The following is a 72,089-nucleotide window of genomic DNA, read 5'->3' on the forward strand; positions in this document are numbered from 1 at the left end:
TCCAAAGACTGCATACCACTGTTGCTGGCATAGAGAGGCTTGGCCATCAGTAAATCCAATTGTCTTAGTTAATGTTCTATTTCTGTGTAGAGACACCATGACCACAGCCATTCTTACAAAGAAAGGCATTTAATTATGGCTTGCTTGAGTTTCAGAGTGTTAGTATATTGTCATCAAGGCGGGAATCATGGCAGCATGCAGGTAGACATGGTACTAGAGGAGAAGTTGAGAATTCTCCATCCAGATGCAGGCAGCAGGCACACACATGCACACACATGCACACACATGCACACACACACACACATAAACACTCACACACAGAGAATGAACATTTGAAATCTCAAAGCCCACCCCCCAGTGACACACTTTCTCCAACAATACCATGTCTACTACAGCAAGGCCATACTGGAGCAGGGTGTTTTCTGTATCTGTACTCAGGGCCTCATTAAACAATGTGAATTTTTGAACTACTGTGGCAACTAAGTCCATGTTAGTTGGCTAGTACATCAACCCTTTGTGTCAGTAAATTCAAATGCAAATACAGGTTGGCCAGTGGAAGGCAGGAGAAAGAATCTTTTAGATCCAGGACCATACAGATAGATATTCCTTTGTGTGTGGGAGGGGAAAACAAACTTAGGAGGGTGTAAGTGTTAAGAGCTGTGGGGTGGATGATTTCTAACCATTTGTTGACTTCTTTTAAATCCTGTAATGCTTGTAATGCTTGGAAGTCTTGAGTGTATGACTTCAAGACAGGTAACCAAGGGTGTTTCAAGAAGAGTTTCAGGGGACAATAATACCTGCTTCCCTCAACCAGTTGATATGTTTGATGATCCCTTGCTTGGCCTCATGGCATATGGGATATGGTTTGATCAGCACTTGTGTTGCAGAACTCAATAACCAAACAATGATGTGTGGCTAGTGTGCTAATAAGCCTGGTGGGTTCTCCTTTGCACAAACATCAATGCTATCTTGCTTTGAGTTTCTACAGGTAGTCTGAGGATATCTTTTCCTTCATGGTGGATGAGTCCTCCTCAGATAAAGGACAGGTGACCAGACTATTGGTAGGTGCTTGGCCCGAGTAGAGACTTAAACTAGCTAACTATGCTCAGAAATAGATGAAGGCTCTGAATTTTTGTAATAAATACCTTCTAGTTACTGGGTATGGTCAATCTGGCATAATCAGAAAAGAATGAATCAGTTCTTTATCCTAGGTCTAAATTCCAGGAGATTATTGATTATCAATGGGAAGTGGGCGATTTGGCCTGTTGCTCTTTGGCTTTGTGTCTTTCTGGAGGTAGGAAGGCCAAGGGGTTCAGTTAAGAAAGAGTGAGCTGCTCCAGAATATATTAGAAAGTTAATAGGTTTCCCCTCTACTCTTGCTGTAATCCTAGGCTCCCAGGGGCTAAGTAGTATGAAGCCCAGACCCTGTCAATTTCTAGCTAGGTGGAGGATGGGATGGTACTCCGTTTCTTTTTCTTTTCTTTTTTTAAAAAATTAATTACAATTTATTTACTTTGTATCCCCCCATAAGCCCCTTCCTCCTCCCCTCCTGATCCCAGCCTCCCTCCCCCTTCTTCACACACGCCCCTCCCCAGGTCCACTGATATGGGAGGTCCTCCTCTCCTTCCTTCTGATCTTAGACTATCAGATCTCATCAAGAGTGGCTGCATTGTCATCTTCTATGGCCTGGTAAGGCTGCTCCCCCCTCAGGGGGACTTGATCAAAGAGCAGGCCAATCAGATAATGTTAGAGGCAGTCCCTTTTCCCATTACTATGTAACCCACTTGGAAACTGAACTGCCATGGGCTACATCTGTGCAGGGGTTCTAGGTTATCTCCATGCATGATACTTGGTTGGAGTGTCTCTGGGAAGACCGCTGTGTTCAAATTTTCTGGTTCTGTTGTTCTTCTGTGGAGTTCCTGTCTTTTCCAGATCTTACTTTTTCCCACTTCTTACATAAAATTCTATGAACTGTGTCCAACAGTTGGCCATAAATCTCAGCATCTGCTTTGATAATCTACAGAGCAGAGCCTTTCAGAGGCCCTCTGTGGCAGGTTCCTAGCTTGTTTCCTGTTTTCTTCTCCTTCTGATGTCCTTCTTCTTTGCTTTTCGGGATGGGGATTGAGCATTTTAGTCAGGGTTCTTTCTCTTCATTAGTTTCTTTAGTTGTACAGATTTTAGTAGGTTTATCCTATATTACATGTCTATATGAGTGAGTATATACCGTGTGTGTCTTTCTGCTTCTGGGATACCTCACTCAGGATGATCCTTCCCCAGTCCCACCATTTACTTGCAAATTTCATGATTTCCTTCTTTTTCATTGCTGAGTAATATTGCATTGTGTAGATGTACCACAATTTCTGCATCCATTCTTCAGTTGAGGGGTATCTAGGCTGTTTCCAGCTTCTGGCTATTACAAATAAAGCTGCTACAAACATGGTTTAGCAAATGTCCTTGTTGTGTACTTGAGCCTCTTTTGGAGATATGCCTAGGAGTGGTATGGCTGAATCTTGAGGAAGCACTATTCTTATTTGTCTGAGAAAGGGCCTGATTGATTTCCAGAGTGGTTGTACAAGTTTACATTCACTCCAGCAGTGGAGGAGGGTTCCCCTTTCTCCACAGCCTTTCCAGCATGTGTTGTCACTTGAGTTTTTCATCTTGGCCATTCTGATGGGTGTAAGGTGAAATCTCAGAGTCGTTTTGATCTGCATTTCCCTAATGGCTAATGACATTGAGCATTTATTTAAGTGGAGAGATCAGGGATACAAGGCATATATCTAAACATAGTAAAGGCAATATACAGCACGCCTATAGCCAACATCAAACTAAACAGAGAGAAACTTAAAGCAATCCCACTGAAATCAGGGACAAGGCAAGGCTGCCCACTCTCTCCATATCTCTTCAACATAGTTCTGGAAGTCCTTGCTAGAGCAATAATATAGTTGAAGGAGATCAAGGAGATACAAATTGGAAAGGAAGAAGTCAAATTATCACTATTTGCAGATGATATGATAGTATATGTGAGTGACCCCAAAAATTCTACTAGGGAACTCCTACAGAAGATTAAACACTTTCAGCAAAGTGGCTGGATACAAAATTAGCTCCAAAAAATCAGTAGCTCTCTGTATACCAAAGAGAAAAGGGCTGAGAACGAAATTAGGGAAACAACACACTTCACAATAGCCACAAATGACATAAAATACCTTGGTGTAACCCCAATCAAGCAAGTCAAAGACTTGTATGAAAAAAATTTCAAGTCTCTGAAGAACTTTTGGGCAGAGTGCAGGGAATCTTAGGAAAGAGGTGGGAAACAGTAAGATCTAGAGAAGACAGGAACTCCACAAGGAGAGCAACAGAACCAAAAACCTGAGCACAGGGGTCTTTCCTGAGACTGAGATTCCAACCAAGGACTATGCATGGAGATAACCTAAGACTCCTACACAGATGTAGCTCATGGGAGTTCAGTATCCAAGTGGGTTCCATTGTAATAGGAACAGGGACTGTCTCTGACAAGAACTGATTGGCCTGCTCTTTAATTACCTCCCCTGAGGGGGAAGCAGCATTACCAGGCCACAGAAGAAGACAACACAGCCACTCCTGATGAGACCTAATTGACTAGGATAAGAAGGAAGGAAAAGAAGTCCTCCCCTATCAGTGGACTTGAGGAGAGGCATGCATGCAGAGGGTAGAAGAAGGGAGGGAACCACAGAGAGGATACAAAGTGAATAAAGTGTAATTAATAAAGAAAAAAAAAGAAAAAAATTAATTAGAAGAAGATATCAGAAAATGGAAAGATCTCCCATGCTTATGGCTTGGCAGGAGTAACATAGTAAAAATAGTCATCTTACCATAAGCAATCTACAGATTCAATGCAATTTCCATCAAATTACCAAAACAATTCTTTAAGACCTGGAAGGAAAAATTCTCAACTTTATATGGAATTACAAGAAACCCAAAATTGCTAAAACAATCCTCTACAATAAAAGATCTTCTAAAGTTATCTCCATCCCTGCCTGATCTTTATCTGTACTATAGAGCAACAGTAATAAAAATTGCATGGTACTGGCTTAGAAACTGAATGGTGGATCAATGGAACCGAACAGAAGACCCTGAAATAAACCCACACACTTATGGACACCTGAACTTTGATAAAGATGCCATAACCATACAATGGAAAAAAGACAACATCTTCAACAAATGGTGCTGGTCTAAATGGATGTATACATGTAGAAAAATGCAAATACATCCATACTTATCACCCTGCAAAAAACTAAATTCCAGTGGATCAAAGACCTCAACATAAAACCAGACACATTAAATGGGTTAGAAGAAAAAGTGGGAAAGACACTAGAACTCATTGGTACAGGAGACATCTTCCTGAACAGAACACCAACAGCACAGGCTCTAAGCAACAATCAATAAACAAGACCTCATGAAACTGAAAAGCTTCTGTAAAGCAAAGGACACCATCATCAAAACAAAAGGACTGCCTACAGACTGGGAAAGGATCTTCACCAACCCTCTATCTGATGGAGGGCTAATATCCAGAATATATAAAGAACTAAAGAAGTTAAGAAGCAACAAAGCTGCTTTTCAGCTTCTTTAGTTCTTTATATATACTGGATATGAGACCTCTGTCAGATAAAGAAGAATTTTTTTTTTTTTTAGCAATTCTGGGTTTCTTGTTATTCCATATGAAGTTGAGAATTTTTCTTTCCAGGTCTGTAAAGAATTGTGTTCGTAATTTGATGGGAATTGCATTGAATCTGTAGATTGCTTTTGGTAAAATGGCCATTCTTACTATGTTAATCCTGCCAAGCCATGAGCACGGGAGATCTTTCCATCTTCTCATATCTTCTTCTAATTCTTTCTTTAGAGACTAAAATTTTTTTTCATACAAGTCTTTGATTTCCTTGGTTAGGGTTACTCCAAGGCACTTTATGTCATTTGTGACTATTGTCAAGGGTGTTGTTTCCCTAATTTCTTTCTCAGCCCTTCTGTCTTTAAAGAAGCTGAAAAGCAGCAAACCAAGTAATGCACTTAAAAAATGGGGAACAGAGCTAAACAGAGAACTCTCAGTAGAGGAATATCAAATGGCAGAGAAGCACTTAATGAAATGCTCAACCTCATTAGCCATTAGGGAAATGCAAATCAAAACAACCCTGAGATTTCACCTTACACCCATCAGAATGGCCAAGATCAAGAACTCAAGTGACAACACATGCTGGAGAGGTTGTGGAGAAAGGGAACTCTTCTCCACTGCTGATGGGAATGTAAACTTGTACAACCACTCTGGAAATCAATCTGGCGCTTTCTCAGACAACTAGGAACAGTGATTCCTCAAGATCCAGCCATACCACACTCCTAGGCATATATTCAAAAGAGGCTCAAGTACACGAAAAGGACATTTGCTAAACCATGTTTGTAGCAGCTTTATTTGTAATAGCCAGAAGCTGGAAACAACCCAGATGCCCCTCAACTGAAGAATGGATGCAGAAATTGTGGTACATCTATACAATGGAGTATTTCTTTGCAATGAAAAAGAAGGAAATCATGAAATTTGCAGGTAAATGGTGGGACCTGGAAAGGATCATCCTGAGTGAGTTGTCTCAGAAGCAAAAAGACACACATGGTATATACTCACTCATATAGACATGCAACCTAGGATAAACCCACTAAAATCTGTGCATCTAAAGAAACAAAGCAAGAGGGGTCCCTAACTAGAACGCTCAATCCCCATCCTGAAAGGCAAAGAGGATGGACATCAGAAGAAGAAGAAAACAGGAAACAACCTAGGAACCTGCTACAGAGTACCTCTGAAAGCCAGAAGAAGAAAACAAGAAACAACCTAGGAACCTGCCACAGAGGGTCTCTGAAAGCCTCTGCCCTGCAGACTATAAAAGCAGATGCTGAGCCTGATGGCCAATTGTCAGGCAGAGTGAATGGAATTTTATGTAAGTGGGAAATAGTAAGAGCTGGAGAGGACAGGGTCTCCACAAGGAGAGCAACAGAACAAGAAGATTTGAACACAGGGAACTTCCCAGAGACTCATACTCCAACCAAGGACTATTCATGGAGATAACCTAGAACCCCTGCACAGATGTAGCCCATGGCAGTTCAGTGTCCAAGTGGGTTACATAGTAATGGGAAGAAGGACTGCCTCTGACATAATCTGATTGGCCTGCTCTTTGATCACCTCCCTCTGAGGGAGGAGCAGCCTTACCAGGCCACAGAAGATGACAATGTAGCCACTCCTGATGAGAACTGATAGACTAAGATCAGAAAGAAGGAGAGGAGGACCTCCCCTATCAGTGGACTTGGGGAGGAGCATGCATGCAGAAAGGGGAGGGAGGCTGGGATCCGGAGGGGAGGAGGGCGGGGCTTATGGGGGGATACAAAATGAATAAAGTGTAATTAATAAAATTAAACAAAAAATTAAAAAAAGAATACATTGTAATAAATAAATAAATAATTTTTGAAAACAAACAAAAAGCAACAAAGCAAGCAATACAATTTAAAAAGAGGATACAGAGCTAAACAGAGAATTCTCTGTAGAGGAATATAGAATGGCAGAGAAACACTTAAAGAACTGTTCAAAGTCCTTAGCCATCAGGGAGATGAAAATCAAGATGACCCTGAGATTTTACCTTACACCCATCAGAATGGCTACGATCAAAATCTCAAGTGACAATACATGCTGGAGAGGTTGTGGAGAAAGGGGAACCCTCCTTAATTGCTGGTGGGAATCTAAACTTTTACAACCACTTTGGAAATCAGTCTGGCACTTTCTCAGACTACTAGAAATAGTGCTTCCTCAAGATCCAGCTATACCACTCCTAGGCATATATCCACAAAAAGCTCAAGTACACAACAAGGACATTTGCTCAACCATGTTTGTAGCAGCTTTATTCGTAAAAGCCAGTACCTGTAAACAACCCCAATATCCTTCAATGGAGAAATGGATACAGAAACTGTGGTACATTTATACAATACAATACTACTCAGCAATTAAAAACAAGGAAATCATGAAATTTGCAGGCAAAATTGCAGGCAAATGGTGGGATCTAGTAAAGATCATTCTGAGTGAGGTATCCCAGAAGCAGAAAGACATGCACGATATACAATCACTTATAAGTGGATAGTAGATCTATAAGATAGGAGAAACATACTAAAATCTGTATACCTAAAAAAGCTATACAAGAAGAGGTTCTGGGGTAAGATGATCAATTGTCACTTAGAAAGACAAATTGGATGGACATTTGAAGTAGGAGAAAACAAGTAACAGGACAGGAGCCTATCACAAAAGGCATTTGAAAGACTCTACCTAGCAGTGTATAAAAGCAGATGCTGAGACTCATAACCAAACCTTGGGCATGGTGCAGGGAATAATATGAATGAAGGGGGAGTTTGTAAGACCTAGAGAGGGCAGGAGCTTCACAAAGACCAAATATATCTGGGCACAGGGGTCTTTTATGATTCTGATTCTCCAACCAAGGACCATGTATGGATATAACCTAGAATCCCTGTTCAGACGTAGCCCATGCAAGCTCAGCATCCAAGGGGGTTTCCCTAGGAAGGGGAACAGGGACTGTCTTTGACATGAACTCAGTGACTGGCTCTTTGACCTTCTCCCCCGACCCCGAGGGAGGAGCAGCCTTGCTCGGCCACAGAGAAGGATATTGTAGCCAGCCCTAATGATACCTGATAAACTAGGGTTAGAAGGAAGGGGATGATTACCTCTCTTATCATTGGAGTTAGAGAGGGGCAGGGAGGAGATGAGGGAAGGTGGGATTGGGCAGGAATAAAGGAGGGGGCTGCAGCTGGTATACAAATTAAATACCCTGTAATTAATATAAAAAATAAAAATTATAAAAGATAAACTATATATGAACAACTAAAATAAAGATTTTCTTTAAAAGAAATATGAGAGGATTTAAGGAAGGGAAAATTGTATTCAGAAGTACTGTAGAAAACTATATTTTTAATAAAAAGGAAATACTTAAAAAATTTAAATATTTCATTATTTTTAGGCAGTTTTTATACAGTTACATCATATCCCCCTTCCCTTTCTTCCCTTCAAACACATTCTCCTCCTTGCTCTTTCAAAACCATGACTTCTATTTTTCATTAATTGTTGGTATATATTCCTAAATATATAAATATACCATGCTCAGTCTTTATAGTATTAATTGTATGAATATGTATTAGAGGTTTCCCATTTGATATTGGAAAAACAACTGGTGCTTCCTTTCCTGGTGAAGACTGTCTGATCTTCTCTCAGCATTCCTTAATTGCCTGAAATTTGTCCCATAGATTTGAAGCCTTCTCAGCTCCCTCACCCCCCAACTACCTTGGTTCACTTTACCACGTCTGTTGTTGTCCTTGTTCAGCTTATGTTTAGGTAGTCATGTTGGTGAGCTAATAATAAAACTGAATGGAAATGAAGAATGTGCTGTTAATTCAGCTGGAGGAACACAAACAAAACTCTTGGCACCTTCTCTGTCCTATGGTCTGTTTTATTTTAATCACATAACTTCATATAACTTTTAGTTTCAATGTTTAAAAATGTGAGTTTAACAGTTTATCCCTCTGAGAAGACAACTCGGATAGTTGCTTAAAACATTAAATAAATAAATAAATAAATAAATAAATTAATTAATTAATAAAACAAAAACAAAAAGTCCGGTAGGGGAGGGTTTCTTTTTCTTTCTTCTGATCCTAGTCTGTTAGGTCTCATCAGGACTGGCTGCATTGTCTTCCTCTGTGGCCTGGTAAGGCTCCTCCTCCCTTCAGGGGGAGGTGATCAAAGAGCAGGCCAATCAGTTCATGTAAGAAGCAGTCCCTGTTCCCATTACTATGGAACCCACTTGGACACTGAACTGCCATGGGCTACATCTACCAGTGGACTTGGGGAGGAGAGTGTGTGGAGAAGGGGGAGGAAGGGAGGGATTGGGAGGGGAGGAGAGAAGTAATTAGATGGGGTATACAAAGCAAATAAAATATAATTAAAAATAAAAAAAAACTAATCAAGAGAGAGGACCCTGACTAAAATGTTCAATCCCCATCCTGAAAGGCAAAGAGGATGGATGTCAGAAGAAGAAGAAAACAGGAAACAAGTTAGGAACCTGCCACAGAGGGCCTCTGAAAGGCTCTACTCTGTAGATTATCAAAGCAGATGCTGAGACTTAAGGCCAACTGTTGGGCAGTGTGCATGGAACCTTATGTAAGAATTGGGAAATAGTAAGATCTGGAGAGGACAGGAACTCCACAAGGAGAACAACAGAACCAGAAAATTTGAACACAGGGGTCTTCCCAGGGACTCATACTCCAACCAAGTACCGTACATGGAGATAACCTAGAACCCCTGCACAGATGTAGCCCATGGCAGTTTAGTGTCTGAGTGGGTTACATAGTAATGGGAAGAGCGACTGCCTCTGACATAATCTGATTGGCCTGCTCTTTGATCACCTCCCCCTGAGGAAGAGATATGGAGAGAGTGGGCAGCCTTGCCTTGTCCCTGATTTCAGTGGGATTGCTTTAAGTTTCTCTCTGTTTAGTTTGATGTTGGCTATAGGCTTGCTGTATATTGCCTTTACTATGTTTAGATATATGCCTTGTATCCTTGATCTCTCCACTTAAATAAATGCTCAGTGTCATTAGCCATTAGGGAAATGCAAATCAAAACGACCCTGATATTTCACCTTACACCCATTAGAATGGCCAAGATGAAAAACTCATGTGACAGTACATGCTGGAGAGGCTGCCTCCACTGCTGGTGGGAATTTAAACTTGTACAACCACTCTAGAAATCAATCAGGCACTTTCTCAGATAAACAGGAATAGTGCTTCCTCGAGATGCAGCCACACCACCCCTCCTAGGCATATATCCAAAAGAGGCTCAAGTTCACAAAAAGGACATTTGCTCAACCATGTTTGTAGCAGCTTTTTTGTAATAGCCAGAAGCTGGAAACAGCCTAGATACCCCTCAACTGAAGAATGGATGCAGAAATTGTGGTACATCTACACAATGCAATATTACTCAGCAATGAAAAAGAAGGAAATCATGAAATTTGCAGGTAAATGGTGGGACTGGGAAAGGATCATCCTGAGTGAGGTATCTCAGAAGCAGAAAGACACACACGGTATATACTCACTCATATAAACATGTAATATAGGATAAACCTACTAAAATCTGTACAACTAAAGAAACTAATGAAGAGAGAGGATCCTGACTAAAATGTTCAATCCCCATCCTGAAAGGCAAAGAGGAAGGACATCAGAAGAGGAAGAAAACAGGAAACAAGCTAGGAACTTGCCACAGAGGGCCTCTGAAAGGCTCTACCCTGCAGACTACCAAATCAGATGCTGAGACTTATGGCCAACTGTTGGACAGAGTTCATGGAATCTTATGTAAGAAATGGGAAATAGAAAGATCTGGAGAGGACAGGAACCCCACAAGGAGAACAACAGAACCAGAGAATTTGAACACAGGGGTCTTTCCAGAGACTCATACTCCAATCAAGTACCATTCAGGGAGATAACCTAGAACCCCTGCACAGATGTAGCCCATGGCAGTTCAGTGTCCAAGTGGGTTACCTAGTAATGGGAAGAGGGACTGCCTCTGACATAATCTGATTCGCCTGCTGTTTGATCAAGTCCCCCTGAGGGGGGAGCAGCCTTACCAGGCCACAGAACATGACAAAGCAGCCACTCCTGATGTGATCTGATAGACTAAGATCAGAAGGAAGGAGAGGAGGACCTCCCTTATAAGTGGACTTGGGGAGGGGCATGCGTGAAGAAGAGGGAGGGAGGGTGGGATCGGGAGGGGAGGAGGGAGGGGGTTATGGGAGGATACAAAGTGAATAAAGTGTAATTAATAATAATAAAAAAACAAAAAAAAATAAAAAGATTTATTAGCCGAGCAAATACTACACTGGGTGTCTGGGATCCCATTTTAGCTTTGAGCGTTTCTCATGGTGAGCTTTTCAGCCTCAAAATACATTCTGGGCTGAGAAAGCGCTAAGCTTTCATGGTCTCTCCATCAGATTCTGCCTCCAGGTTCTTGCCTTGCTTAAGTACCTGCCCTCTGTGTTTCTGATGACGAACTGTTATGTGGAACTGTGAGTGAAATAAATCCTTTCCTGTCCTATATATTTTGGGTAGACATTTTTTTAGTTAAAGAGAACAGTTAGCCAGAAGAAGAACTCAAAGAGCAAAGTTAGTGTATTTAGATATTATCTTAGAACTATATGAACTTTGATGGATTAGGCCTTTGTTTTCATTTTAGCAAGTGCTGCTTTCTATGTGCTGAGTTTTATGGACTGGATGGTACTTCCATCATGGATTCAGTCATGCTAAGGTCTGGGGGGGGCTTCTACTAAAGTCTGGAGCACTTCCCTCTATTGCCTTCTGTGAACACATTTACTCAAAAATCAAGCAAATACTAGTCTAGATTTTTGTAACTTTCTTCGTATTTCGTTGTCATGATCAATTGAAGATAGAAAGAGACCTCTTCTTTTGGGAGGGGAGAGGGTTTAGAGACAGGGTTTCTTTGTCTAGTCCTGGCTGTCTCGGAACTTGATCTGTAGACCAGGCTGGCTTCAAACTCACAGGGATCGGGTCTGTCTTCAAACTCACAGGGATCGACCTGCCTATGCCTCCCAAATGCTGGGCTTAAAGGCATGGGCTTCCACTACCCAGACTTTTGAACAGCATGAAATTAAACAAGAATGTTCCTTTTCCTTCTAAAATAGTTGTTTGCAAACTATAAGCTCTTGTCCGAAGGAGTAGGACTAAAAGCTTTGAACAGTTTCTTGATTTTAGATGAAGTCAACAGCTAGAGTTTGATTCCAATCTGAAAAGGATAGCAGCCTGAAAGCCTCACCCAGGAAATTTTAGCTTCTTTGCCTTTATTGTATCATAATGTGAACTTGTTTGTCTGCCATGTTTTCTGGGGAACCTTGGGTATAAAATAACTCCCACCTTGTTTCCTGGAAGTCCAGGATCCTTTGTGACTCATTTTGGACTCTCTCACATAGCGTCATGTGTAGGGGGTGTTGCTCCATATGGCCTCATTATCAAAATGGTTCTGCCAAAGCCTTTCCTGATGATATCCCCTCTCCCTTGGCTTGCTATGGTATGTTCCATTGAGTCCTCAACTAGGGAAACAAAGGGAATTTCAATAGTGAAGGAAGTCATCACAGGAAAAGGCAGTCTAACACACAGGACCAGAAAGAGGTAAGTAATGAAGGTACTTAGGGTTTTGTGTATGGGTGTACCCTGTTGTCAAAGTTTAGGATGCCAAACCTCTAAGTAGACTGAAAACAATTCAAGAGGAAGAATTGTTTTCTAGTTTGGCTGCAAAAGTGTTGGGTCATCCCTCAGCTGAGTCCATTTTTTGGATCATGGTTTCTCTTTTGCTTGCTTAACACTAATGCTACTCTCATATTTTAGTAAAGAAAGTTTCACTATCCCAAGTTATTCTTAAGGTATTTTTGAGTACAGTGGTTCTTTCTAGGGGTTCTTTCTCTTAGAGGCCCTAGATGTACCTTTACCCTCAACAAGGAATAATAAGTCTAGTCAGGAAGGCCTGCCACAGCATTTGGAGAGCTCCTCCCACCTTGTCCTTGAGTCAGAGCCATATGTTACACACATGTCCCTCTCTTTTTTTCTTCTATTCCAGATAACCACCAACATGCCCACAAACAAGAAAATTACATCCAAGAAAGATTCCAGTCAGTCAAAAAATGGAGTTCAAAAACCTGAAACATCAAGGAAGAGCCAAGATGATAAGACCACTTCAGAGGGCCACTGTCCAGGTGGGCTGGTAATGAAAGTTGTTATGGCAGGTTAAACGATCAGGAAACTGTGGTCTAGGTGCCTTTAAGGGATAGAGAAAAAACCTTTTGCAAAGAGCCATTTTTTTTTCTTTCATTGCTTTGCCTATCCTTTTTTATATTCATTTTTTTGTTTTTCTTTCACTTTCATCTTTACTTGTCGGGACTAGGACCTTGGTTGGTAAGCAAAATTAAAATTTAATTTTAGAGACAAAGTATAATTATCTGTGTTTGAAGCCTTATTAGTGTTTTAATTACTTAAAGACATGGGAAATATAAAGCAGACACAAGGCAGTTTCCTGTATCAACTAACAGTGATTGTGATGGCATACACAAGATCTGCACAAGCTCAACGCAGGATAGGTGAGAGAAGAAATTTCACCCTTAGTTGTGAAGATTTTGATACTTGATACCTTCTGGGGTACAGAGAACCAGTTTTCTTTTAGAATGTGTCCCATAGTAGGTCAACTACTCTCAAATAGATGGCTACACACTAAGTTACCAATAACTCTTCAGTTGTGTTGTTGTCATCTAGTGATCCATGAACATAAGACTTTCCAGCTTTTAGTGTCTCTCTAGTGATTTGTATTTTCAGCATTTTGTGATACTCATTTCATAGATCTTACACATACGTGGGCAAGTTTATTCTAGGGCATTTTTCAGACTATTTTGATGGGATTACTTTCATGAGTTCTTTATCTCTAAATTTATTACTGATATCTAGAAATCTTCTGATTTTTACAAAAAATTAGGACAATTTCATACACTTATGAAATAAGAGGTTTTATGCACAATTTCATACATGGCTATATTATATCTTGATAAGATTTACCTCTTATTATTTTCTCTTGTCCTGTTGAACTATTTCTTGTGTCCAACTAGTCTCCCTTCTACTTTCATGCTCACTTTTGTGATTAAATAAATTTAAATAAAGTTCCTTGATTAAGAATGGGTGGGGGTTATTTCTTGGCATTTGGGTGGATCTTATCAGCTGTGAAAAAGGTCTACACCCACCCTCAGTAGCCAGTTAACTGTCTAAAGCTCCTCAGAGCGGAGTGGGACCTCATGATCCCCACTCCCAATCTACCATGGCAAGTTGATGGACTTGATCTTGTGTGGATATTGTACGGGTATATACCATGGGTGCATGGTTGCAATGGCTATAACATACCCAGAAGACAGTATTTTACACTACACTTCTCCCATCTCTGGCTCTTGATTCTTTCTGTTGTTATTTATGTGTGGTTATTTTGTGTTGTTATTTTTGTTGTTGTATTTTGTGCCCTCCTGATGGATGGAAAGGTGTACAGACCACTCACAACTCCAAGGGTCACAAATCTGAGTCACAGCTATGAGGACTGGAAAGGAGCCTGAGCTCTGAAGTGGGACGAAGTCCCAAGGGTATCCTGAGACACAGGATTCCAGGAACCTCACAGCTCTGGGTGGGACAGTGTCCCAAGGGTATCCTAAGGCATGGAAGCCCATGAAACCTCTTCAGCAGAGACATTGCAGCCCTGTGGTTGCCCTGCCCCTGATGAGCTGAGGAGCCTAGGAACCTAAACTCTGCTCTTTCTCCAGTTCTTGCAGTTCCCACAGGAGAGTCACCCAGCTCCTGATGAGCTGATGAGCGTAGGAGCCTGTGCTCCATTCCTGCATTTCTTCTCTTCTTCCTCTGATGGGTGAATCACAGTAAGCAGTAAATCTCTTAAAAGAGATTTATTTGTTTTAGACGCATCAGGCAAGAGTAAAGGTCTGATCTCTGATGTTAGAAATAAATTGGGACTTTGTACCGATGTTCATTTAGGTGTCATCCACCCAAAGAGCATCAGACCCGTCCGATACCTTTTTCTCAGAGGTGGGACCTGGGGCATCAACCCGCATGCAATCAGACACGCTCTTCTCTGGGTCCAAAGCGGCTGACCCTGAGTGCAGTGCTTAGCTTCGCATCCTGAGCGTAACATTTCCCAGAGGCTATTTAAGCTGTGGGCTGGCTTTCCCCAGGGTCCGAGGATTGTTCAAGGTTCCTGAATAAACTACATTGAAAAAAATAAAAAATAAAAAAAAGAGAGATTTATTGAAGGGGTGAATGCAGGAGTGGCTGTGTCTGTTCCTGGGAGAAGGCGGCAGGGAACTGGGTCAAACAGCTTTTATATAGGAATTCTTAGGGGTGCAGTGCTTTCTGGGGCAGGGATTTCCAGAGTGTGGATTGGTGGGATTTCAGGTCCTGAGCTGTGGGAAGCTCAGGGATTGGTGAGCTTTCCTATTCAGGGATTGGTCTTTTTCTTGCTCAGGGATTGGTGGGGTTTATTTTGCAGAAGTTACCAGCATGCTGGGGTCACTATTAGGGCAAAATGGTGACACAGAAGTGAGTTCATAGGCTCTTTTTATAGACAGTTAGGGGCTTTATGTGGTAGCTGATAAACTAATCAGTCAGGAATGACATAAAGGTACTAGAGGGTTTAGGATTGGCTGATTGCTTAAGGATTTTCCATAGTTGCTGGGGACCTTGTGGACTCATTGCTGTTTGGCTTTTACTTATGCGTTGACCTTTAATTTGATTGGCTAGGGCCTGCAGTGCTTTACTTTGGGAACAGCAAGGTCATGTATTCATAAACAAAGTTTTTGGTCACCTTGTAAGCTGATTGGTTGTGGCTGTTCCAGGAATTCTTTGAAGTCTGAGAAACAGAAACTGAGGCATATTCAGACAAAGTGGAGAAAAGAAGTCTGTCATGGCGTCAGATTAGCCAAACAGATAGACTCTAAATCTGCCCCAGCCAGGCCAATCAGAATAGATCAAGGCCATCTGGGATGGTATGCCAGGAGACTCCTGACCCCTCAGCTATTGAACCTCAATAGGGATTGGTTAAGGTCTTTGGAGGCTACATCACTCTGATTAGAATTGGCTGGCTTCTTGGAATTAAGTGCTCGTAATACAAAGTATCCAAAATATACAGAGAGTTCACTGTGAAGGCAGCAGACTGAAGCAGGAAAGGTTGTGTTTATCATGGGCGGCAGCAGTGGCAGTACCTCTTTTGGAGGTATCTCCATCCCTGATCTTAAGCTGTACTATAGAGCAGCAGTAATAAAAAGTGCATGGTACTGGCTTAGAAACAGAATAGTTGATCAATGGAACCAAATAGAAGACCCAGAAATAAACCCACACACTTGTGGATACTTTATTTTTTACAAAAAATCTAAAACCATGCAATGGAAAAAAGATATACATTTTCAATAAATGGTGCTGGTTTAATTGGATGTCTACATGTAGAAAAATTCGAATAGATCCATACTTATCACCCTGCACAAAACTGAAGTTCAAGTGGATCAAGGACCTCAACATAAAACCAGATACTCTAAATCTGTTAGAAGAAAAAGTGGGGGAAAGCCTTGAACTCATTGGCACAGGAGATAACTTCCTGAACAGAACACCAACAGCACAGGCTCTAAGAGCAACAATCAATAAATGGGGCCTCATGAAAATGAATATTGTTTTTTTAATTCAGTCAGTCTATGATTTTATACTGGTGAGATGAGGATATTTTATTTTACCATTTTTGAGCAAAGTTTTAGTTCTTACGCTTTTGTTGGATTCTGTTCGAACTGGTTAGACTATTGGCAGCTATTCACTTTCTCCCATATAAATGTTAGGAGTTTGCTGATCTCTCATGTTGGACATGATAGAATCTTTCCTGGTTCATCATCTATCATCCCCCTCTCCTTGTAGATAATACTTCTTTCATCATGGAGAACATTTCTTTAAGCATTTAACAGTCTTGGTTTAATTGTCCTAAATTGCCTTAATTTATGCTTGTCTTAAAATATTCTTATTTCTTCATCAGTAACTTTTCTGGATATAGCAATCTTGACAGTTGACATTGATTTACTTTCAGAGTTTAAAGCATCATTTTGTGCTTTCCTGTCTTAGTGGTGCAGATGAGAGGGCCGATGTCATTATGATGTTTCTGTTTCTATTTTTTCCTCTTTTTCCAGTCTTCTATTTTACGTGAATTTTCCTGATAAACTGTCATTATTTATTATTTATGTCTTCTTCTGGTGTTTAGGGCAGAGAATAAACACACTAATAGATTTAATGATTTAATAGCATTACATTTGTTGACTAACAATAGAAGACTCTCCTGCACTAACTTTACCTAATGTCCATGATAGGATTCAGAAAAAACAACACTGTGGTACTGGCTTAAGAAAATAAAGTTAATAGCTTTTGTTTGTTTTGGAGTAAAATGTGTTAATATTTGAATAGTGAAATAAAGAAATAGGAAGAAGGTTAGTAACATCAAAATGAAATTGTTTGGGTGATAGTTATGAGAATAGTAAGAGAAACTGTTGTAGAGGTAGGAACGATGTTGCAGATAGAGAAAGGACAGTCAAATACAGAGTAAGACCGGAGACCTTAACAATTAAGGTACAACATTGTAAGTAAAAACAATAAGGAAATACAACAAATGGAAAAGGAATAACACTATGTAGAAATTATTCCTTCAGCCAATGTTTCATGGTTATGCGAATAACATGATTTCTATCTATGGAGTGTCTTTTGCTAAGGGGGCATTGCTGCTGATTTCACTAATCCAAATATGTTCAATATATGTATTCTTCCTGTTGAGAAGGATATTATGGCCAAAGTTTCCTTTCTGACAGTATTCCCTAGTCTCAGGCCATTTTCCTATAAGTTTTTTGTTTTTGTTTTTGTTTTTGTTTGTTTGTTTTTGCCACTGTTGTATTCATGTTTACCCAGGAGGGGAATTTTGAATGCCATCTTTAGCTTTTCTTGTGTACTGGATGATGTTTAAGACAAAACTTTCATTTTTAGTGTCCAGCACACATCAAATAGCAGTAGTATACTGCAGTTAGAGTCAGGAATAATTCTTAGCTGAAAACATCCCAGGAAAAAGAACACATGGAATGCAGCCTGCTCTTGGCTAAGCTTCTGTCTGGGACTTCTTTGGCCATGTGCCCTGGAAGAAGATTGAAGGCTAGGGTTGTTTCTTGACAGAACTTTTACATAAGTAGTATGAGACATAGATTTGTAGAAGTGGGTTGTGACTCAAAATAGGTAGACTTCCTTTTGGTGGAGGTGCTTGGAGGAGTGAGGAAAAGCAGGATGTGGATGACATTGGGAAAAATTCTCTCCAGCTCTTTTTATCTTGTGTGCCTTGGACACAGAGTTCAGGCCAGGCAACCAAAATGTGCCACAGAATGCCTCTATGGGGTATATGAACAGTGGAAACTTAGTAGTTATCTCCACCTTGTTAGTAACAGCCATTTATATCTGGCATTAAGAGAAGGGTGGCGGGATTGGTGTTGCCAGCTTCCAGTAGTTTGGAAACCAACAAAAATCCACCTCGACGAGCCACATAGTCGTAGAGTGCCCTGATTCCCTGGTTCTTGTGGACGGTGCCTTCCCTTTTCCCTACTCTTGCAGTTCCCCTTCCTTATTAAATAGCACTCAATAGGTCTGAGTCAGCATCCATCCACAATGAGCCAAGTTTGCCTCATGAATCAGTTAACCGCAAAGCCAGAAAAAGGAAATGTTGTGGACTTCAGAGATTCATATTTGGACTTTTTGATTTCCCTAAAGCACAAGAAAGGTAGAAAATGATGTTCTTAAATATCTCCTGACAATAGCACAGATTTCTTCTGCCATCACCAGGTACTATTGAGAAGTCAGTCTTTCTCCATGGCCAAACTGCTTAGTACATTTCAAACTTATCTATTTAGGCTATGAGAGCTGCAAAACTTTCCCTTAGGAGCCCCAGTGTCTGGGACAAGCAGGTGAAGGAATATTTTGTTTCTCTAATTCTGTTTCACCTGCATCCAAACTTTACAAAACTTCCCCCCTTTTTTCTCCTGAATTCAAATGTTCTCCTTTAGCCTCTCATAACAACGTGTAGCCCTAGACTGTGTGGTTTTGATTCCACTTTGTACGGGAGCAGTTAAGTGCTGGTACTTCAATTCAGCCATCTTGCTTCTCCCCTTTGAATATCATTTTGCTGTCTCAAGTGGAAGTTTTTCTTTTATATCAGCTTAAAATTCTGTTATTTATAAACGGACTTCTTCACAATGTCTTACAGAGTTCAGAATATCTCAAGTATTGAAATGTCAAATGAATCTCAGATTCCTCTGATGAATCTAGATTTTGAGGACTAAAGAATCTGAATAAATCCTTGCATAGAGTATAAACTCTATTTGTGTAGGTGTCTTTTTGATATTTTTAAAATGTGCTATTGTAGAATTTTACTATTGGACCACAAATGAGGTTTTGTGACACATTGGGAGACTGATAGCCTATTACTGGACCATTATACATAATTTTTGAGCTTTTAAGTTCAAAAGTTTATTCAGAAAAATGATTAGTAACAAAATAATTCTAGTATCACTATAGGCAGCACACAGACACAAAATCTCATAGGTATAAAAACATAAGAACATAAGCCTTTCATCATTTAGTTCAATATATTTCGTGACATTTTTTGAAGAAAAAGAAAAGGATAATTTAGAATTATTGCCTTTGGCAGATTTTTAATTATGTATAATTGTGTATGTTTGTGGGGGGTATGTGTATACGACTACAGGTACTTGTGGAGGCTAGAACAGGGCCCTGGATCCCTTGTAGCTAGAACTACAAGCAGTTGTGTACATGTATCCATGTGTATGAACATGTATAAATACAGAGTGCAAGTCCATTTAGTTCTGTTCATATATGCATTTAGAGATGATCCTTTAGGATTGGATAATCTATCATTGGGCACAACCTCTACACCCAATGCTCTGAAAACGGTGTGGTAAAGGGGTACCAGAAAACCAGGACATCTGGACTGTCTTCTATATATGACAGAGAGCTGTACCCATGTATTTGGAACAATACAGTCACCTAAACAAGACCTGCAAAATGACAATACTAGTTTTCATCTAAACGTGGATAAGTAAACTATTACAAAGATCAATTTCTAGATGAAGAAGTTACAGGCAATTAGGGTCTACTGACAGGGAAAAATCAGTCCACATTTTCAATAGCAAAATTACATACTGCACACTTTCTTAATATAATTTTGTCTATGTACACAGTTTGTTCTCTAATAGCAAATTTGTGTGGGATCGCTTTTGATAACTGCTGTGTGTTTCTTCCAGAGAGCCAGCCTGCAGTACTTTCAACTGAAGATATAGAGACAGTTAATGAAGTTTCCAAATTGAGTATTGCTCATGAAATCATAGTAAACCAAAATTTCGTGGTAGAAGAGAATTATTTACCTCAAGGAAGGTATATCACTTCTTCCCTGGGAGGTGGGGTGCAGGCTTGCCAGGCCACAAAGGAAGACAATAGTATTAGCCAGTCCTGATGAGACCTGATAGGTTAGGGTCAGATAGACAGGGAGGAGGTCCTCCCTTATTAGTGGACTAGGGGAGAGTCATAGGGGGAGAAGAAGGAGGGAGGGTTCAGTTGGGAGGAGACAAGGGAGGGGACCATAGCCGGGACACAAAGTGAATAAATTGTAGTAAATAATAATAATTAATAAAAATGCAAAAGAAAGGTATATATTCTTCTTTATCTATCTGTCTGTCTATCTGTTTTTCTTGGTATAGTTACACAGTGTAGATGATTTTGTGTCATATTTGATTTGTTTTATTAAAACATGGGGTTTGAGTTTATCTTAAAAAGTATCAAATAGAACAGCAGAGTAATAGTATAATTATTTAATGTGAAAGTGTTAGAGTGGCTGCTCTTCTAGAGACATGGATTCAATTCCCAGCGCACCCATATGGCTGCTAATAACTGTAACTCCAATTCCAGGGTATCTGACACTCTCACAGAGACATACATGCAGGCAAAACACCAGTGCACTTAACCAAGAGGTTCCTGTAGAACAGATAATCCAAGAACTATTGTGAAGAGGGGTAAATTCTCTCATAGCTAGTGAATGGAATTATTAGTATAGAATTGCTTGGCAGCCTGTCAGGATAGACTGTCTTGAAATCATACTGTTTGAGTTGAATCTCAAGAGTATGAACAGATACATTTTAGATGGTCTATTGTGAAAAGTACTCTAAGAGGAAATATTTCTTCAAGGGCATAGAAAGGTAGAAAATAATTACTACTTGCTCCAAACCGATTAGTGTTGTTCCAGTGCAAAGTGTTGGGAGAAGGAAGGATTCAAAGTTACAGAGGCTTGACAGAATAGAATCACCTTGAGTCATTGAGATTATATATCTGGCTTCTGTTATCAAGCTCTTGAAAGGTATTAGATGGACAGGATATGATAAGCAGATTTGGGAAAATCATTGATTTTTAGCAAGGATATGTCACATTTTAGGGGGAAATGGTCATTTTTCCATACTATCTTAAATATATATTTGTGGCATGATGTTTGGCTAAGATGGGTTTCAGAGACACTTAAGAAACAGACTGTCTGGATTTGTTGATGAAACAGATAAAATGGATAAGGACAGTGGAACGCAAAACTCTGGCACATGTGAGATGGGTGATAGGTGATTGCCTTTCACAAGGTAGATTGGTGGGTTGAGGGAGAAACTAATTTTTTTTTAATCATTTGTATTTAAAAATAAAATGTGCATTTTCTTTTTAAGCTTTCTGGTTTTTAGAAATAAGGTAAGTGAAATGAGAAATAAGGTCTGAAAGGGGAAAGTAAATTTTATTTAGACTTTCTGTGAAGTGTATGAAATTCTTCAGTATTATCAACACAAAACAATCCTTTCCTATACTTCAGACCTGACGAAAATACCACATACTGTGTATGTAGAAATATAAATACATAGTCACACATATAGGCTAGAGGTAAGATTACAGTCAGAAGTCAAAGTCCAATTTTAGTTTATATTCTTCTGAATGGGGAGGTAGAGGGAGGGAAAGGAGAAAAGAAAAGCAGGAAGTGGGGGAATGGATGGAAGGAGCAAGAGGAGAGAGTGATCAGAATGAGAGTGAGTGAGAGTAGGTATAGACACAAACACAGAAAAATATTGATGGGGGTAAAGAGACAGAGAGGTCTATTGAGAGGGGGAGAGAGAAAGAGAAAAAGAGACACACGGAGATTTTGAGAGGGAGGGAGAGAGTAGGTAATGGAAGCAGGGAGACAGAGACTAACCTGCACTCTGGTACTTTTCTGAGAAGACCCAAGGTTTTCTTGTATGTTTTTTTTTGTTTGTTTGTTTATATTTTGGGGTTTTGTTTGTTTGTTTTTAATCTGAGACTGTAGGTTTTGCAGCATTTCTTAAATCTAAGCATAGCTAGCACCTCCTTGGCTTATCACTTTAATGTTTTTATTTTAATGATTTTAAATACTGTTTGAGGGATCATGATCCTGTATCAAGTCTCTAGGTAAAGATCAATATGCACATTTAACTTTCTTAATAGTCTAGAAAACAAGTTTGTGGAGACAATGTACAATGCATTTTGGGACCACTTGAAAAATCAACTGTCAAGTACTCCTCCTGACTTTTCTTGTGCTCTTGAACTTATAAACAACATAAAACAGGTGAGTAGCCAGCCTTCTCTCTGTTGATGCAAAGTCCCCGTACCTTATAGCCTGGATTACTAATATTAGGATTATTAATGTTCACAATAGCTTACTTTATGAACACATATGGGATGGATTGACTCCCATTTTATTTGTATGAGATACAGTTTGAAGGTTAGGGTGTTACTTTATTTAATAACATAATGGATCATTCAATAAAAATGTATTTTTACTCAAATTCCACTATGTTTTAAGTGTTCCAGAAGCACAAAGAGTAATGAGAGATATTACTCAAAAGGTACTTACATTTTGAGTCAGAAAGTTATTTTAAGTGACCACTTAAAAATACTTTGCTTGCCTGGTGCTGGTGGTACACACCTTTAATCCCAGCACTTGGGAGACAGAGGCCGTTTGATCTTTGTGTGTTTGAGGCCAGCCTGGTCTACAGAGTTCCAACACAGCTAGGGCTATATGGTGAGACCTTGTCTCAAGCAAAACAAAACAAAACAAAACAAAACAAAACAACAAAAAAGAAAACACCTCAATTCAACAACAACAACAAATAAAAGAGAATGCATTGCTATTTCACCCTTGAGCTTTGGAGTGAAATAATCTAAAATTGCCATTACCTTTTGTTGAGAACACATCCTTATTTTGTGCGGGTACATATATTGTTGTAACCTGTACTTAATTGTTTTCCATTCTTATTTTTTTCATGTTCTTAATGTCATTTTCACTTGAAAATAGTCACTATTGCTATAAATAATTTCTGTGAAGCTTAGAATTATAATTGTCTTCTAAACAGAGAGAAATAACTGTCTAAGAAATTTAGAGACCCACTTTATTGACTCCTAGAAAAAAAAAGTCTGATATGCCTTTAACCTGAAAGCACTGTTCTGTGTGTATAAGTTTAAGATTCTAAACATAATATGGCTCCGTTGGTTTTCTTTTGTGAGCAGATTTTGGTGTCACTGCTATTACCACGTCAGAACCATCTAAGAAATGAGATTGAAGAAGCATTAGACATGGATCTTCTCAAACAAGAAACTGAACACGGAGCTCTGGATGTCCCTCATCTCTCAAATTATATCCTCAACTTGATGGCTCTCATGTGTGCACCAGTTAGAGATGAAGCCGTACAGAAACTAGAAAGCATAAAGGATCCAGTACAGTTACTAAGGCAAGAATCTAGTCATACTGTTTTATCGTTTTATCTATTGTCTGTTGTTAACAATGTTCCATCACAGTATAAGTAGATTACAAAGAAAAAAGCATATTTTGGCTCTCTTCCTAGAAGTCCAAGGTTGAGGGAGATTCCGATGAAAGCTTTTGTTGCTAATGGAGTCTCAAGGTATTACAGAACACCACACAATGAAAGAAAGTCCTGTGTGTGTGTGTGTGTGTGTGTGTGTGTGTGTCCTAGTTTTTGTCTATGTTTTTGTGAAATCACTTGTATTCAATCCATGGAGGTTCTAGTCCACCATTCTCATGTAATCTTGGTCACCGTCTAGAGGCTTCATCCATAAACTCCATAGTTGGATTAAGCTTTCCACCCTTTCAGTATCTCACAGTTGAATTTAATGTTTAGTAGTTTTGGAGCAGCAAACTATTTTCAAATCATAGCATATGCTGCTCCCTCAATCTGCCTTATGTACCATCAAAGAAAACTTTGATCCAAATATTACTATAGACTCTGTCATACTTGTACTCCTGTGCTGTAGAACTAACATATTTTTCACTTTTTTATTTTTAACAAATTATATTTATTTTATTTTATATGTATGAATATTTTTCCTGCTAAAATGTATGCACCATTTGTATGTCTAGTACTTGCTCTGGCCAGAAGAAGTTGTTGGGTCTTCTGCAACTGGAGTCATGGATGTTCTTAACCCACTATGTGAATGCTGGAAATGATTCCAGGCCTCTGTAAGAGCAGAAAGTCCCTTAATGACTGAGAAATCTCTCCAGCCCCTCCCCCTTTAAACATTTTTGAATTTCATACATGTATACAATGGATATTGTCCTTCCAATCCTGATGATCCCTTTCTTCCTCACAGTTATTCCTCTTCTGAAATTTTGTCTGGTTTTATGCAGGATATGCCCAAGTAGCTGCACCTGCTCTGTGTTCATGATTGCAATGGCCTTGCTAAATCCAGAAGACATCATTTCCTAGCACTCCTCTTTATCCTTTGGCTCTAACAGTCTTTCCTTCCTCTCTTCTTTAATGCCCCATGGACCATGAAGTGGGTGATATACATGTCCTATTTATGTCTGGGTAATCAGCAATCACTTATTTTATCACTTTGACCAACTATGAGTTTCATCATTAACTGTTAACATAGTGTACAAAACATGTTCTAAATCCCAGGCTGAGAAGCACTGCTGACTAACATCTTTTTACTCCCTGTCCTTTTACTTGGCAATGACAGTCTCTCTGGTTTATTTTAATGCCATTTAAAATGATCATTTGTATTCCATACATTACATGAAAACTTAACATGATGCTCTTAAGATATTTAAGTATAGCACTAATTCCATTCATCCCATCTCCAATGTTTTTCTATTTCTCCCAGTCTAAACTCTAAGTAGAAACAGAAATGAAGACTCTCAGAGTCTCATAGCTAAAAAACTAGGACCCAGAAAAGAAAAAAAAGTGATTTGTTTATGAGTTGGAAATTAATAACCCACATTGCAACCATTCATAGACAATTGTTAGCTGTTGGGTGATTTTTTTTTCCATTGAGTACCCTTTCCTGAATGTAGCAGAGTAGCAACAGTGCAAAGAGCTCTACAGTGGGTGTTGAAAGGTCAGACTATATGTCTCTTTTTAGTTTTATTACCAATTTACCTTCTGGCTTTTGGTCCCTGAATGGTGCATTTATTTATGTCTTAGTCTGTTTTATAATGTGTTTTTTAAGGTATATGAATAGTCTTGGTCAGCCTGACTTCCATAGTTTTATTGGATCCATCCTGTGTAAGAATTTGCTTATCGGGCTAGAGAGATGGCTCAGGAGTTAAGAACACTGTCTGCTCTTCCAGAGGTCCTAAGTTCGATTCCCAGCAGCCACATGGTGGTTCCCTGCCATCTATACTGGGATCTCATGCCTTCTTCTGGCAATCATGTATACTTAGCACTCATATATGTTAAATAAATAAATATATCTAAAAGGAAAAAGAAAAAAAGGAACTCAAAGAATTTGCTTATCAATTCAAGTGTCTCGCTTGCAGCATCTGTACTGGGAAGTTCTATAGTGCTGGAGTCTTGGAGGCTGCCCCAGAGCTCCAATCCAATAGACGTGTATGTGTGTGTTGTCTCATATGTTTTTGAAATCAAGGCAGAGATTGCTATTAAAAGTAGCCTGGTAACTACTTCAGTATTATGCTGAGAAATTTCATTTCCTTGATATCTCAGGGCATTGCTCTTAAAACTTGCCTTCTATAAAGCACTTTGAATGTGGACACAATTAATTCAAGGTATTTGCTAGTTTATATCAAGGATGACTTTTAATCTACTTTCCATATGATAAGCCTTTCTGTTTCTAATAAGATATTTTGATTCTTCATTTTCATTTCAGATGTCGTCATAATGGTCTTTAGTACCTATATTTCTACCAACATTTTGATCATGATTACTTTAGTAATGTTCAAAAATATCAAACATAACACAGATATTCTCTTCTGAGCCTTCACTCAAGTCATCCTTAACATCCTCTTCACATTAACAGACCTTTTCCTAATAGCCTGTTTCTCCAAACTATTTTAGATTCTTCCCATTTCCTACATATTCAGGTATTTGATAGATCAGCAGCCCTACTTTTCAATATTACTCTTCTCCCTTAGTCTATTTTGTTATGCTATCAGCAAAAGGCTCAAGATTTGGAATTTATAAAAGGCATAGATTTATTTCTTAGTTATGGAGGATGGAGCATCTAACACCAAGTGACTACACTTTAGGGGGTGGTTTTCTTGACACATTATAACATGAGAGAAAGCATTATCCGGTCAAATAGAGCAACATTAAATTCTTAGCCTCACATCTTTTTATAATTGAATTCTCTTATTTGTCAGAAAGGAGCCCTCATGACACAAACACCTCTCAGTAAGCCTCTGCTAAAAGCAATTTAAAAAGTTTTGGGCTACATATTCAAATACTAGCTGTTTGTAATTGGAATAAGTACTTTACAACCCCTTTCTTATTCTCAATACTGGGATTTTATTATTTCCTTCCTTGAGATCCACTCCTGAAAACTAGATCCTTTCAAACTCTAAATATTCTTTACTCATGTGTGACAGGGGCATCACCCAGGTTCTGGACCTGATGAAAATGGACATGATAAACTATACTATCAAGAGCATCCGACCATACTTGCTGGAACATTCTATCGAATATGAACGAGCTAAATTCCAAGAACTCCTTGACAAGCAGCCTGGTATGTTTAAATTTTAACTAGAGGGGGAAATTGGGTTTTAATTTCCTTTGTTACAATAATTTTCTGTTTTTGAATAGAAAGTTTACTTCTTAGATCAAGAGTTAAGAGAAGTAAAATTTTCAAACACAGAAAGGCCTATACAAACTACCTTTTAAAAAATTAAGTGTATTCTTTGATAATGTCATACATGTAAACAGTGTAGACTGATCAGTGTCAGGTACAGCCATTATTATGCCCTCCCACTACCACAATTTCCCTTTTATAGAATCCCTTCTCTTACTTTCCTGTTTTTTGTTTGTTTGTTTGATGACCACCTGAATTTGAAGATTACCTACATCATCATATGTGTGGAACCATGAACTGGAATAGGAACATCTCACGTGGTGTTATATCATCTAATGACTCCCCCTCCTCTAGCAGCCATCAAAGTAGTTCCTAGAGAGAGGCATAGCCCATGAGCCCTTCCCCTTCCCATAATTGGGTTTTGACAGACCCAGTCTTACGCAGACTCAGTACAACCTAACTATCTCGGCCCCTTTGAGATCATGATTGCAATATCCATGTCATGCCCAGAAGATAAAAAGTCATTGCCCCCTCTCAGGCATTCTTTCTTTTGTACTCTTTCTACCTTCTCTTCTGTTATATTCCCCTAGTCTTAGAGGGTATGTAATAGATGTTCTGCTTAGAGACAAGCACACAACAATTCCTTATTCTTAGAACATTGAGAAGTCATAATCTTTGCACTAATTTATTTTTGCAAAAAGAAGCGTCTCTGATCAAGGCTGAGAACAACATATGTCTATGTACATAAACATAACTATTTAGAGGTAGTTTGACATTTACATGTCTATTTAGAAAAATGAAGCAATAGGTTCATTTTGCCAGGTTTGCAAAGTCAGGCATGAACTCTGTCCTATGAAGTAGGTCTCACATCCAATTAGAAAGTTTTTGATTTACCCCCATATTGGTCATGTTGGTATTGCATTAGTTGACAAATCTTGCCTGGAATGTTAGTATTGAGGTAAACAGGGTCTACATGGTGATGGTGAGTTTGCCCCAGCTGCCTGTATGTACCTTCTTGAACTTTGAAAGCTATATGGAAGGAAATAATCACTTCGCTTCCAGCTTTTTAAATTAAGTGTTCTCTTCACCAAGAGACTGACTTAACATCTCCAACTTTAAGCCTTGGAGTTTAAATATACATGTTCTCTTCTCTTTCATAGAGTTCCTTGATTGCACCATCAAATGGATGACTAGAGCTGTTACAGAACTTGTTACATCACTGCCAAGTACATCTGTCTCTCCGAGCACTTCTTTTGGCATAGTCAGTTCATTTCCATCTCCAAAACCTGACCCAGATCCACCTAGTCTTACCACAGTACTATACCAAGGCTACCTAAACCTTGTTCTCAAGGACCATGGGAATGAAGAATTTCCTGAGGTAGGAATGTTGTATTCCAGCATTTACTTTGTTATGTTTTACTCAGAAGCACGTTAGAACTCTCTTTTTCCTAACAGCCCATTCTATCTTGCCCAACCAGACTCTGCTGATGGATAAAGCACGACTGCAGAACACGAAATCCAAGTTATGTCACCTTACTGTTTTAGCCTCAGTTTTACTTGTGGCAAGAAGTTTCTCTTGTGGTGTTTTATTCAGCTCACCAAAATTTGTGGATAAACTGAAGCGCATAACCAAGGCTCTAATAGAAGAATTTAGTTCCAAGTATGTTTCATTTATCATTGTTAGTGTGCGTGTGTGTGGGAAGGAGGTGTACACACACACATGCCGAGGCCAGGGTCAAATGCATGGGTCTTCCTCTTTTTTCCACCTTAGTTTTTGAAATATGGTCTCTCATTGAACTTGAGGCTGACTAATTAGGCGAGGCTGGCTGACCAACAGGTTCCAGTAAGCCACCTGCCTGTGCCTCCCTACTGTTGTGAGGACAGTCATTTACCATCACATTTGGCTTCTTGTGTGGCACCAAGCTCAGGTCTTCATGTTTGTGTGGCAAGCACTTTATTGCGTGAGCTATCTTCCCAGCTCTCTTATAAAATTTTTTAGAGTGCAATTTAATGTGGCATTTATGCTATGGACAGGCAATATAATATTCCATTTTTTCTTCACACAAAGGACTTTTGGGAACCAGATCCAAAAGATGTTGGTATTTTAGGTTTGACTAAAGAAGTGCAGGGAATCTTATGAAAGAAGTGGGAAACAGTGAGATCTGGAGAGGACAGGAATTCCACAAGGAGAGCAGCAGAACCAAAAAAATCTGAGTACAGGGGTCTTTCCTGAGACTGATACTCCAACCAAGGACTATGCATGGAGATAACCTAAGACCCCTGCACAGATGTAGCCCATGGCAGTTCAGTATCCAAGTGGGTTCCATTGTAATAAGAACAGGGACTGTCTCTGACATGAACTGAGTGGCCTGCTCTTTAATTACCTCCCCTGAGGGGGAAGCAGCATTACCAGGCCACAGAAGAAGACACTGCAGCCACTCCTGATGAGATCTAATTGACTAGGATCAGAAGGAAGGAAAAGAAGACCTCCCCTATCAATGGACTTGGGGAGGGGCATGCATGCAGAGTGTGGAGGAAGGGAGGGGTTGGGATGGGAGGAGGGAAGGAACCACAGGGGGGATACAAAGGGAATAAAGTGTAATAAAGAATAAAAAAAATTCCACCCAGAAGGAGAATAAGGTGATTACTTTGCTACAAATACTCATTAATATGCTTTCTAATAATGAGACAATATATATTTCATCAAGGGACAATGGATTTGTATTATTTATACCCAGAAACTGATCATTTAGTCATTACTATTGATTGATAATTCCTGGCATACAAAGATTTCATATCAAAGTATGTTGTAGTAATTTTTTTAAAAAAATGGTTGTTGGGCTATATAACGTTTATTGTTAGTCCTAAGATGATCGTGGTGATATTATCTAACCTGCTATCACAAATAATAAGACATGGACACCTGTTAGATTTTATATTTGCCTTATATATCTTGGGCCTGGCAGATATACCTACCTACACTTTCTGAATCACTTCACCATCCATCTTCCAGCCCCCATCTAATGCCATCTTCCTTAACCATCCTGTCTTCTATCAATAATCTTATAAATACTTGTTTTTATTCTTCACCTGGACCTTTTCATGCCATTATTGGAGTCCTTCCTCCCGGCCCCACGTGGTTTCTTCTCCAGGCTAACCCATCATGGCATCCTCCTTCCTCTCTTTCTGTCTCTCTTTGTCTACCTTAATTCTTCTGGTTCTTCTGTCTTCAAAGGCTCAGGAACCTTAAACCAAGCCTACCTCATTCTGCCCTGCCAAGGTATAGGCCATTGAATGAAACATCCAGGTACAATGTTTTAGGCAGGTTTATACAAACAAGGATGGGTATTTCCAGCAGGCAGTAACCAGATCATGAGCTCAGTAATTACCATTAAACCAAACTCCAACAAAAGTAGAAAGAGTAAATAGAAATTTACTTTTCTTAATTTATTTGCAGTTTTTTTAAGTACAAAGAACTATGTTAAATATCTAAGAATAGCTTTCAACAATATTTTAATGTTCACTGGTGAGGAGACTATCTAATCACTCTCAGGATGTAACCAAATCTTTATTCAATGTCTATTGTTCCATTTAAATTTGACATATAGTACTACATGTGTGAATAACTTGGTTCCTTAAGGATAATAACAGAACTACTTTACATGATCATTGACTCATATTGATTATTGATGGTGAGAGGGTCACAAGTCTTCTTGGGTATGCCTAACTTCTAGTATGGGGCTTTCTGAGTTTGGCTCCTATGTCAGGGAAATGCTATTTTCTGTCTTAACTATCCAGCCCAGAAGAATCTATGTTAAGTGTGAGTGAACAAGTATCTCGGGAAATCCATCAAGGTCTCAAAGACACAGGCCTCACTGCTCTGAGCACTGAAAACAGGGCATCTCTTGTAGGCCAACTCCAGAACATTGCCAAGAAAGAGAACTGCATTCGTTCCATCATTGGTAAGACTCCCCAAAGTGGTAAGAAATAGGAATAACCTGTCAGGTTAAAGTTAGACTCTTGTATGAGAGTTACTGAACATTTTAAAAAATGGAACCTGGCAATGGTGACACATGCCTTTAATACCAGCACTTGGGAGACAGGGGCAGGCAGATCTGAGTGAGTTCAAGTCCAGCTTGTTCTATAGAGTGAGTTCCAGGAAAGCCAGGGCTACACAGAGAAACACCATCTTGGAAAAAAATGGTAAGACATGATATTTTGCAAATACTTTAGTGTTACTTTCCTTGTCTGTAGTATTGAAATGGAACTCTTAGTTTGAAGAATGATTCAAAATATAGTTTTATATTTATGTATGTATTATGATGTATAAATTATAACAGACACACACATACACACACAGAGGCTAGAACCACAAAATCTTATTTTGGAAAACCAACCAGACCCTAAAATTTAAGGTACCATACAGGTACCTATACTCCTTCCTGGGTTTAATGCTGAATTACAATATAGAATAGAGCATACTATATTGTGGAATAGACAATAGATGAAGTAGCTGAAAGCTATATCCTGATCTTCATGCAAAGATAAAGAAACTAGGCCTCCATGGGCTTTTAAAACATCAAACCACAATCCCAGTTGCATACTTCCTTTAACAAGGCCACACCTCCTAATCCTTCCAATCCTATCAAAAGGTTCCACTCTTTGGTGACTAAGCATTCAAAATATGGGCCTATGAGGGCCATTCTTATTCAAATCACCACACGGAGATAATGCAGCCACTCCTGATGAGACCTGATAGAGTAGGATCAGAAGGAAGGAAAGGAAGACCTCCCCTATCAGTGGACTTGGGGAGGGGCATGCATGGAAAAGGGAGGAGGGGAGGAGAGAGGAAGCTACAGGGAGAATACAAAATGAATAAAGTGTAATCAATAATAAAAAAGAGATGAAAATAATAAATAAATAAATTTTTTTCAAAAAAGAAAAAATGTAAAACTGGTTAATGGACAGTGAACTGTGAGTTTCTTCTGAAACCTCTTCTACTTTTCTTTTTTTTCCCTATGACAGAACAACGAATACATTTGTTCCTTAAAAGCTGTTTGATTCATGGCATGCAGGAATCTCTTCTAGATGTCCCTGGAGGCCTCCTTTTCATTGAACCTGAGTTGGCAGAACTAGGCTGGAAGTTTGTTAATCTGATGCATCATAACCAGCAGGTATATAATCCATACTATGCTGAGATCCTAACAAATATCATCTCTTCACGAAATGGAGACAAAAACGACAAAAAGCCTGTCTCATAATGCTGGTCCCAAGTCCTGGCACCAGGAATCCAACGAGAGGACTCATTATATTCCTGGAAAGACATCATCTGTTACCAACAACTATGGGCAGCCCTCTTCCTCATTAAGAGCCAGGATGCAACTGCAGAGACTAAACATATAAACACCAGATGGCTCAGTCTCCTTCATGAATAAATTCCTAAACTGCAAGAAAACCTCAGTGTCGTATATAATGTAACTGAAGCCAAGTATCTTGCCCCTTTCTCCCAAGAATTTGAAAAAAAGAAAAAAAAAAAAAACAAAAAAAAACCCAAACATACAAACAAACAAACAAACAAACAAACAAAAAAACCCCACTGTGCTCTCAGGTTTCTCTGCAATGGCAGATCAGTTTTCAGTATGGTAGACTGGACAGGCATGAAGGCACGGTATTATTATTCAGTGAAAAAAAATTTCCTCGAGTTATACTTTAAAATCTACTAGATTATCTATAATTAAATGCTTCTGAAGTCAGAAACCTACTGAATTACAAAATGAAAGAGAATACAAAATCACAGTTCTGCTACCAAAATTCCTTATGCTTTTAAAGAATATAGTGATTATAATATTACAACATCCTATTTTGGCGTGTGGTTTGAAGCATCATGAAAATGACAATAGGATGAAAGTTGTCATTGTCTGCCTACATTCAAGTGAGCATTCAACAACCATTGGATTTCTCTCTTTAAAGTGATCCTACCAATAGAGATTGGAGTCACTGACAGTGACACTCACTTGGGAAATTAGATCAGTTATTGACTTTTATCAAATCCATTCTTTGTCCTGTCCTGTAATGTAATGATGCTTCTGTTTCCATATCTTTAGGTTTAGAATACCTCATTCTTAAATAAGTATTGTGACTATTCAAAAATAGAACAGTCATCTGTTGGTTTTTTAGTGCTCTTTGATTTTTTAAAAGAATTTTAAAGTAATTTATTCTTCATACATTGCAACCCAAACAGTATTTGTTCCCTCTTCTCTTAGTTTCCAACCTAAACCTTCCCTCTCCTCCAGATTCACTCCTCCCTCATTTCCTTTCAGAAAAGAGGAGCCCTCTCAGGGCTCCTATGCATAATAAGTTACAATAAGACTGCACAAACACATATACCAAGGCTGGACAAGACAACCAACTAGAAGAAAAGGGGTCCCAAAAGCAGGCAAGTATCAGAGACCTCCACACTCCCATTGTTAAGTGCCCCACAGAAACACCAAGGTACGCCATCAGAACATACATGCAGAAGACAAAGCTCAGTACCATTCAGGCTCCTGGATTGTTGCTTCAGTTTCTGTGAACCCCTATGAGCTCTGCATGGCTGATTCTTTGGGCTGGGTTGCCATGGTGTCTTCAACGCCTTAGGCTCCAACAAGCCTTTCTCTCCATCTTTCACGGAGTTCCCTGAACTCTGCCTAAATTTTTGTAGAGGTATGAGTTAAATTCTAATAATGTAGCTTAAAATTAAACTTTTCTAAAGCCTGTAAGAACTGTCAGCAGCATATGTAGTTAGTAGCAAAAGTTCTCTGGACGCCCTTTACTGTTTACCTACTGTCATATCCCACACCTTCTCCCACTCACTTCAGTCTGGATTCTAACATTATTCTTTCAGAAATGATATATACCTTTTCATTTGTTACACTTGCCTGAGTACATTTTTTTTTTTTACCAATTCTGTTCTTAGGCTTGCAAGTGCTAGTTATGATTATTGGTGAAGTTAGCACCACAGATCTGTAGGTTCATAAACATTTTATATCATTTTCTGAGATTATAGAAATTAACCTTATCATTCGCAGGCAAAATGAAACAGATCAGCGAGTACATAGAAAATTAGAACAAGGTAAGATTTTGGGTTGGACTTGATTAGAATGAAGAAATAGAAACAAAAGCATTCTCATGAGATATCCCAATACTCTGAAAGAATGTTCTTACCATTTCTGAGGATAGGAAGGCTGAATATAAATTGATTTATTCAAGAAAAAAAAACAGATAGGATTTGAGGTCTTTTATTTCCATGATGACCAAATTGATTTCTCCAAAGGGGAGATTCCACCTGGGTGACACAGACAACTGAAAGAGTGAGAGATTTTTTTTTAAAATACTGGCATATCATTATATGGTACGATATAATAATTTAATATATGCTTATAGTATATAATAACCAAATCAAAGTAATATCTATTTCTATGCCTTTAACAATTATTTTCATGTGTTGGAAATTTCATACTCTTGAAGTGACTTAGAAATATAGACTGTTTGAGCCAATAGTTACTTGAGTATGTTAAGAAAGAGTCAGATTTCTACCCCCTTCCCCATTTAGATATGTATTGTTGCATTTGATTGAATAATACCATTTACGCAACTTCATCTTCCAAGTCTCCACACACAACTAGTCTGTTCTGTTTTTCCATGATAATGATTTATTAATTAACAAAAATGATAAGTAAAATGTAGTATTAGCTTTTCTTTGTCAGGCTTATTTCACTTTGTATAGTGAACCTCAATTCGGGCCATATTGTTGACTTAGGTAAAGAAAATTGAAAAATTAAAAGAAAAACCCTGTAAAAAGAATCACTGATTCATCAAGAAAGAGTAATAATTATAAGATGTATGCCCTCAATATGGGAGCAAACAAAAATTAGATCTAAAAGGTGAGACAGATTTGAACACAATAATAGTTAGGGGCTTCAATGTCCTACTTTTCTCAGTAGATCATTTAGACAGAAAATCAACGGAAAAATATCCTGAGTTTAGCCATACTATAGAACAAAATAATCATGACAGATCTTTTCCAGAACATTTTGTTCAAAGGCAATATACTTTGCTTTTCATAATCCCAGTTAAATATTGTTTTGGTTTCCTGATAGTGGCTACTAAAAGTGCTTAATCTTGACTGTTCTATAAACTATTAATTTTTTAAATAGATCTTTTGTAATAATTATTTTGTCCCTTCTGTTCACCTAATGTGTTAAATTACAAGTATAATTAATGATATTAGGATTGTATAAAGAAAAAAAGTGAAAATTATTAAAGGAAAAACTGTAACTCCCTCACCCCAAAGCAAACATTAACAGACCTTTCTAGATGAAAAGCGTGACCAACGGATCCATAAGCAGACTCACTGAGAACCTAGAAGCAGACTTTACCAATAGTACATAAGTCATAGGAAATGTAGTGCATACATTAGTGTTGGGTAATTGTGGAAACATAATAAAATGGTTAGGATTTTATTTAATTTCTGGAAGAATAATAGAGTGCATATATGTGATTTAAAGCAGCAGGAGGGATCTGGGAGGAGTTGGGGAAGAGAAAAACACATGACTAAACATACTGTACGAAAAGCATTTTTAATTTGAAAACATACTCATTTAAAGAATAACAGCTTAATATTACTCAGATAAAAACAAGAGAGTAGAAAGAAGAAACTGAGTCTTTGGGGGAGAGTATTTAACGTGAATGTACCATTAATGGCGCTAACTCTACAATCTCAGCACTTAGACAAGTTTTGCGTTTCAGCATTAACCTATTATCTACTGTTAAATGAAGCTTCTCTAACAAGGCCTGAGTGCTGCACTAACTACAGGAAGGATACAAGTGTTCATAATGCAGTTTGCTATGGTGTTTTTTCATTGAGCAATGGAATAGTAATAAGTCCCCCCTGGGACCTATGAGCTTTTGCGCTATGGGTTTGTTTGTTTTTTTGTTTGTTTGTTTTTTGCAGTATTTACATTATCAGCTTCTGTTTTCTCCTGTGGAGTGGGCCTAAAATCCAACCAGAAAGCAGTTGGTCATCGCAACAGCATCTATGCCACTATTCCATCCATGAACAATAATAGCTGATAGGGTTCACAGCTGGGGAAAATTGTTGGCCACCTTTCTCTCCCAGCAGACTTATATAGCATCTTCAGATAGTATGAAAGCTAACCACAAGCAAAGAAGCTTGTTTTCTACATGTCCTGTGACACAAAATTATGTGATATTTTCCATAGTAGGGTCGTATTATCAAATGCTGGTGGACAACAAAGAACATTGACACTACCCTGTATTCCCAGGGATTAACAACAACAAAAAATTTCCCAAGGAGTTTGCTTGACACCCCTGACAAATAACTCTGAGGGAGGTATCCCACACCTTACACTGGGCTTTTTAGCTCACAACCTCTGCTTTGGGGGATAAGCACTGTTCCCTCTGTAGCATTCTAGAAACACCATTGAAAATGGGAGAAAGGACTGTCAGAGTCAAGGTTGGTAAGGACCAGGGTGGCACAGTGTCTCCTTTATGTTTCAGGACTGGTATACTCATGGATTTGCAGCAACTATGGTTGTCTGTATAATATCTAGCCAGTCCTCTGGTTCTCTCCCTTGGACTTTCAATAAAGATTTCAATAAATCTTTCCTTCACTTCTTTCTCACCTCTTCATCCAAGTACCAGTGAAAAATTTCCTTACCTCCATATATCTGACAGTTATACAAACAAAACCACAGATGCACTTTCATAATCTTTTAGATGGGCTCAATGAAGGAGAATTGTGACCACCACTCAAGTGGTCCCATTCAGCTGGATGAAGCCATACTGTTTTGTCAACCCAATTCCATAACAGTGTAGTTAGGGTTACCACTTCAGAAGGAAATAATGAGACTGGAAGATAGAAGCTGACTAAGCAGTTAAATGTTAAAAAAAAAATGCCCTAAAAAGAAGTAATATTTTTTTCCTAGGTTAAAAGCCAGATGTTCCTGGGCCTCTTGGCAGCCTTGTCATTGACGGAGATGCCAAAAATGTTTACAGCTTCTGATTCCTAAATGACTCTCCTGAAGCTGCAGGTGCAGACTTAGGCAGTTCATGGATCCTTTACTCAAATTACACAGAATCTAAGACAGTTTTGAAGAGAAAAGTAGGCATCTCCTTGTCTAGTTTTTGTGTACATTGCTCCTTGTTGATCTTTTCTCAAGTTCTGGAGATTGAACTTTGGGTCTCACACATGCTAGGCAGTCTGTCTCTCAATTTGGTACTTACCCACATATTTTTAATTATTTTTTAAGACAGGATTTTGATTACTTTATCCAGGCTGGTCTAGAAGTCACTCTGCACCCAGGCAGGTCTTGTAACTAATGATCCTCTTGATGATGGGCATTCAGATCCCCATCATTCATATAAATACTGGCTGGGTATGGAAACCTGCCTGTAGTTCCTGCCTTGGAAGGCAGAGATGGGAATCCTTGAAGCAACAAGCTCTAGCTTTGACTGAAAAACTCAGCTTCAATGAATAAGGTAGAATCTTGTTGGACAATTATTCCCCACCTCAACCTCGAGCCTCCACTTGCACATGCACAAGCATATATGCAATGCATCCACACATATGTGGACACTGACATGTTCAAAACCATACATACATACACGGACACTATAAAAACATGTAAAATGGAAAAACAATAAAAGTGGGTAGTCTAACCACATTCACCATGGTTTCACAGGGACTAGTTTTCTCAACAAGTAATTTGTTGACAATTTTCTATTGAACCATATTGATTGCAGCAATGTATAAAGAAAAGTATAATGAAGTCACAATAAAATATACATGATATAATCCACGGCAAAATAGAGATAGATAGATAGATAGATAGAGAGAGAGAGAGATCAGATGGCTATTTTCCAAAACTGTTTAGAGGACCTAGAAAGCACTGGTTCTTCTTCCAGCTGACCAGGGTTAGAGTGTCATCACCCACCTAGTGACTTATAGACTTTTTCTTCATCTCCAATCCAGAGGATCCAGCATCCTCTTCTTTTCTCCTTCAGTACTGCATTCATGAGGTATGCAGACATATGCAGGCCAAACATGCACATAAAATAAAAAAACTTAAAAAATTAAACAAAAAAATTTTCGAGATAGGGTTTCTCTGTGTAGCCTTGGCTGTCCTGGAGCTCACTCTGTAGACCAGGCTGGCCTGGAACTCAGAGATCCCCCTGCTTCTCCCTCCTGAGACATACTCAAAAGTGTGCATCATCACTGCCTAGCTTTGTTGCTCTGTTTCAATGTCAGGTTTATTGGAATGGAGTAATTGTACTTAGTGATGGGTTGTACAGAAACATTTTCAAATGAGCATATCATGTGATGTAATCAAATTGATTCCTCCAATTTTCCCCTTTTCCTTTTGCCCCCTCCAACTTTGTTTCCCCAAACAGTCTCACTTGTACTTGCGAAAATATAATTTTATATATTTATAAAATTCATAAATCAATGAAGATCCATAAATGACAAAACCACAAAGTATTTGTCTTATTGAGTCTGCCTTATTTAAGATGATTATATTTCAGCTGTATACATTTTCCTACACATGACCATTTCTAGATATGAATGTGAGGTACATTCAATTAATCTTCTTCAATACTTATACATGTAAGTTTCTTGTGAAATCATTCACAATAGTTTATTTATGCAATTAGCCTAAGTGTCCTCTGTGGGTAAATGGAGCAAATCCTAATTTTTCAGAATTTCCTTTGTTTTTTAATTTGCCCCAAGCAGCGGTCCACCTAAATATAACATTAGACATATCGTTAGCTCCCTGACTCTGATTGACCTCAGCACAAATGGGTCTCTGCTTTGACCTTCCAGTTTTCTTTTTCTGTTTGAATTCATAAGGGAAATTAGTGACGTTAGGTTTGTACAATATCTTTTCCTTTGAATGAGGGAGAAGAGACTAATTATACCTCTTTTTTTGTTTTAAAGAAAACATTCGTGTGTGTGTGTGTGTGTGTGTGTGTGTGTGTGTGTGTGTGTAGGTCAAAGGACAATATGTGGGAGCAGTTTCTTTCCTTCCGCTTTGTGATTGACTCCTGGGGACTCCAGGTCATCAGGCTGGGAATCAAATATCCTTACCCATTAATCCATCTTGCCTGCTTACCTTCTAGTTTTAAAAACATTTTAAAGGGATTTCCCCCTCTCCCGGAAAATGTAATCAGTTTAACTATATTTCACCTAGTAAAAATGTGATATTATTTCATGATGGTTTACATTTATATATTTTCCATAATTTTTATGATAGTTTATATTTAGGGGGTCATAGTTTGTTTTTTAGGTTAAAGGTGACTACATGGAAATAAAAAAAAATTCTCCAAGAAGTAGAAAATGAGAAGAAGCCAGACTTTTTCACTCAGTATTTGAGAGCATGTACCCAATGATAATTATTATAATTAGCAATATTTCAACACTGTCAAGTGGTTCTGCTGAGCTGCATGCTTGCATTATCTGAATGCATCCTGTTCACACCCTTATGTGATTGGAATGTATCTGTTTCTCCATTTTTAATATGAAATAGGCTCAGATTTTGTGTGTGTGTGTTTGTTTTCAGACAGGGTTTCTCTGTGTAGCCTTGGCTGTTCTGAACGTGCTTTGTAGACCAGGCTAGCCTCAAACTCACAGAGATTCGCCTGCCTCTGTCTCTCTGAGTGCTGGGATTACAGACCTGCACTACTGTGCCCTGCTTGTAGGCATACATTTTTTAATTGTTGTTGTTGTTGTTGTTTTTCCTTTGATGAGAGATGGGGAAAAAAAAACCCTGCTCAGATGTGGCAGATTGGTAGTTCAGTCTCCATGTGGATATCAGAGTGAAGGGAGAAGGGGCTGCCCCTATCATGAACACGGTTAACTGCTCTTTGATCACTTGCTCCTGGTGATGCTGCCTTATCAGGCCACGGAGCAAAAGGATCCAGGCAGTCCTGATGAGTCTCCATAAGCTATGAGTGGATGGCAATGGTGGAGAACTCTCCCTTTCACTGGACTAGGGGAAGGGGATGGGGAGGAAGAGGGAGGCAGGGAGAGGGGTGGAGTTGACAGAGAGGGCTTCAGGTGGGATATATAATAAATAAATTGTGAAAAATAATAAAAATTAAAATTATTTAAAAAAAAAAAACAAGCCAGATACGGCAGGATGTGAGTAAACTGTATTGTATTTGATTGGATGGTAATATGGAAAAGAAAAAAAAATTATAGAAGCAGTATTGTGGGATAAAAGTTGAACAACAAATAATTAGGACTTTGTCCACTAAATCCAACCATAAACTATGACATGGCTTGGTAAATCTATAGCCAGACAATGGTTATGTCTCATTTATAGATTATTTATTCATTTATTGGTAATTAGACCTAAACTTAATCCCTAATCCCTAACCGTAAAACAGGTGGATTGGTACATACTCCGAACTTGCTGATACTGCTGCCGGTCCTTGGCTTGTGTGTACAGTGGAAGTTAGGTGCCTAGTAGTAGAGCATGGCCTGAAAGGGTCCGAAACAAATCAGCTGAGCCTGCAAAGCCAATCAGAATTACCAACAAGTGCTTTAAATCAGAGAAGGGGCAACTGCCACCAAAGACTATGGCGTGCCCAACAACGCAAATTCCTCTTCAGAAATGAGCTGCTGCCACTGCTGAGGGAATGAAAAAATCCAGAAAAGTTTCCAGATCCATCCACTTAGGAAAACTATAATAGTCTCTTTTAATTAATTGAACTTGTTTGGAGATAAATGACCGAGGTAGAAGAATTAATTTGTGATCCCTCAATGGTTCCAGTTTGTGTGATGTGTGTCAGTTTCTTCCAAGGTGACTAACCATTTCCTACTTTCTCTTTATAGTTCTCCATACATCCTTTCCAATATTTATATTCCTGAGCCAGGTGTAGTGGCACTTCCAGTGCCATAAGATGATTTCAAAGTCTGCATCAGCTGGGATAATGAACGTGGGGAGACCTTAACTCCAAAGAGTCGTATTCCTTATTTACATCTTAGTTTCATTTGCCATTAATTTTTATGTGCTAGACTTTTAAAACAGCAAGGAATGGATTGTACACATATTTGTTTCCATTTCTGTTGCATTCAGTATTTAAAAAAAAGTTTTTCACACCTGAAGAGCAAATACATGTACACCTACCTGTTGTTTATTTACAAGAGTGATTTCATTTCTTATAATGATTCAGGGCAGATGGTTGTTTTCAGTGTCACTGTGTAACTCAGTTGCTCATTGGTTTGAAATTCAGTGATCTACCTCCTCCTGCCTTCTTGGTATTGGGATTACAGATGGATGCTTACATAACTAAAATTTTAATCCTGAGTTTTTGCAACAATTTTAGACTTGTAAGAGGGTGTTCACAAATGTTTTCTTATAAAATAGACATAGACATCTTATAAAAAATATAAGATTACCAAAACTAGGAGATTAGCATTGCTGATGTGCTGATAAGTTAACCACAGATTTCATTTGCATTTGGTGAGTGATTTCATTAATGTTTTCTTTGTATTCTGGATATAATTCCAGATACTTCATTGAATTTCATTGAATTTTCCCATCGTCTCATCCAGAGAGACTGGATTCATAACTCTGACACATTTGAAGATTCCTGCTCAGTCATTTATTTTCAAAATTCTGATCATTTTGTCTCATTAAATTTTAACATTATGTACACAAGGCTAGTTTTCATATGACATTTACACACATATGAGTTTTGGTGAATATGAGCTGGACAGTTATTTTTTATATTGCTGTGACTCTTGCTTCTTTGGTGACAGGGTTAAGCACATCATAGTGCTTGTGTTTGAATGTTTGTACTCCTTTAATCCTATGGGCTTAGTTCTTGCCCATAGAGAGATTATTTAACATCCTCCTTTATTGTTTATATCACATTTACTTCCTTCTTTTGCATTATTGCTGTGGACAAAACCTTCAAGCAGCATATGGAAAACCATTTTAGAGAGGAGCTTCCCATTGTCTTATTCTCTGAGTTTAGACAAAATGATTTCTGGTTTTCACGATGTAGAATAATGTCAGCTACAGGTTAGTATATAGAACCATTTTATGTTGAGGTGTGCTCTTGGAATCTTCAGGGATTTTGTCATGAACAGATCTTTAGCTTTTCTCAAGGCATTTTCTGTGTATCCTTTCATTTCTAGGATGTGTCTTTTTTTTTTCTTTTTCAGTTCTTTGAGACAGAGTTTCTCTGTGTAGCCCTGGCTCTCCTGGACTCACTTTTTAGACAAGGCTAGCCCAAAACTCACAGAAATCCACCTGCCTCTGCCTTCCCAAGTGCTGGGGATACAGGCATGTGCCACCATGCCTGGCTGGATGTGTTCTTTTTAAGCAAGCACACTTTTCTGTATTTTTTTAGATCATCCTATAATCTCTGCTCTGTATTTATAATCTGTTATTAACTTTGTTGATTTGTGTAACTTGAATCACCTAGTGTCCCTGAAACCATCTTGATCATGATGCTTTACTGTGGGCTGTGAGCATGTTGCAGGGCCTGAGTTAGGTCTTCTTAGACTTTCACCTTTATTATTGTTTTTTTTTTAATGATACTGATGTTTAAATATAGAATTTCTTCGAATATTTCTTCCAGAACTAATATTCTTTAGGTTAACTTATGACCTTTGCCAGTGAACCATTCTACACTGCTTTTTGTTTGATTTGGGTTTTTTTATTATTGTATTTCTAATTTTTGTTTGTCTTCAAACTCAGTTTTTTTTTTTTTTTTTTTTTTTTTTTTTTGCTGATGTTCTCATGTGTGTTTCTGGTTTGCATCTCCATGTCCTTAACTGAATTCCTTTACCTGCTACTTTGTATCTTCTTTGAATCCACTGAATCTTATTTTATGTGGCATTTGAGTTAGCAGCCCAGCCTTTCAACCATTTCATTGTCTGTAGTTTCAACATTTGAGGGGTTATGACCATTTTCTCTGCATTTCATATTAACTGTGCTTCTGTACTATGGTTTCCCCATCACTTCGTTGGTATCTCTTCAAATTTTATTTGGAGATGCTAGTGAGCAGCCTGTTCTTAGGGGCTAAATCTTCAGCACTATAACAGCTGCATCAACAATACAGACCATGTCTAAAATGAGAAATAGAGTTGATTCAATCCAAGTACTACAGCACAAATGAGAATAGAACAAGAATTACAAAAATAGTGTGCCATGAACCATAAAGTTAAAACTGAATGTGGGTCAAAGTGGAAATAGTAAATGAAGTAAATGAATTGGGGGGGAGGAACCTAAAGAGAAGCAACGCTGAATAAAAGGAAAGAAAAAAAAAAAGGAAGCATATTTAGAAAATGGGGGAAAAGACGAAACGAGAATGATAGGAGTGCACTATTAAGAACAAATATGTGGTTCCCCTTTCTCCACATCCTCTCCAGCATATGTTGTCACTTGAGTTTTTGATCTCAGTCATTCTGATGGGTGTAAGGTGAAATCTCAGGGTCATTTTGATTTGCATCTCTCTGATGACCAAGGATGTTGAACACATCTTTAAGTGTTTCTCTGCCATTTGATATTCCTCTACAGAAAATTCTCTGTTTAGCTCTGTACCCCATTTTTAATTGGATTAACTGATTTGTTGCAGTTTAACTTCTTGAGTTCTTGATATACTCTGGAATGTAAACTTGTATAACCACTTTGGAAATCCATCTGGCGCTTTCTCCGACAATTAAGAATAGCGCTTCCTCCAGATCCAGCTATACCACTCCTAGGCTTATATCCAAAATATGTCCAAGTATACAAGGTCATTTTCTCAACCATGTTTGTAGCAGACTTATTTTTAATAGCCAGAAGCTGGAAACAACCCAGATGCCCCTCAGTTGAGGAATGGGTACAGAAATTGTGGTACATCTACACAATGGAATATTACTCAGCAATTAAAAACAAGGAAATCATGAAATTTGCAGGCAAATGGTGGGAACTGGAAAAGATTATCCTGAGTGAGGTATCCCAGAAGCAGAAAGACACACAGGGCATATACTCACTCATAAGTGGATATTAGATATATAATATAGTATAAACATATTAAAATCTGTACACCTAAAGAAACTAATCAAGAAGAAGGACTCTGGGTAAGATGCTCAATCCCCATTCAGAAAGGCAAAGAGGATGGACATCAGAAGAGGGAGAAAACAGGCAACAGGACAGAGGCCTCTGAAAAGCTCTACCCTGCAGGGTATTAGAGCAGATGCTGAGACTTATAGCCAAACTTTGGGCAGAATGCAAGTAATTTTATGAAAGAAGGGGGAGATAGAAAGACCTGGAGAGGACAGGAGCTCCACAAGGAGAGCAGCAGAACCAAAAAAAATTGGGCACAGGGGTCTTTTCTGAGACTGATACTCCAACCAAGGACCATTCATGGAGATAACTTAAAACCCCTGCACAGATGTAGCCCATGGCAGTTCAGTGTCCAAGTGGGTTCCATAGTAATGGGAACAGGGACTGTCTCTGACATGATCTGATTGGCCTGCTCTTTGATCACCTCCCTCTGAGGGGGAGCAGCCTTACCAGCCACAGAGGAAGACAACGCAACCACTCCTGATGAGACCTGATAAACTAGGATCAGAAGGAAGGAGAGGACTTTTCCCATCAGTGGACTTGGGGAAGGACATGGGTGTAGAAGGGGAAGGGGTAGGATTGGGAGGGGAGGAGGGAGGAAGCTACAGAGCGGGGGGATACAAAGTGAATAAACTGTAATTAATATAAATAAATAAATAAGAGAACAAATGTGTGAACAAATATAGGTAAATATAAGGAAAGGAAGAAAAACTAGAAGGTTAAAAATGTTGTAAATTATAAATTATAGAAAAACATAGCAGAAAGAAAAGGAGGAAACACACTAGGCAAAAGAAAATGTTTTTAAATGTCCACTATTTAGAGACACTTATTTCTAGGTCTACTAATACTGGAAGTTGCTAGCTGGACTTTGGTAGAGAACTAAAATTGGATTACCTTTTAAAAATGTTGTAATTAATAAAGAAAAATAAAATAAAAAATCAAAAAAAGAAAAAAATGTTTATTTTTAGTGTGTGCATCATTTATGAGTCTGTATGAAACACATCTCCTACAGTTTGTGGAGGTTAGTACTAGCATTACAAATAGTTCTGGGCTGTCAAATAGGTTCTGTGAACCAAACCTGGGTTTTTTTTTGTGAAACCAATCTCTTCATCTCAGAATTTGGTTTATTTTACTTTTCATAACTTTTAGGCTGGTGCTGGAGCCCCTACCAGTCAAACTTCAGTTGCCTGTTATTTACAGTCTTTGCTTATTTTCATCCCAGAGGTTCCTTGGAGTAGATTCTCCTCATAGTAGAACTCCCCAGTTTATAAATTATGAGTGTGCTAATGTCCATGTCAGGGTGTATATTATAGGTGTCTGTAAGACTAGGGAAAGGAAATGCAGCACTGAGATTTGTGTTGGAATTTTGGACTCATTGCATTCGTTTTTCACCTGTGAGGCAACCTAAGGCCTTCATGGATCTGAAACTCAGAATTCTCAGTTTAACCAGCATTGAACCGTACAGAAGGTAAGTGGCTCTCAATGTAGAACTGCTCCACCTCATGCATGGGATCACTGGTGTCCTCAGATGTCATGAGCTGGTGGATTTTGCTCACAAACACACAAGAGATATGACCTCTGCTCAGTGGCCCCTTCATTACCCGGGATCTGCTGCCTGCACTTCTCAGTATGTCGCTGTCTGTCATTCACCAAACCCATCACTGCCTTCTACAGCTGTCTCCCACAGGGCTGGTCTGGAAGCCTATCTCCAGTCCCTTTTATTTACCAGAGTAGTTTGGCCTTAAATGTTAGGTCTTTCTCAAAATTGCACCTTGTTGTGGAGCCCTCTGAAGCGTTGGAGAGGGAAAAATGTATTTATTTCCTTTATGTTGATAGTGCCAACAGCAGGGTCACTGTCCCCAAATTTCTGAGATTGAATTAATACTTGTGAGAATCATGGGCTCAACTTTTTGAGGTTGGAACTTTTTTTTTTTTTACCAGAGAAACAAAAATTTGGAAGAGGCTTTTCCTAATTTCTACCCTTCCCCTCTCCCATGGTACCGGCATTATGAATTTTTCAAGTACATCTTATACATTTTCCCACCATGGTCTTAGATTAGGCCCACTTTCTCAAGGGGTCATGCCCCCCAAGTCTGAAAGTGATATTTAGAAACTAATGTCTTTCTGTATCTTCATTATTAATTGTATTTCACTCCTGTTGGTCCTGTTCATAAACAGAGGTGGGATGTAGTGTGTATACATATCCATGTCTATACAAACACATGTTCATTTATTTCCACATTTAACTGTATGTATTGGTACTAAAACTTAAGACTCAAATACATGTGATTCTAATCTATTCTAGCCTTATCTATAAGCTACTCTTTCTGATCTGCTTTATTTGCATAATCTGTGCTACATGTCTTTATTTATGCCTAATCAGTATATACAGAGACTAGTTTCAAAATTACCAACCAATATCCCTATTCAACATGATTTATTAACAAATGTTTGTGTACAGTTCTTTCAGTCTTTGTAACTTGACTAAAGTTAACTCATTGCTTTCCAAAGTTTCTTTACAAACCATTTTCTTATCCATTCCTCCATTGTAGTTATATTTATTTAATATACAGTTAGTTTAGGGAGTGGGAATGTGGGTCACTTGATGAAGTGCTTGCCACACAAGCACAAGGGGACCTAAGTTTGTATCTCCAGCACTAATGTAAAGTTCAGGCATGGCTGTGAATGCCTGTAATCCCTGTGCTGGAAGAAAAAAAAAGGGAAAACAGAGACAAGTGGAACCCCAGTGCTCTTGGTCAGCCATCCTGGCCAAATCAATGAGCTCCAGTCTCAGAGAGAAACCTTATAGCCAAAGATTGAAGGATGGTGTCAGACAACTGATAGCTGTCTTCCACATGCACACACATGCACATGCATATACATGCATGAACTACCCCACCAAATATAGTTTGCTTGATTTGTTAATGATTTAGTCACCTCATTCTGGTTATTTTTAATTGCTTTACTTTGTCTTTGCTGTCAGTTGGGTCCAGAAACCTATCAGTAAATTTTCACTGAAATTCTGTAGAAGTTCATGATCCTTGCATCATATGGCATAGTATTGGCATATAAGATACTGTGTTCTTCATTATACATGAATTCATCAATAAATTATTTATAGTTCCTAAATCAGTGTAAATACTATGTGAGCTATTGTGCTATATTACTTAGGGAATAGAAGAAAGGAGACATCTTGTACAATAGAAAGGTTTTTCAGAATATTTTCTATTAATGTTGGGTTGAATTTGTTAATGAAGGACTAAAGATACAAAAGGGTGTTTTGGCTACATGAACATTAATATTATTTTTAAAAACCTGAGTTATACAAAACTGTATATTTGGAGAAGTAACATCCCCTTTCCCCCTTCTTTCTTTTTTCCCCCCTTAGGCATCTTCCACTTTTTAAAAAAAATATTTTATTAATTACACTTTATTCCAAATAAGATTTTTCTCCCCATAATCCCCTCTCTCCTCCCCTCCCGATCCCACCCTCCCTCCTCCTTCTTCTCACATGCCTGTCCCCAAGTCCACTGATAAGGGAGGTCCTCCTCTCCTTCCTTCTGATCTTAGTCTATCAGATCTCATCAAGAGTGCCTGCATTGTTTTCTTCTGTGGCAGACGTGAGACTTATGGCCAACTGTTGGGGAAAGTGAATCTTATGTAAGAAGTGAGAAATAGTAACATCTGGAGAGGACAGGAACTCCACAAGGAGAGGAACAGAACAAGAAAATTTGAACACAGGGAACTTCCCAGAGACTCATACTCCAACTAAGGACTATTCATGGAGATAACCTAGAACCCCTGCACAGATGTAGCCCATGGCAGTTTAGTGTCCAAGTGGGTCACATAGTAATGGGAAAAGGGACTGTCTCTGACATAATCTGATTGGCCTGCTTTTTGATCACCTCCCCCTGAGGGACGATCAGCCTTATCCCTTCTTCTTTCTCATTTCCTTTTCTTATTTCCCATTTCCTTTCTGTTTTCCCCCCTCTATGGATAACCAGTGCATTCAGTTTTGGTACTATTTTCTCCTGTACTTTGCAAAAAGGAGAAGGTATGTGTTTTGTTATATTGTCTTCTTACATTAAAGGTAACAAGATTCATCCTTCTTAGTCTTAGTTTCTTTTTCTTTCTTCTTTTTCTTCTTTTTCTTCTTCTTCTTCTTCTTCTTCTTCTTCTTCTTCTTCTTCTTCTTCTTCTTCTTCTTCTTCTTCTTCTTCTTCTTCTTCTTCTTCTTCTTCTTCCTTAACTACATTTGTAGGAATGGCACCCTGACATCTCATAGAGATTGCTTTTGTTATGTATTTTCTGTTTGTTTCATTTTGTTTTTTTTTTTGTTTTGTTTTTTTTGTTTTGTTTTGTTTTTGAAACAGGATCTTTCTTTGTAGCCATGGCTATTCTGGAAACTCTCTCTGTATCCAGGCTGGCCTCGAACTCACTGAGATATGCCTACCCCTGCCTTCAAAGTGCTGGGAATCCAGGCATGCACTACCACTGCCTGGTTCATAGAGATTTTCATTGTTCTTTTTAACATTTGCATCAGATGCTTATATAACTGTACTGTATTTTATTTAAATATTTACCTATGATTTTTTTTAACATTTTGAAATTATAAGTAATGTTTTTCTGTATATATTTAGGTGTATATGTTTTTTGTATGGTAATAGATATCCATAGGATATGCTGAGCAGTAGAATTTTTGAGTCAAATTTAAGATCTTATGTATTTTTGTGAGACAGTTCAATATTTTGTCCTAGAAACATTTTATTAGTTTTCACTTCCACTAGAAATGTATGAGAATTACTGTTTTCTCACAGCCCCATTAACAGAATATGCTGCTTTACTTTTAACATTTTTGCCTCTAGGTGACTTGATATTAAATGGTAACCGCATGATTATTTACATATGTATACATATACATATATATGTAACTAATTGTCATTAAAATTTGGCATTTTTTAATGTATGGATTGTAATTATACATCATTGTATAAATTACTATTTAACATCTTTTCCTTATTTTTATACAAAATTTCTGGTCCACTGCCTTTCAGTTTTAGATTTCCTTATATAATTATCACATTATCCAATTGTATGAGCGGTATACTGATCTTTGAAAAATTTCTGTTGTCTTTTGATTTAACTGTGATTTTTAAAAAATATTTTGAAATGATTTCATTTTTATGTGACCCTACAGGAGCCCTAAATTGAGGATCCTAGATAACAGGCAGGATGTTGACTGCAGAACAACATGCTCTCATTTTGGTATTAGATCCCTACTTGTTTTCAGAGCTGTATTCACTCTATATTCTGAAGTTAGAAAACCAGTGTAACATTGTAGATGAAGAACCTGAGACAGTCCTCAAGGCTGATTATGGAATTACTAGTGGACCTTTCCCTTGATGATACTTTGAGAAAAGGGGAATTTTTTGCTTTGCCTCTGAATAAAGTTGAGCAGAGCTCAGGGTCATTGCACCCCTGTTGCCAAAATTTACAAATTGATAAATTATCTTACACAAAAAAAACTTCCTGAAGTTCCTAAATCTGACATGCATTTAGAACCTGGCAGTTAATACGGCTTCACCATCCTTCTAGCTCATATCTAGCTGGATAGCCTGAGTCTATCTAAAATCACTTGTAGATCTTTGCATGGGAAAATCTTCTGGGTGTTCCTCAACAATCTTGGTCAGATGAAATGCCTGAAAGAGCTCAACTTGTTTTCCTTTATTCTCACAGATCATCTGGACAGCCTATTCAGGTGAGGGATTGGGATATGTGCCTGGAGTTCCTGAACTGACTGTTAAGACAGAGGAGAAATCACTCCTGGAGTTTCCTGAGGTCCTCAAAAACTCTTTCTGCCATCTACCTCTACCCTTCTAAGAATTTGACAGTATGCCAGAAAGTGTCTCTCATAGTCTAAGGAGAAAAACATATACTCACCTGAGCATATGTAGGCAGTGTGCTCAGTCCAGTGAAAAGAACAATACAGTCCTTCTCTAGCCATCGAAAGATGAACAGGAGAAATTAAGAGAAAGTTTATGTTGTGGCACAGGTGCACATACTTATAGCCATATAACCATAGACTGTAATGTCAGATAATTTTCCAAATCAGCTATCTCCAAGGTCCAGGCCTTGAATGTAGAGGTTGTCACTTATGGACTGGCCAAAGGGAGCTTCTGTATGGTTGCTTCCTCCCTCCAATCTCTTCCAAGCAGGTGAACTAGTTCTACCTTTGCTTGTTTTGTAATCACTAAACAGATAATATTTACACTAAATCTTTGACACAATCCTCTATAATAATGTACTGTAAAAATTCTTAAGGACACAAATCATGAGAATAGGAAAGTAACTTTTCAAGGTCACAAAACTATTGAGTGAATTAAACCCCATATTGTTAGCTGCTCCCATGTATGTATGTGAAAGTTTAGTCTAGATTCCTTGATGTATTTTCCCTCATATGATTATCATCCTCCCTTTGTTTTCCATCCATAGAGCCTTACCACCTGATTTGGATTTGTTGTATCTGCCATTCTGTGAAATTTCTTAGAGATCTCAAATTTCTGTACCAGAGCCCTCAGGCCAACCACCTAAAGCTATTGAATCTTAGTAACACTCCAATGTATTGGGATGATTATGGGCCTTTTCAGATTCTTCTGCAGAAACTCTTGCAGCATTTGGCTATAAACCATTGCCATTTAACAGATGTTTCACTCTCTGCTATCCTTCCAGCCCTATCAAACTGTTCCTTTTTGCATGTGATTAGCTTTGTCTCTAATCCAATTACGATGCCTATGCTCATGAGAATCCTTCATTACTTAACACCTTTGATTTACCCCATCTCTGTACATTGCTATGAACAATGGAATTTTCATGGCAGCTTAGACCTACAGAAGCTTGCTGATGTCCATGCGCAACTGAAGGTGATGCTACAAGCAGCAAAGCGAAGTGACATGAACTGGATCACTTAGTCTCATTAAATTCCCAAGTTCAACTCAGTTTCAACCCTAATATGTGACCTGTTAAGTGTTCAAAGTTCTTTTCTGGAGCTCTCAGAATCTTATGTAAGATTCTTAAGTTATAGAAGACTACAGTTAGGAAGTATGGACATGTTACTGCTGACTGATATAAAGCACTAACTATAAGAAAATGGAGGACTGTGTGTTTCTCTGTTATTGGTCTTCATCTTAATTTTGCTGACTAAAGTGTTGGGTATATCATATGCAATTACTACATCACGGTGTACTATATGTTTCATTTACTCATGAATACCTAACGCATTTTAATGCCATTGCAACTTTTCCTGGTTTGTGTGGGGTGTCCTTGAAGACTAAGCTTTTGTCTTCTCCCCCAAGTTACTTTAAATTACTCATACTTAAGGCTCCCTTAGGTTACTTATGAGAAGCTACCTGGAACTAACAGTTATATTGTTAACTCATTTCCCATGTTTTAGACTATTTCATACTTCAAATATCTATTGATGGTATTATTCTAAGTACTCAGAATTAAAATACAGATAAGACTAATTTCTTATGTGAAGCTATTCAGAATCCAAATGTTCATATGTTTTATTTGTCCTTCTACTGTTTCTTAGGCCACCACTTAGTAAAGTTATTTCACCCTTTTGGATGCCAAATTTTGCTTTTCTTTTTCTTGATTTACAAAGTAAATTCCATACTGTGGAATATTTACTCAAAGTTCATGACTTAACTATCATCTCCTCAAAGAGCCTATTCTCTCACGTCTGTTAATCTGCTTTCTGATATACAATATACTTGAGATAATTGACTTGTAAGGAAGAAAACTTTGTTTCTTAATTGCAGATATTTCATTTTATGTTTGGTAAGTCCCATCACTTTGGGACTTTGGCAACATAAATAAAGCATGATATAGAGTCTGTGGCACAGAGATGTGGTCTTATTTTCTTTTTCTTTTTTTTTTTCAATGCAGTTTGTTCAGGAACCTTGAATAATCATCTGACCCTGGGAAAAGCCAGCCCACAGCTTAAATAGCCTCTGAGTAGCCAACCCAGGCGTGCCACGTGGGCAATGCAGATAGGTCCACATACATGGAAGCAAGCCAGATCCTCAGCCTTAGCCAAATGTGGAATTGTTCGTGCCAGAGAGCACTCACCATCGGGAAGGTGGAAAGCGGAAACCAGCTCCATCTTTAAGGCACAGCATTACACAGCTCTCTACAGTTCTCCCTTTTTGTTTTAGACGCATCAGGCAAGAGTAGAGGTCTGATCTCTGATATTAGAAATAAATTGGGACTTTGTACCGATGTTCATTTAGGTGTCATCCACCCAAAGAGCATCAGACCCATCAGATACCTTTTTCTCAGAGGCGGGACCTGGGGTATCAACCCGCATGCAATCAGACATGCTCTTCTCTGGGTCCAAAGCGGCTGACCCTGAGTGCAGTGCTTAGCCTCGCATCCTGAGCGTAACAGTTTAGCTTTTTATGGTATCCAACCATGCTTGGGGCAAATGTCTTGCTTCAATGGCTGTAAAGGCCTGAATGATCATGGCTGCATCACACTGTTGTGAGACTCTAATCTTGCATATATACCACAGGCAAACCAAGGAGACCAACACCAGAAGGCCTGCTAACACTCCCATGCCCGCCCATTCCTTCAGATGATTCATGGCTGCAGCAATCCATGTTGATAATCCTGTGGCTAGTCCTGCGTCCACTCTGGTAGAATTTACTGTGACAATGGCCACTCTCAGCTGCTCCATCGTAGTATCGAATTCTCCAGTCCAATTACCTAAAATATAGCTCGACAATTGTTTAGACAGATTTGCAGCCCAGGAAAGATTCTCATATTGTATGCTAGTGACACAAAGTCCAGCATATTTTCATTGACAGCCAAGTTGAACGATTTGCCATAGGGTATCAATTTGCTCCTGCACGAGGTCAATCCTTTGATTGAACACCATCAAGCTTCCTTTTAGTTGAGCATTAATTCCTTTATGTACAACTAAGGCATGAGCTACATTGGCTAAATGATTATTCAGGGTCTGAGCAGTCTGCCCAGTATGACTCATGGCTAATGCCCTGGTGGTAGCTCCAACAGCCGCCAATGAGATGGTAGTAACAATGGTGGCTGTAGTTCCAAGATCCCTTTTCTGTCTGAAGAGAGTCATAGCGTGAGGGGCATCAATGGGCACAGGCACCCAATGAGGCATGCGAGTAACCAGGGCATTCCTAAATTTACTAGCATTCCAGCATTGGGCAAAAAAGCAAGTATCATTACCACAATTACTTGGCTCTATCTGGCTAATAATGAATAAAAATGGGGGATATAGACAAACGCCCTCGTTGAAACATCCTGCGTCAGTTCTAGAACTAGCAGTGGTGGTGTCCGAGGTCTGAGTAGGTTCAGGAGACCATTGCCCCCAGGGGCAAGACGTGCTCCATGCCAATTGACTAACTCCATGTTTTCCTCCAATTTTGAAAGTCATTTAAGGTTCTTAAATTATTTTTTCCCTTTTTTTTAAATTTTTCATCAATTACACTTTATTCAGTCTGCATCCCCCCATAAGCCCCTCCCTCCTCCCCCCCAGTCCCACCCTCCCTACTCCCTCTGCTTGCATGCCACTCCCAAAGTCCACTAATAGGGGAGGTTCTCCTCTCCTTTCTGATCTTAGTCTGTCAGTTCACATCAAAAGTGGCTGCATTGTCCTCTACTATGGCCTGGTAAGGCTGCTCCCCCCCAGAGGGAGGTGATCAAAAAGCAGGCCAATCAGATTATTTCAGAGGCAGTCCCTCTTCACATTACTATGTAACCCAATTGGACTCTGAACTGCCCTGGGCTACATCTGTGCAGGGGTTCTGGGTTATCTCCATGAATAGTCCTTGGTTGGAGTATGAGTCTCTGGGAAGTTCCCTGTGTTCAAATTTTCTTGTTCTGTTGCTCTCCTTGTGGAGACCCTGTCCTCTCCAGCTCTTACTATTTCCCAGTTCTTACCTAAAATTCCGTTCACCTGCCCAACATTTGCCCATCAGGCTCAGCATCTGCTTTGATAGTCTGAAGGGCAGAGGCTTTCAGAGGCCCTCTGTGGTAGGTTCCTAGGTTGTTTCCTGTTTTCTTCTTCTTCTGATGTCCATCCTCTTTGCCTTTCTGGATGGGGATTGGACATTTTAGTTAGGGTCCTCTCTCTTGCTTAGTTTCTTTAGATGCACAGGTTTTAGTGGGTTTGTCCTATGTTGTATGTCTATATGAGTGAGTATATACCATGTGTGTCTTTTTGCTTCTGGGACAACTCACTCAGGATGATCCATTCCAAGTCCAACCATTTACCTGCAAATTTCATGATTTCCTTATTTTTCATTGCTGAGTAATATTCCATTGTATAGATGTACCACAATTTCTGCATCCATTCTTCAGTTGGGGGGCATCTGGGTTGTTTCCAGCTTCTGGCAATTACAAATAAAGCTCCTACAAACATGGTTGAGCAAATGTCCTTTTTGTGTACTTGAGCCTCTTTTGGATATATGCCCAGTAGTGGTATGGCTGGATCTTGAGGAAGCGCTATTCCTAGTTGTCTGAGAAAGCGCCAGATTGATTTCCAGAGTGGTTGTACAAGTTTACATTCCCACCAGCAGTGGAGAAGGGTTCCCCTTTCTCAACAACCTCTCCAGCATGTGTTGTCACTTGAGTTTTTGATCTTGGCCATTCTCATGGGTGTAAGGTGAAATCTCAGGGTTGTTTTGATTTGCATTTCCCTAATGGCTAGTGAGGTTGAGCATTTCTTCAAGTGCTTCTCTGCCATTCGGTATTCCTCTACAGAGAATTCTCTGTTTAGCTCTGTTCCCCATTTTTTAAGTGCATTACTTGGTTTGCTGCTTTTCAGCTTCTTTAGTTCTTTATATATACTGGACATGAGTCCTCTGTCAGATAAAGGGTTGGTGAAGATTCTTTCCCAATCTGTAGGTGGTCGCTTTGTTTTGATGACAGTGTCCTTTGCTTTACAGAAGCTTTTCCGTTTCATGAGGTCCCATTTATTGACTGTTGCTCTTAGAGCCTGTGCTGTTAGTGTTCTGTTCAGGAAGTTTTCCCCTGTACCAATGAGTTCTAGGGTATTTCCCACTTTTTTTTCAAGCCGATTTAATGTGTCTGGTTTTATGTTGAGGTCTTTGATCCACTTAGACTTCAGTTTTGTGCAGGGTGACAAGTATGGATCTATTTTCATTTTTCTACATGTAGACATCCAGTTAGACCAGCACCATTTGTTGAAGATGCTATCTTTTTTCCATTGTATGGTTTTGGCGTCTTTGTCAAAGATCACGTGTCCATAAGTGTGTGGGTTTATTTCTGGGTCCTCTGTTCGGTTCCATTGATCCACCATTCTGTTTCTATGCCAGTACCATGCAGTTTTTAAAACTGTTGCTCTATAGTACAACTTAAGATCAGGGATGGAGATACCTCCGGAAGATCTTTTATTGTAGAGGATTGTTTTAGCAATTCTGGGTTTCTTGTTATTCCATATGAAATTGAGAATTTTTCTTTCCAGGTCTGTAAAGAATTGTGTTGGTAATTTGATGGGCATTGCATTGAATCTGTAGATTGCTTTTGGTAAGATGGCCATTTTTACTATGTTAATCCTGCCAAGCCATGAGCATGGGAGATCTTTCCATCTTCTCATATCTTCTTCTAATTCTTTCTTCAGAGACTTGAAATTTTTTTTCATACGAGTCTTTGACTTCCTTGGTTAGGGTTACTCCGAGGTACCTTATGTCATTTGTGGCTATTGTGAAGGGTGTTGTTTCCCTAATTTCTTTCTCAGCTCTTTTGTCTTTTGTATACAGGAGGGCTACTGATTTTTTTGAGTTAATTTTGTATCCGGCCGCTTTGCTGAAGGTGTTTATCAGCTGTAGGAGTTCCCTGATAGAGTTTTTGGGGTCACTCACGTATACTATCATATCATCTGCAAATAGTGATAATTTGACTTCTTCCTTTCCAATTTGTATCCCCTTGATCTCCTTCAACTGTCTTATTGTTCTAGCAAGGACTTCCAGCACTATGTTGAAGAGATATGGAGAGAGTGGGCAGCCTTGTCTTGTCCCTGATTTCAGTGGGATTGCTTTAAGTTTCTCTCCGTTCAGTTTGATGTAGGCTTGCTGTATCACCTTTACTATGTTTAGATATGTGCCTTGTATCCCTGATCTCTCCAATACTTTGAACATGAATGGATGTTGGATTTTGTCAAAGGCTTTTTCAGCATCTAGGGAGATTATCATGTGTTTTTTTTTCTTTCAGTTTGTTAATACGGTGGATCACATTGATGGATTTCTGTATATTGAACCACCCCTGCATACCTGGGATGAAGCCTACTTGGTCATAGTGGATAATATCTTTGATGTGTTCTTGGATTCGGTTTGCAAGTATTTTGTTGAGTATTTTTGCATCAATGTTCATAAGGGAGATTGGCCTGAAATTCTCTTTCTTTGTTGAGTCTTTGTGAGGTTTAGGTACCAAGGTGACTGTGGCTTCATAGAATGAATTTGGTAATATTCCTTCTGTTTCTATTTTGTGGAATAGTTTGAAGAGAATTGGTGTTAGCTCTTCTTTGAAGGTCTGGTAGAATTCTGCGCTGAAGCCATCTGGTCCTGGGCTTTTTTTGGATGGGAGACTTTTGATGACCGCTTCTATTTCTTTGGGGGATATAGGACTATTTAGTTGATTTACCTGGTCCTGATTCAGCTTTGGTAAGTCAAATCGATCAAGAAAATTGTCCATTTCATTTAGATTTTCAAATTTTGTGGCATATAGACTTTTGAAATAAGTCCTAATGATTGTTTGGATTCCCTCAGTGTCTGTAGTTATATCCCCCTTTTCATTTCTGATTTTGTTGATTTGGGTGGTGTCTCTCTGCCTTTTAGTTAGCCTGGCTAAGTGTTTGTCGATCTTGTTGATTTTCTCAAAGAACCAGCTCTTGGTTTCATTGATTCTTTGAATTGTTTTATTTGTTTCCAATTGATTGATTTCAGCCCTGAGTTTGATTATTTCCAGCCGTCTACTCCTTCTTGGTGTGTCTGCTTCTTCTTTTTCTAGGGTTTTTAAGTGAGCCATTAGGGTGCTTGAATGAGCTGTCTCGAATTTCTTCTTGAAGGCACTTAGTGCTATGAACTTTCCTCTTAGCACTGCTTTCATTGTGTCCCAAAAGTTCGGGTATGTTGTGTCTTCATTTTCATTGATTTCTAGAAAGACTTTAATTTCTTTCTTTATTTCTTCCCTGACCCAGCTGTCATTTAGTAACAAGTTGTTCAGTTTCCATGTGTGTGTAGGCTTTTTGTTATTTCTGTTATTGTTGAGGTCCAGCTTTATTCCATGGTGATCAGACAAGATACATGGGATTATTTCAATCTTCTTGTATCTGTTGAGGCTTGCTTTGTGACCCACTATATGGTCTATTTTGGAGAAGGTTCCATGAGGTGCTGAGAAGAAAGTAAATTCTTTTGTGTTTGGGTGTAAAGTTCTGTAAATGTCTGTTAGGTCCATTTGATTCATGACCTCTGTCAGAGACATTGTTTCTTTGTTTAATTTCTGTTTTGTTGACCTGTCCTTTGTTGAGAGTGGGGTGTTGAAGTCTCCCACTATTAATTGGTGGGGATCTATATGTGGTTTAAATTTTATCAATGTTTCTTTCACAAATGTGGGTGCCCTTGTATTTGGGGCATAGATGTTCAGGATTGTGATGTCTTCCTGGTGGAATTTTCCCTTGATGAGTATGAAGTGTCCTTCCCCATCCCATCTCTTTTGATTAATTTTGGTTGAAAGTCTATTTTATCAGATATTAGAATGGCTACTCCTGCTTGCTTCTTGGGTCCGTTTGCTTGGAAAGTCGTCTTCCAACCCTTTACCCTCAGGTAATGTCCATCTTTGTGTCCTGGTGTGTTTCTTGTATGCAACAGATTGCTGGGTTTTGTTTACGTATCCATTCTGTTAATCTGTGTCTTTTTATTGGAGAGTTGAGTCCATTGATGTTGAGAAAGATTAATGACCAGTAGCTGTTAGATCTCTTGATTTTGATGTTGGCTGTGGTCATCAAGTTGTGTGCTTGGTTGCTTTTTGTTTTACTGAAGTGAGGTTATTTATTTCCTGTGTTTTCTTGAATGTAGCTAGCTTTCTTGGGTTGTATTTTCCCTTCCAGTGTCTTCCGTAATGTTGGATTTGTTTGTAGGTATTGTTGAAATTTGTTTTTGTCATTGAATATCTTGTTTTCTCCATCTATGAGGACTGAGAGTTTTGCGGGGTATAGTAGCCTGGGCTGACATCTGTGTTCTCTTAGTGTCTGCATGATATCTGTCCAGGCCCTTCTGGCTTTCATAGTCTCTGTTGAAAAGTCAGGTGTGATTCTAATGGGTTTGCCATTATATGTTACTTGGCCTTTTTCCCTTGCAGCTTTTAGTATTTTTTCTTTGTTCTGTATACTTACTGTTTTGATTATTATGTGGCGGGAGGATTTTCTTTTCTGGTCAAATTTGTTGGGTGTTCTGTAGGCCTCATGTATTCTAATTGGCCTCTCCTTTAGCTTGGGGAAATTTTCTTCAATGATTTTGTTGAAAATATTTTCTGGGCCTTGGAGAAGGGAATCCTCTTTTTCCTCTATACCTATTATTCTTAGGTTTTGTCTTTTCATATTGTCTTGCATTTCTTGGACAGTCTGTGTCAGGAATTTTTCGGATTTTACATTTTCTTTGACAGATACATCGATTTCTTCCATTGTATCTTCTACACCTGAGATTCTTTCTTCCATCTCTTGTAGTCTGTTGGTTATCCTTACCTCTGTAGTTCCTGTTTTCTTCCCTAGATTCTTCCTTTCCATTGTTTCTTCCATTTGTGTTTTCTTTAATTTTTCCAATTCTATCTTCAGGTCTTGAGTTGTTTTGTTTACTTCCTTCACCTGTCTGATTGTACTTTCCTGTTTTTCTTTTAGTTCCTTCAACTCTGTTTCTATCATTTCATTCAGTGTTTTAAGCATTTCCTTTCTAAAGGCCATAAACTGTTTGGCTGCAGCTTCCTCTATTTCTTTACGAATGGCAATATTCTGTTTGAGTTTATCTTACTCTATGTCTTTACGAATCTTATTTGTTTCCTCTGTTATCATCTTCATGAGCAAACTTGTTAGGTCATCTTCTTGGATTTCAGTTATGGTGGGGTGTCCAGGGCTACTTGCCCCTGGGTAACTGGGTTCTGGAGATGCCATATTGCTCTGTCTTTTGTTGCTTGAGCTTTTACGCTGGCCTCTACCCATTGTGTTATCTTAGGTGTTTGGGGTTATTTTCTGGTGGTTCCTGGGGATCCTGTGGTGGAGAGAATCCCCTTTGCAGAAAGCTGGTTTTTCCTGAAGGATGTCTTCTCAGCTTTTTGGGTATAGTCCCTGGATGGCTGGTGTTTTTTCAGGAGTTGCTCACCTCAGGGATATAGACCTGAGTGGTAACTGTGGTCTTTGTTAGTCGAGAGGGTTCTCCTCTCACCCAGGGAAGTCCTGAGGGCAGCTGCCCTGTTTCTGGGTTTCTTGTTGTAAATTTAATGATCAGCTGCTGTGACCCAGTTGGACATCAGGCGCGCCTCAACTGTTTGTGCCTGTGTCTGGAGCACAGCTGAGTGCTGGCGCCTCGGCCCCACTAGACTGCTAGACTTTTTCTAGGGAAGGATTGGGTGATTTAGGTCAGTACAGTTTCCTTCCTTCCCCGTGGATTCTCTGGAGACACGGACTCCCAGTGTCTTTTTTTGCCCTGGTGCACACTGCTCAGTGTCTGCCAGCTGGCTGGCTGCAGAAGCTGCCTGTGCCTGGAGCACAGCTGTGTGATGGCGGCTCAGTCTCTGCCAGCTGTCTGGTGCGCAGAAACTGCCTGTGTCTGCCTTTGCGGCTTTTGGGAGCCTGAGTGCCTCCCTAAGTTGGGTAATTTTCCAGGGACCTTTTCAGGTTGGGGGTGAGCTGAGTGCTCTGAGATCAGACCCCCTGTTTCTATTTCCGTCGGCAAATCAGGCGCGCAGGGAGGCAGGGCTCTGTGCCAGTATCTGGGTCCCCGGCTCTGGCTCCGGGCTGGCTCCTGGGGTGCCCATGGAACCCACCCGAGTCTTTTCCAGGGGATGTCTGGGTGACCTAAGGCCGGTCCCAATCGTTTCCTGTACCCTGGGGTTATCTCTCGACTGAAAATTCCAGTCTCTGATAGTGTGGTGCCCAAGGTTCAGTCTGGGACCATGACCAGAGACACTGGCTTGTGGCTCTGGGCTGGGGCTGGGGCTGGCGGCCAGCAGCCAAGCGTTTGGCGGAACCGGGATCTCTTCCGCGGTTTAGCCGGGTGAGTTAAAAACAGATTGAATCCCCCACCGTGGGGTATCCTCTCACCTGGGAAACACAATGACTGTGTTTTATGGCCGAGAGTTCTGATTGCTGGTCACTGTGCTGATCCTGCTGTGCTGCTGCTCAGAATGAGAGTCCTCCCGGCGCCGCCATCTTGCTGCCCCCCTCGTGGTCTTATTTTCTGAGGGCAAACAATCAGAGAGAAAAATGTGAGGGCAAGTACATTACAAATACATTATACTTTTAAAAATGTAGATGAATATAAGAGATCTAGTAACTCAATTAAATTTGTTTTACTGATTCTAGTTTCCTTGATTGCAGATTACATTTGCAAGGTAGGAAGAATGACATGTTCAAATGGCATGCAAGTAACGTGCAGTGTTTCCTTTGTCATATAATATATAACTCTCTGAAAAGTTAGTGATTTATCTTTGCTTAACATATTGCTTGCATTATGATACTAAGTTGCACAAAATTTCAAAGATTTCAAAAATCTTCTTATGTGCCTTTTTTTTATTAACATTTCTTTACTTTTTCATTATTTCACATTTAACAAAATGTTGCTAAAATTATGCTCCCGTTTCTTAACATCTCTTTTGGTTTATACATTTTTTTCAATCTTGCCCTTACTGCATACACTGTGTTCCCATTCTGATCAATGTAAGAGTAGGATAATACTAGGAAGTGAGCAACTGAAGCAAGATTTGAGTGTTTCCTTTTGTGCTACAGTTCTGGCTGTCACCATACTCTGAGATGAAAGCAAGAACACACACTGAATGGAATTCAACCCTAAAATGTGACATGTTAAGTGCTCAATGGTCTTTTCTAGTTAGGAAGTACATTAATTGTAATTATAAATATAATTATGAAGTTAGAAAAAATGAATTAGGAATACCATTCTTGTATTGACAATGTGAATTACTAATTCAATTCCTTTCACAAGAAAGTGACTTCCTTTTTTTTTCTTTTTTGGCTTTTTTAAGAAAGTGACTTTTAATTCATTGCTTCTAGTCAATTTTAGAAATTATCTAAGTGACTTTTAAGATAAGGAATGACTAGCTGGGCATGGTGATGTAATGCTGTGATCACAGCACTCAAGGAGGCAGAGGCAGCTGAATCTCTGTGAGTTCAAAACCAGCCTGGTCTACAAAGTGAGGCCAAGACACCCAAGGATACACAGAGAAATCATGTCTAGAAACAAACAAACAAACAAAAAAACAACAACAAAAGGAATACTTAAAAACAAATGTTAAGGATACCATATCCCAAGAATTGACTGCTGATCTATAACCAAGCAGTTCTAATAGCATTTGTTAGGGACAACAAATGTAAATCAGCAGAATATTTTCCCCCATAGTAGAGGACTTATTTTTAAGCATGCATTATTAACCTGAAACAGATGTCATTCCTCTATTAAGTAAGAGTTTTAAGGATAAGAAAGCTTCTGCTCCCTTTATGTCAAAGTCAGCCTCTGCTCCCCTTACTAGAGAACCCACATGGAGAGTGAGTTGCCTATCGGCTACATCTGAGCAGGATCATCTAGGTCTTCATCATGCATGGTCTTTGGTTGGAGTATCAGTCTCTGCAGGGCTCCCTGGGCCCAGAATTTTTGGCTGTGTTGGTCATTTTATGGAGCTCCTGTCTACTCTGGGTTTTTCTATTTCCCCAGTTCCATCCATTTGCCTACAAATTTCATGATTTCCTTGTTTTTACTAGCTGAGTAGTATCCATTGTGTAAATGTACCACACTTTCTGTATATATTCTTCAGTCGAAAGACATCTAGGTGGTTTCTAGATTTTGGCTATTAAGGGCCTGTCTCTGACATGGATTCTGTTACCAGCTCTTTGATCACTTCCCCCAGCAGGAGGAGCAGGAGCTTACCAGTTCACAGAGGAAGAGGATGCAAGCAGTCCTAAAGACACTTGATAGGTTAGGACCAGATGGTAGGAGAGGAAGGCTCTCCCTTTCTGAGGAATAGTGAATGGGGCTAGGGAAGAAAAGGGAGGGTGGGTGGGACTGGGAAGAGATGAGGGAGCTACAATCAGGATGTAAAGTGAATAAATTATACATAATGAATTATACATAATACATGATACAAGGATAACGTAAGTGCACATGCACTAACACACACACACACACACACACACGCACACACACACACAGTTTAACATAGAAACTTAGATAGAATGGAGAAATGCCCTGCTCATCAATAGCAGGCCAGTACCAAATGTGATAAAAGTTACAAGTTTACTTATAGGAGAGGTGTTGATGTGCAATAACAGATGCTGTTTGTTGTAAAGACATTCAGAGATGGATCAAATGGGAATATGTAGCACACCCACTTAATAGAGAAAGCTTTTAGGCTGGATATTATGCCACACATCTGTAGGTCAAGACAAGAGGATATGAAAGTTTTTCATGAGTCATTTCACCATGGTCCTAATAGTGCAAATTTTGCTACATGAAACCTCACAGGGAGGATAAGAACTCAAATCTGTTCTGCCAAGAAAATGATGCTGAATGACGCAACATTCTTTTTAATATAATAAACTTTTATTAGGGTTTGCCTTTTGGTTGTACATTATGGTTTATTTTTGTCACCAAAATATTTTTACTTCTTATTGTTAACATTTTGATTTTTATTCATTCTAAAGCCCAGGAGGTCCTGCAGAGACTGATGCACCAACCAAGAACCATGCATGGAGATGACCTAGCCTACCTGCTCAGATGTAGCTGATTGGCAGCTCAGTCTCCATGTGGGTTCCCGAATAAGGGGAGCAGGGGCTGCCTCTGCCATGAACCTGATTGCCTGCTCTTTGATCACTTGCCCTTGGCCAGGTGGCATTACTAGGCCATAGAGGAAAAGGATCCAGGCAGGCAGAACTGATGAGTCTTGATAAGCTATGGGCAGGTGGCAGAGGAGGAGAACTCCCCCTTTCAGTGGACTAGGGGAAGGAGATGGGAGGGAAGAAGGAGGGTGAGTGGGACTGGGAGGAGTTGAGGGAGGGGATTTTAATCAGGATGTATAATAAATAAATTGTAAAAAAAAAAAAGAAATTAAAAAAGAAAAAAATTCACATATGTGTATAATGTATCTTAAACATATCCATGCTTCACTTCCCTCCAAGACCCCATCAAATCTTTTCAACTTCTGGGCCTCCTATAATTATTTATGTATTTATTTTGACCCACTGAGTTCAATTAGTCCTGCATTTACACACATGGCTATGAGGTCATCCACTTGGGCATGAAGAATCTACTAGTTTTGAAGAAAATTGGCTTTACCTTCTTCAACAGCGATTGGATGTAAATAGCTCAGGATTATATCACACACACACACACAAGGTTTATGCTGGAATTTTTAACCAGTTTGACCTTGTGGCGGTCTTGTAGAGAGCGCCTGCTGTGGGTTCATGTATACAACAGTTGTATCATGAGCAGAGGACATTTCACCAGTCCTTCTATTCTTCAGCTCTTATGTATTTTTGTTTCTAACTATAGTCTATAATATTCCCTGAGCAGTTAGGGTACGGATTGATATTAGATGTCCCATTTATGGCTGAAAACTCACAGTCAATTGTTAGCATCACTGAGCTTTTTATAATCTGTGGCTTCTGGAAGCAGCACCATTCTCTAATATGGGATACTTCTATTCAAATGTCTTTTAAAAGACTGTTTTGTTAAATTAGCTTACAAGTTAGTTAGGTCTTATAAGGCTTTTTCATATACTCTTAGTTTTGGTTAACCTACCCTTTACCCCTAATTATTCCCAATCCCTGTCTCCATTCCCTCGAACATTTAACTCTCTGTATTCTCCTCCTGTCCTATCTTATATATTATTTACAGTTCTGCTTATTATTTTTGTTTTACCCAATGTACCAGTTTGTTTTCTATTGCTGTGATATAACACCATGACCAATAACAACTTGGGAAGGAAAGGGTTATTTGGCTTGCAACTTCTTTTTTTCACCTCTGTACACTATTTTATTATTTACATAATACAATATAGCATCAATGCTGAATAGCATGATTATGTGCAATGCATAAATATGAACTACCTGTACACATCTGCAAATCTTTCAGAACTAAGGTACATAAAATTTCAGTGAAAGTGAATGTTTTAATAAAGAAAGACTAGAACTTAACACTGCAATAAAATCAGTAGTGCCTTGTATACATACTTAACTATTTATAGATGAAAACAGGCATTACCACAACACTAATCTGACTATATTTATTTATATATAAAAAAACAGGTTTTATACATCACAAAAAACCTTCCATTATAACACAGAAGTGATATTACCAGACAAGCATCAGTGAAGTAAACTGCCTTTTCTAGTTGTTATTGTTCAATGCTGTAGATAATGCAGCCCACACAATACACCCAAGAACACTAGAGTCCTACACGCAAATACAATATGATGAAGCAGCCCTCTGCAAGTGGTGATGGATACCACTAAAGAAGGCTACTGCAGTCATGTTGGTTATGATTTTCCATGCAGAAGGGTATAGTTACATTAAGAACTGAACTTGATCGCCATTTTTAATCATCACTGAGGGAAGTCAGGGGAGGAACTCAAGGCAGGAAAGTGAGGTAAGTATTGAAGTAGAGTTCATGAAGGAATGACGCTTACCAGTTTGCTCTTTATGTATTGCTCAACTTTCTTTCTTATACAACCCAGGACCGTATGCCCAGATGTGTGTTGGGTCCTTCCCCATTAAGAAAATGTCCTACAGGCTTGCCTACTAGCCAGTCTGATAGGGGTATTTTCAGAGTTGAGTTTCCCTCTTCCTAGATGACACTAGTTTGTGTCAAGTTCAGAAAACCTAACCAGAATGATTGACCCTTTGTTAACTTTGCACACAAATACATTACTATTAAAGAATAAGTTTCCCTTTCTTTTTTTTGCACTCAAGATTTTATGTTACTATCACAACTTAAAACAGCGTAATTTTAAAAGCCCCATAGTCTTTTTCAAACACATCAAAAGTTCATTCTCTTTTAAATAGCCAACATGTTTTCAAATGTCTATAGTCTCTCAACTGTAAAATCCTATAAAATAAAATAAGTTACATTCTTTCTATTCCAAAAGAGAATGATAATGACACAGTTACAATCAAATTAAAACAAATCCAAACTCCAACCGCGTAATAATTCAGTGTTCAGTGTCTAGAATTTATTCACATTCCTATGAGCTCCAAAAGTCCTGGGAAGCTCCATTGCCTGTCTTTGTCATCCTTAGCACATATAACATGTCTCATGGTCTCATGTTGGCTCCACTCCATCTGATGCTGTCCTTAGTGGACATCCCATAGTCCTGGCATCTCCAAAGTCCTACAGTCTTGTGATCATGTGCTAAGATAGATATGGGTGCATGCATCTCCTCCCACAAGCTTTCAGAAACAGGATGAGTATACCTTAACCTCTAGCAAATGCTTCTCATTTGCTTTGATCCTCTCTCTGCTTCAAGAATCAAGCTAGTCCTTTTATGTGTTTATGTGTTTGCTGTGGACTCAGGACATGCACCCATGGAAGGATTTTAAAATTGTTCTTGCCCTCGTTAAAGATGAAGCTTGATCGCTCTGGGTTAGACTCCTACTTCCTAATTTTTCAGGAAGCATTAAGGTACTACAGGCTGATTGTCCAAGACCAGTTTTCTAGTAGGAGACCCATGGGCTTCTCTCTTGGATTTAGTCAGGGTGGGGTGGAGCTTTAAGCAGTAATCAAGTAGCTGCTGCACAAGCACAGGATGTCCTAGGAGAGGGCTTTCCATAGAGGTGTGGGAGGACTTTCTGTTAGTATTTAGGCAGCCTGCTTCTGGGTTGCCTAACAACTTATGATGTCATTATGTGTTGCCCTCCAGGGCCACACCTGGCAGGCGTGGTTAAGTTGCTCCTTAGATTGAACAACCCAACACTTTGTCACTCTCTTGCCCTTTTGTGCTCTTACTCTCTTGCTCTCCTGCTCTCTCTCCTTTCTCTGTCAGGGCAGCCCTCTCCCTTCTCCCTAGCATATCTCTCTCTCTCTCTCTCTCTCTCTCTCTCTCTCTCTATCTATCTATCTCTCTCTCTCTCTCCATCTCCATCTAATAAACCTCTTCTATACAAAATCTGTGTGCATCATCATTTCATTGGTCTTAACATTGGTGCATGGGCCAGGAAGGGCTGTCCTGGTAGTACCTGCTCTGGTCACACCAGAAATCCTTACTTGGACCATAACACCGGCAACAGATTTTTCTTCTGATCCACCTATCCCTAACCACCGATCATCTACATAGCCCTTAAAACTTACACTTTCTCTCAACTGCCCTGATCTTACTGCACACACCTGTCCCTCTGCTCAAGGCCACTCAGACTTGGCATCCTGCCACACACTCTGAGCACCCAGAACAAGGCGGACATTCATGTTGCATCAGAATCAGCTTGGGGAAACTAAAATGCTCACACCAGATGCTGAAACTGCCGCTTCATACACAGACACAGCCTGCTTCTAAACCATTGCTGTTAGGTAAGCAATTGCTGGGGTCCCTGTTAACACACAGATGGTTTTAACTGCACCACTGCCTCAGGCCCCATGGGCGAAGTTTTAAATCTCTCAAGGAATGCCTGCCAAGACAGGAGGGCTTACAGAGGAGTGTTTTCAGTTGTGCAGACTTCCAATTGGGCTGGGATAGCCATCCCACCAGCAAACACCTGGACTTGCTATGCCCCTATAGCCATGCACTTCAAATGGCTAGCCACTATGTTGATTTTGGGATAAAGAAGGTAGAGGCATGTCTTCACTACCATGTCCACTAAGGGCAAGCACATGGTTTCAACCACCATCTTAACTTAGGGCAATCAAGGGCAGTCACAATGATTGGTAGCCATTTTGGTTATTAAAAAAAAAAAAGCGCTGTGTTTTCCCCCACTACCAACTGCATTTACTACTTTTTTCTGTCCCATTTTTTGGAGCTGCAAAACTGCAGTCTTTTGTAGACCCTAAAAGGTCACTGCACCCATTCCTACCTCCACTCTAAAGCTGCCTATCTGCCCCTATCCTTAACTATGGATGAGACTCCCTCTAAGAGAACTTGGCCTTATTGCTGATAAAGCACTGGTACCAGGCACCATGTTCTCAGGCTTAGCTGGGCTAAACCCATAACCGGCTGTGCTATTTGTTTGACGAACCACTGCCACATGGTCCGTTTCCATTTCCCCTTTTTCATTTGCAGGAATGGCTTCCTCATATTCTCTTCTCTTAGGGAAACCTCTGGCTTATACACCTATATTTGGCCTACTCAAATGTCTAATATCCAGTAACTCTAAGCACAATCAGTGAAGTAAAAAGAAAAATCCCTATTTTTCTTTTCTCAGTCTTGTCTGTTTTTCTCTGCCTGTTATCTCCTTTTAGACTAGGACAGAGCTCTATTGATAAAGGTCAAAGTTCTGGGCAGTCAATATAACAGTAGCATAGCAACAGGAGGAAACCTTAAGCATTTTTACCTATTTAGGATACCTTAAATCACGTTATACCTTGCAACTTTATAACTTGCATTTACCAACCTTAAAAAACTTTCTTAGACCCTCACACAACATTTTTCTGATTTATTATTCTAATTCTAATACAAAAACATTCTACTATATCACCCACTTATCACAGTTCCAAGCTCAAGATTTTAAATCTCCATAATGTGTAATCATACTAAAGGTTAAGATCAAGTGAGCTTTTGTCCCTTCTACTTCACGAAAGGCTTCTGCGTTTTCAGAGCTCACCTTAAAGAATACTTATATCCCTGTTGTGTACTTGAGCAAATTTTGGGTATATACCTAGCAGTGGTATAGCTGGGTCTTGAGGAAGCACTATCCCTAATTGTCTGAGAAAGGGCCAGATAGACTTCCAAAGTGGTTGTACCAGTTTACATTCCCACCAGCAGTGGAGGCGGGTTGGTTCCCCTTTCTCCACAACCTCTCCAGCATGTGTTGTCACTTGAGTTTTTCATCTTGGCCATTCTGATGGGTGTAAGGTGATATCTCAGGGTCGTTTTGATTTGCATTTCCCTGATGGCTAATGAGGTTGAGCATTTCTTTAAGTGTTTCTCTGCCATTCGTAATTCCTCTGTCGAGAATTCTCTGTTTAGCTCTGTTCCCCATTTTTTTAATTGGATTACTTGGTTTGCTGCTTTTAAGCTTCTTTAGTTCTTTGTATATACTGGATATTAGAGCTCTGTCAGATAAAGGGTTAGTGAAGATTCTTTCCCAATCTGTAGGCAGTTGTTTTGTTTTGATGATGGTGTCCTTTGCTTTACAGAAGCTTTTCAGATTCATGAGTTCCCATTTATTGATTGTTGCTCTTATTGATTGTGCTGTTGGAGTTCTGTTCAGAAAGTTGTCTCCTGTGCCAATGAGTTCTAGGTTGTTCCCCACTTTTTCTTCTAACAGATTTAGAGTATCTGGTTTTATGTTGAGGTCTTTGATCCACTTGGATTTTAGTTTTGTGCAGGGTGATAAGTATAGATCTATTTTCATTTTTCTGCATGTAGACATCCAGTTGGACCAGCACCATTTGTTGAAGTACACAACAGGGATATTTGCTCAACCATGTTTATAGCAGCTTTATTTGTAATAGCCAGAACCTGGAAACAACCCAGATGTCCATCAACGGAGGAGTGGATACAGAAATTTTACACAATGGAATACTACTCAACAATCAAAAAGGAGGAAATCATGAAATTTGCAGGCAAATGGTGGGATCTGGAAAAAATCATTCTGAGTGAAATATCCCAGAAGGAGAAAGACAAACATGGAGTATAGACCTATAAGATATGATAAACATAATGAAATCTATACACCTAAAAATGATAATCAAGAAAGCAGACACGGGGTAAAATGATCAATCCTCATTTAGAAATACAGATGGGATGTGCATTGAACGTATGACAGGAGTCTACTGCAGAAGGCATCTGAAAGACTCTACCTAGCAGTGTTTCAAAGCAGACACTAAGACTCATAACCAAACCTTCGGCAGAGTACAGGGAATCATATGAAAGAAGGGGAGTTAGTCTGATGGGGAAAAGATAGGAGCTCCACAAGGACCAAATATATCTGGGAACAGGGTCTTTTCTGAGACTGACATTCAACCAAGGACCATGTATGGATATAACCTAGAACCTCTGCTCGGATGTAGCCCGTGGTAGCTCAGTAACCAATTGGTTTCCCATAGTAAGGGGAACAAGGACTATTTCTAACAGGAACTCAGTGGCTGGCTCTTTGACCTCCCCACCCCCCAAGGGAGGAGCAGTCCTGTTAGGCCACAGAGGAGGACTTTGCAGACCTGATAAAACAGGGTCAGATGAATGGGGAGGAGGTTCCCCCCCCATCAGTGGACTTGGAAAGGGGCAGGGTGGAGATGAGGGAGGGAGGGTGGGATTGGGAGGGAATGAGGGAGCAGGATACAGCTGGTATACAGAGTTAATAAAATGTAACTAATAATAAAAAATTAAAATTAAAAAAGAATACTTATGCTGTTAACACAAATGTGTATGTCTAGTACCTTTTTCCGTAATGTATATTTCACTGCAAATTACAATTATGATGCTAACATGCATAAAGTTTTTTTCTCCTTGAAACTAATTCTTATAAGCTGCAGGAAATCCACCTCTCAGGTCAATTGGGCTCCAGTAAGTACTGCATCTATTGCCTATCTCAGAGTATGGTATTTCTCCCCTTTCCCTGCTTTTGGGACATCCCTTTCCTGGCTACTTGATTGCTACATTCCTACATCCAACACCAGCTGGTCAGTGACTCTTCCCTTCTGGATGGTATCAATTCCTGGCTACTGATTGCTACATTTGTACACCCAACACCAGCTATTTTGTGAGTTTTCACTTCGCATTGGGGCAAATGCTTCCTACCGCTACAGACAACCTACATCAAATCCTTCATCTAGGACCATCTTCTCCCTTGGGTAAGATTTTCCCTCTACTGGCACGGTTTCTCTCCCTACCTATCTTGCTTGTCTATGAAAATCCTAGTGCTAGGTAAACCGTGTCTATTATGGGCAACTGTGCCCTTGGTCTCTGGCCAACACTGATGAGCTGTTGGAAAAGATTGTACCAATTTACTGAGTCAAACCATACTCTTCGGATGCCTTGACAGGTCACAGACTCCTACCTGCCCAATGGGAATAGTCCATTTGTCCATTCCTCCAGATTCTCCTTGAGCATGTCTTGTGGGGAATTTCAGATTTCTACACCTAGTGCCTGCTTTAAGGGCTGCTAAGCTTACACACTTCTGTAACCAAACTTGGCCTCAATTTTCTTACATGACAGATCCAAAGCAAAGCCTTTTTAATTACTACCAGTGATTGAGTAAATGGAGGCTCCCTCAGGTGAATGGAGGTTCCCAAGCTCAAATCTCTTTAATCCAAACCTTCCACCTCTGTTTGCTCTCCCAAAAGTTTTAAATGTACACCTAAAGAAATTTTCTCCATAACCTGGTTGACTTTGTCTTCTTTCTATATGTATATGTTCTAGTATCATGCCAGACCCAAGTGTTTCTTATATCCACAACAGTGCCAAAGCAACCACAGATAAGCAAAGTAACTGAATTATATAAGGAAGGGCAGCTAGGGGAAGGGACTCTCGGAGCCTAGGCTGGAGAAATTAGGGTAAGGGGTGGGATATGCCATCCAGGAGGGCCTGGTAGCAAATAGAGACTGAAGGATGCTGGGAGAAACTGGTAGACAGTGTCTGCTTTGATATGTTAAATAATCACCATAATCGTTTGCCCCAAGCTTGAGACCTAACACTGGGCCTAATTTTCATGGGACTTCTGTGGGGAGGTAATAAGTCTCCATTGTGCTCCAAACCAAGAAATTGTTGTTGCTGCAGCTCAAATGTTGGACCATCTATCTCCTTAGTCTCATCCTACTGTAGCAGAGGTGCTTGTCCTCAGCAGCCTGGCAGTACTGCAGACAGAGCTCAGAATGACACAGTCAGGAGCTGAAAAACACTCATGGTGTCCTAAAAGAGGTTCACTGTTACTTTTGTGTTGTAGGAACAGCTAATGCATAAGAAAGCTTGCGGGTAAGTGGACTATCTGATTTATTAAATATTTTTACTGTTTTTGTTCACTTTTTACAGATGCATATCTATGTGTACTTGCCTGCGTGCTTGTGTGTGTGTGTGTGTGTGTGTGTGTGTGTGTGTGTGTATGTATATTTGCTATCTACTGCTTTTGATTCTGTTGGCACCTCCACTAGTCAGGGATAGGGAACTAGGGCAGTCAGTAAGTACATAGGTACCAATGCGTATGTTGTCCTCAGTGTCCCTCTCCATAGAGTTCATATGCACCTGTTCACTTTATTCCCTCTGTGTTTTGTGATTCACCATAGAAGGCCTTGCAAAAGATAGGATCTATGCTATGATTGTTAGGCAGCTCAAATTTCCTCAACCCCACAGTAGCCATGTTTTGGAAGCAGTCTTCAGAATGATCCTTCTCCATGTATGGATGCTATGCACCCAGAACATCTGATTTTTATCTGGTTTCTCACTGTCTGCTATTTTCTTCAGTCCGCCACAGTTCTCAACTCTTTCTGGGGTCATATGTGAAATGTACAATTTCAGGCTCCCAGAACTAGGAGAAAGTGGCTCTACTATGCCCCCTTCTGTTACTGCCCAATCTCCAACCGAGGATTTCTTGTGCTTTCTGAACTTCCAGGAAAATGATTTGGTTTGCTAACATTCACCTAATGCCATGTATAAAGTTGTCTTTGGTTGCTATTTGTTTTGTTTTGCTTGGATATCATAGACTCACAGATCTTTTAACAGGATGGGCTTCAATACCC

At 39.3% G+C, this 72,089-nt stretch overlaps 1 protein-coding gene and 1 pseudogene across 1 annotated transcript; both read left to right on the plus strand.

Moving 5' to 3' along the window:
- The first annotated feature begins 12,694 nt into the window (after window positions 1-12,694).
- On the plus strand, window positions 12,695-32,081 carry LOC110542526 (T-complex protein 11 X-linked protein 2-like). Its single transcript, XM_021629091.1, has 9 exons — window positions 12,695-12,818; window positions 19,986-20,115; window positions 22,225-22,345; window positions 23,287-23,507; window positions 26,621-26,757; window positions 27,981-28,198; window positions 28,299-28,480; window positions 30,619-30,782; window positions 31,846-32,081. The coding sequence occupies exons 1-9, from the start codon at window positions 12,695-12,697 to the stop codon at window positions 32,079-32,081; spliced, it is 1,533 nt and encodes a 510-aa protein (XP_021484766.1).
- A 13,277-nt stretch (window positions 32,082-45,358) lies between these two features.
- LOC110544492 (leucine-rich repeat-containing protein 14-like) lies at window positions 45,359-50,911 on the plus strand (annotated as a pseudogene).
- The last annotated feature ends 21,178 nt before the right edge of the window (window positions 50,912-72,089 follow it).

Source organism: Meriones unguiculatus, chromosome X (genome assembly GCF_030254825.1).
Source record: "Meriones unguiculatus strain TT.TT164.6M chromosome X, Bangor_MerUng_6.1, whole genome shotgun sequence".
NCBI classification, from domain to species: Eukaryota; Metazoa; Chordata; class Mammalia; order Rodentia; family Muridae; genus Meriones; species Meriones unguiculatus.

Excerpts from the sequence above, each read along its gene's own strand:
- LOC110542526 (XM_021629091.1), top strand. The coding sequence starts at position 12,695 with ATGCCCACAAACAAGAAAATTACATCCAAGAAAGATTCCAGTCAGTCA. Across the intron at positions 22,346-23,286 it reads TTATAAACAACATAAAACAG|ATTTTGGTGTCACTGCTATT; the intron begins GTGAGTAGCCAG and ends TTTTGTGAGCAG. Across the intron at positions 28,481-30,618 it reads ATAGAAGAATTTAGTTCCAA|CCCAGAAGAATCTATGTTAA; the intron begins GTATGTTTCATT and ends TTAACTATCCAG.